The following is a 60948-nucleotide window of genomic DNA, read 5'->3' on the forward strand; positions in this document are numbered from 1 at the left end:
AATTTCAAATTGCAGTCTGATCAGCACTGTCTTGCGCATTGCAGACAAGAATGCATTTCACAGTTGGTCTGAAGTTCGAAGTTCGCGTTTTGAATTGCGAACTGCAAACTGGTCTGCAGTTCGCGATTCAAATTGCGAACTGCAAACGAGTCTGTAGTTTACGATTCTAATTTCAAATTACAGTCTGATCAGCACTGTCTTGCGCATTGCAGACAAGAATACATTTTACAGTTGGTCTGCAGTTCGCAGTTTGCGTTTCGAATTGCGAACTGCAAACTGGTCTGCAGTTTGCAATTGGAATTGCAAACTGTAAACTGGTCTGCACTTTACGATTCAAATTTCAAGGTGCAGTCTGATCAGCACTGTCCTGTGCATTGCAGACAAGAATGCATTTCACAGTTGGTCTGCAGTTCGCGTTTTGAATTGCGAACTGCAAACTGGTCTGCAGTTTGCGATTCAAATTGCGAACTGCAAACTAGTCTGCAGTTTACGATTCAAATTTCAAATTGCAGTCTGATCAGCACTGTCTTGCGCATTGCAGACAAGAATGCATTTCACAGTTGGTCTGCAGTTCGCGATTCGAATTGCGAATTGCAAGCTAGTCTGCAGTTTACGATTCGAATTGAAAACTGTAAACTGGTCTGCACTTTACGATTCAAATTTCAAGGTGCAGTCTGATCAGCACTGTCCTGTGCATTGCAGACAAGAATGCATTTCACAGTTGGTCTGCAGTTCGCGTTTCGCGTTACCAATTGCGAACTGCAAACTGGTCTGCAGTTTGCGATTCGAATTGCGGACTGCAAACTAGTCTGCAGTTTACGATTCAAATTTCAAATCGCAGTCTGATCAGCACTGTCTTGCGCATTGCAGACAAGAATGCATTTCACAGTTGGTCTGCAGTTCACGTTTCGAATTGCGAACTGCAAACTGGTCTGCAGTTCGCAGTTAGCGATTCGAATTGCGAACTGCAAACTGGTCTGCAGTTCGCGATTCAAATTGCGAATTGCAAACTAGTCTGCAGTTTACGATTCGAATTGCAAACTGTAAACTGGTCTGCACTTTACGATTCAAATTTCAAGGTGCAGTCTGATCAGCACTGTCCTGTGCATTGCAGACAAGAATGCATTTCACAGTTGGTCTGCAGTTTGCGTTTCGCGTTACCAATTGCGAACTGCAAACTGGTCTGCAGTTCGTGCTTCGAATTGCAGACTGAACTGGTCTGCACTTTACGATTCAAATTTCAAGGTGCAGTCTGATCAGCACTGTCCTGCGCCTTGCAGACAAGAATGCATTTCACAGTTGGTCTGCAGTTCGCGTTTTGAATTGCGAACTGCAAACTGGTCTGCAGTTTGCGATTCAAATTGCGAACTGCAAACTAGTCTGCAGTTTACGATTCAAATTTCAAATTGCAGTCTGATCAGCACTGTCTTGCGCATTGCAGACAAGAATGCATTTCACAGTTGGTCTGCAGTTCGCGTTTCGAATTGCGAACTGCAAACTGGTCTGCAGTTCACAGTTAGCGATTCGAATTGCGAACTGCAAACTGGTCTGCAGTTCGCGATTCGAATTGCGAATTGCAAGCTAGTCTGCAGTTTACGATTCGAATTGAAAACTGTAAACTGGTCTGCACTTTACGATTCAAATTTCAAGGTGCAGTCTGATCAGCACTGTCCTGTGCATTGCAGACAAGAATGCATTTCACAGTTGGTCTGCAGTTCGCGTTTCGCGTTACCAATTGCGAACTGCAAACTGGTCTGCAGTTTGCGATTCGAATTGCGGACTGCAAACTAGTCTGCAGTTTACGATTCAAATTTCAAATCGCAGTCTGATCAGCACTGTCTTGCGCATTGCAGACAAGAATGCATTTCACAGTTGGTCTGCAGTTCACGTTTCGAATTGCGAACTGCAAACTGGTCTGCAGTTCGCAGTTAGCGATTCGAATTGCGAACTGCAAACTGGTCTGCAGTTCGCGATTCAAATTGCGAATTGCAAACTAGTCTGCAGTTTACGATTCGAATTGCAAACTGTAAACTGGTCTGCACTTTACGATTCAAATTTCAAGGTGCAGTCTGATCAGCACTGTCCTGTGCATTGCAGACAAGAATGCATTTCACAGTTGGTCTGCAGTTCGCGTTTCGCGTTACCAATTGCGAACTGCAAACTGGTCTGCAGTTCGTGCTTCGAATTGCAGACTGAACTGGTCTGCACTTTACGATTCAAATTTCAAGGTGCAGTCTGATCAGCACTGTCCTGCGCCTTGCAGACAAGAATGCATTTCACAGTTGGTCTGCAGTTGGCGTTTCAAATAGCGAACCGCAAACTGGTCTGCAGTTTGCGATTCGAATTGCAAACTGTAAACTAGTCTGCAGTTTACGATTCTAATTTCAAATTGCAGTCTGATCAGCACTGTCTTGCACATTGCAGACAAGAATGCATTTTACAATTGGTCTGCAGTTCGCAGTTTGCGTTTCGAATTGCAAACTGCAAACTGGTCTGCAGTTCGCGATTCGAATTGCAAACTGTAAACTGGTCTGCACTTTACGATTCAAATTTCAAGGTGCAGTCTGATCAGCACTGTCCTGTGCATTGCAGACAAGAATGCATTTCACAGTTGGTCTGCAGTTCGCGTTTCGAATTGCGAACTGCAAACTGGTCTGCAGTTCGCGATTCGAATTGCGAACTGCAAACTAGTCTGCAGTTTACGATTCAAATTTCAAATTGCAGTCTGATCAGCACTGTCTTGCGCATTGCAGACAAGAATGCATTTCACAGTTGGTCTGAAGTTCGCAGTTTGCGTTACCAATTGCGAACTGCAAACTGGTCTGCAGTTCGCAATTCCAATTGCAGACTGAACTGGTCTGCCTATTACGATTCAAATTTCAAGGTGCAGTCTGATCAGCACTGTCCTGCGCCTTGCAGACAAGATTGCATTTCACAGTTGGTCTGCAGTTCGCGTTTCAAATAGCGAACTGCAAACTGGTCTGCAGTTTGCGATTCGAATTGCAAACTGTAAACTAGTCTGCAGTTTACGATTCAAATTTCAAAGTGCAGTCTGATCAGCACTGCCCTGCGCATTGTTGACAAGAATGCATTTCACAGTTGGTCTGCAGTTCGCATTTCCAATTGCGAACTGCAAACTGGTCTGCAGTTCGCGATTCGAATTGCGAACTGCAAACTAGTCTGCAGTTTACGATTCAAATTTCAAATTGCAGTCTGATCAGCACTGTCTTGCGCATTGCAGACAAGAATGCATTTCACAGTTGGTCTGAAGTTTGCAGTTCGCGTTAACAATTGCGAACTGCAAACTGGTCTGCAGTTCGGGATTCCAATTGCAGACTGAACTGGTCTGCACTTTACGATTCAAATTTCAAGGTGCAGTCTGATCAGCACTGTCCTGCGCCTTGCAGACAAGAATGCATTTCACAGTTGGTCTGCAGTTCGCGTTTCAAATAGCGAACTGCAAACTGGTCTGCAGTTTGCGATTCGAATTGCAAACTGTAAACTAGTCTGCAGTTTATGATTCAAATTTCAAAGTGCAGTCTGATCAGCACTGCCCTGCGCATTGTTGACAAGAATGCATTTCACAGTCGGTCTGCAGTTCGCATTTCCAATTGCGAACTGCAAACTGGTCTGCAGTTCGCTATTCGAATTGCAAACTGCAGTCTGGCCTAGTGTTTACAATTAAAATTTCAAAGTGCAGTCTGATCAGCACTGTCTTGCACATTGCAGACAATAGGAGCTTATGAACCTGTGAAAGAAATATGTCAAGTTATGGCTTAAAATATAAACGGGTATTAAAATTCTTAATGTTTTTATGTTGATCATCTTCAAACTTTTACATACCTTATGTAGACCAATTTACGATTTCTCTAGCTGAGGGTGTATGTCGATATATGACATTAATGCAGAATAATTATCCTTGATCTTGCATAAAAATATTTTTATTTGATATTTATCTACACAGACAGTTTTTATATCTAACAGATTTTAAAATGTTTGTCCTTTGTGAAGAAAATCTTAAAATTAATATTCTATTTCGATGTTTATTATTTGGCTGGTACATGAAAATTTAATGTCAAGTAGAAGATTTGCATATTTGAGCCGTGCCATGAGAAACCAACATAATGGCTTTCCGACCAGCATGGATCCAGACCAGCCTGCACATCCGCACAGTCTGGTCAGGATCCATGCTGTTCGTTTTCATATGCTGTTCGTTTTCATAGTCTATTACAATTAGAGAAACCGTTAGCGGACAGCATGGGCTGGTCTGGATCCATGCTGGTCGCAAAGCCACTATGTTGATTTTCTCATGGCGTGGCTCATTTATTTTTGCTGAGTGGGTTTTTTTTATTATTCTTTTCAGCAGAACAATCAATTTAGTAATCATTGATCTTTTGAAATCAGCAGAAACATGTACATTTTCATATGTATTGTTTAAAATACCATTAATGATGTTACCTTAGCAACTAGATATCTAAATGTTTTATTTTTTAATTACCTTACCAATTTAAATGAGCCGTGTTAAATTATGACTTATGGACCATTTTGGGTTATATTTACATACATGTAGATAAATAAAAAAAAAAAAAAAAAAAAAAAAACATCAACAACAACAACAAAAAAAACCTGGTCTGCAGTTTTTTCAATGCCCCACAATAGAAGCTACCTTCAGCAAAATGTCAGCAATCCTTAAAAATTTTAAGTGCATATAAAATTAAATGGAAGTTTTCTAAAATCAGAACAACTTAAATGAAAATGAAATGAGGTAATTGGCGACCCGCACCCTCCTCCTCCGCCCCTATCTCCCAAACAAAAATATTAACATTATTAAAAACAAAAATAATGCATTTCACAGTTAGTCTGCAGTTCGCAGTTTGCGTTTCGAATTGCGAACTGCAAACTGGTCTGCAGTTCGCAGTTCGCGATTCGAATTGCGAACTGCAAACTGGTCTGCAGTTCGCGATTCGAATTGTGAACTGCAAACTAGTCTGCAGTTTACGATTCAAATTTCAAATTGCAGTCTGATCAGCACTGTCTTGCGCATTGCAGACAAGAATGCATTTCACAGTTGGTCTGAAGTTCGCAGTTCGCGTTTCCAATTGCGAACTGCAAACTGGTCTGCAGTTCGCAGTTCGAGTTTCGAATTGCGAACTGCAAACTGATCTGCAGTTCGCGATTCGAATTGCGAACTGCAAACTGGTCTGCAGTTTATGAATCAAATTTCAAAGTGCAGTCTGATCAGCACTCCCCTGCGAATTTGGATAAGTTAGAATGCATTTTACAGCTGGTCTGAAGTTTGCAGTTCACGTTTGCAGGTCATGGCTTGGAATCGAATGACAAACTGCAGACTGGTTTGCAGTTCACAATTCGAACTGCGAACTGCAAGCTGGTCTGCAGTTTACGAATCATATTTCAAAGTGCAGTCTGATCAGCATTGCCCTGCAAATTTGGATAAGAATGCATTTTACAGCTGGTCTGCAGTTTGCAGTTCACGTTTCCAAATGCGAACTGCAAACTGGTCTGCAGTTCGCAGTTTGCAATTTGTAGTTCATAATTCGAATTGCGAACTGCAAACTGGTCTGCAGTTCGCGATTCGAACTGCAAACTGCAAACTGGTTTGCACTTCACGAATCGAATTGCAAACTGCAAACTGGTCTGCAGTTCGCAGTTTACGATTCGAATTGCGAACTGCAAACTGGACTGCAGTTCAAGATTTAAAATGAAATTATATTTAAACGTTACCCTTATACTTTTAAGTAATAGGTCTGTGTTAGCTTAATATAAATGTTGATAGTCTGCACTTCCTCCCTCTCCATTAGAACTGCAAAGTGCTGGGTAGTCTGCGGCTCTTAGCTTTCTATTCGAATTTCGAACTGCAAACTGGTCTGCAGTTCGCAGTTCACGATTCGAATTGCGAACTGCAAACTGGTCTGCAGTTCAAGATTCAAAATGAAAATATATTTGAACGTTACCCTTATACTTCAAAGTAAGTGCTGGCTATTCTGCGGTTCTTAGCTTTCGATCCGAATTGTGAACTGCAAACTGGCCTGCAGTTCGCAGTTCACGATTCGAATTGCGAACTGCAAACTGGTCTGCAGTTCATAATTCGCAGTTCACGATTCAAATTACGAACTGCAAACTGGTCTGCAGTTCACAGTGCAAATGAAAGTATTGGAACGTTTCATAAATGATTGCTAAATAGAGGTTATGAATATGCAATTCCCCGTAATAATTGCACACTGTCGGCCAATCTGCAGTTCACAGTTTACAATTCAAACTGCGAACTACAAACTGGTCTGCAGTTTGCCGTTCAAAATGTAAGTATTAGAAGCGTTACTCTTATAATTCAGTATTTTGTAAGTGGTTGCTAAATAGAGGTAAAGAACATGCAATTTCCCTTAAGAATTGCACACTGTTGGCCAGTCTGCCATTTTTCACCGTTTACAATTCAAATGGCGAACTGCAAACTGGTCTGCAGTTCACAATTCAAAATGTAAGTATAAGAAGTGTTACTCTTTTAATTTTAGTACTTAGTTAGCGGCTGCTAAATAAAGGTTTTTGGTTTGCATCCCACCCCACACTCCATCAGAATTGGTCTGTCGGCTAGTCTGCGATTCGCACTTTCCGTTTCGAATTGCGAACTGGAAACTGGTCTGCTGTTTGCAATTCGAAATAAGTACATACGAACGTTATTCTTCTGATTTTAGTTCTAAAACATGGTAGTTAAATAGAGATTTTAAGTTCTATCCAGGTAGCTCGTGATTCAAATTTTAAACTACAGTCTGATCAGCACTTCCCTAGTCAAACTTTGAATCGAAGAGTAGTATGCTTTCCACTGTTTGTTGGGCACCGTTCAAGAATCGCAAAATATACGGATAACGTTCAACCTGTTGTATAGGTTAACGAGTCAATATTTATTTTAAAATAATTAAAATCAGATTCTATAAAATGCTAAAAATAAACCTAGTGGAATGTGCCAACGATATGAAAAACTAAATTATATGCTGGTCATTGCCTTCAAGTTGTAAAGACCCGCGCTTAAGAATTTGACAATAACTTGTGACAACCCGGACAGTCAGACAGACAGAAAACAATGCATCTCCCTTGAATTGTCTGTGGAGACTAATAATAAGAGGACCTTTATGGCCCTAAGTCACTCATCATAGTTTCACAATGGAAAGGGTAGCATGTGTGGCAGAGAGTCATGAAGGAGTCATGTCTGTACTTTGTACTTTGGCCTGCAGATTCAGCGGAAGTATACCATATAGCCAGAAAGGGAAATATAGCCTTGTCTTTTACTAGAAAAGATGGCTTTAATAATTTTGGTAATAGTTCATCCAAAGAAAATACTTTTGAATGGTTTTAAAATTTGGACATTTTCTGACGTTTCGACTATGTATGTATATACCCTTACAGAAGCAAGCCTTTGTGGCGTACATGCTGCGTATTTGCTGTGTATATGCCACGAACACAGTAGTACGCCAGAGGAGTACATTTTACATACACCGCATGCCGCGTACATGCCGCGTACTGTTTCGACGAGTACACAGCATGTACGCAGGAGGTCACTAGTACACTTCAAGTACACAGCACAGACTCTGAAAATTTAAGGAGTACACTGCATGTACGCAGGAGGGACTTGTACAAGAAAATAGTACACTGCATGTACACCGCAGATACTTTGAAAATTGTGCAGTACACTTCATATACGCGGGAAAGACTTGTACAATATCTTTTGGCATCTATACTTATTTTTTTTTTTATAAGTTAAAGTCTGAAGTAAACTTCATATACGCGGGAGGGACTTGTTCATTTTCTTTTGGTGTTTATACTTTGAATTTTTTTAGGTAAAAGTCTGAAGTACACTTCATGCAGGAAGGATTTGTACATTTTTTTTTTTTTTTTTGGAAGCAAGAACTTGATTTCCGAGTAACTTTTATCTTAATGGCATAGAATAGTTCAGATTACCGGTATTCTGAACAATGAAAATTTGCCAAACTATTTGCAATGTTCATTTTTGAAGCTTACATCTTAGTGATTTCTGAGCTGCACCTTGCATGCAGTGTAAAAATATATTCTGTTTCATTTTGAATTAATCCTGGAGCTTTCTAACTTGGATAATTGAAAAGCCTTATTTGAGCTTCGTTGCATTACATTTTGTAATACATGAAATAATTACCAAGATAATGCATCAACAGCGCCCAAATGAGAAGAATTAATAGCTCTCACTGTTATTTGAATACTCTTAAGCAAAACACCATTCTATCATGTTTTATAAAGGCTTTAATGCTCATTATGTTAACTCATTAAGGCCTCACCAAATTAAAAAGTTGTTCATCGGATTTGCCGCTCGTATATTTTCAGAACGTTTTTGGCTAATTGCGCTCGCTCCATTGGAAAAAATCAAAATATATAATTCCAGTCCTAGATTGTTCTCAGATGGATTTTAATCAAAATAAATACATACTACGCACACATCGTCTATAATAAATCATAACACTTATATTTAGTTGCATTAAAGTTGTTTCCCCTTGATGCAATTACGCCATTTTCTTCAAATGTTTACCAAATTACAAAATTACATGCTACAAAAATTGATTTATTTTATTGAAAAGTGGATGAAGAAAAGCATACTAATTTATTTGATAACATCAATCTACATTACTTTTGTAAGGGTAAATACTTATTGATGCATGTCACTTATCTTTTTTCTGTTTTTTTCTGTCCAAATGATCAGCATTTGCATACGAAAGTTGGTGGGGTAAAGAATTTACATTATCACAGCAGTTTCGCCACAAGAGTACACAGCATGTATGCAGCAGAAGTACACAGCATGTATGCCGCAGGACTAGGGCCAGGAGTACACAGCATGTACGCCGCAGGAGTACACAGCATGTACGCCGCAGGGGTAGTACACCGCAGGCTCATTTGCATGTGAAAAGTGTATGTGCCGTGTACATGCTGTGTACTATTTCCCGCATACTAAATTCCTCCAGCGTACATCCTGTGTACTATGTAGTTCACATCATGTACGCAGCAAGTAGTACGCGGCAGAGCTCATTTGCATGTCAAAAGTGTACTACAAACGTACTATCGGTGTATGTGCGGTGTATATCCTGCGTACTATTTAAAGCCCTTGATTTCAGTACACATCATGTACGCATCATATATGCTGTATGTACACAGCAAGAGTACGCAGCAGGCCTTTTTCTTCTGTAAGGGTAGGGAAAAATTACCACAGGCTCTGAAGGCCATGTTTTGTACGAATCAGACAAATTTACAATTGTTGGTTCATGGTAATCTAACGAACCTTGTCTGTGTAAAATTATTTAAAATCTGGCCATCAGGCGAGAAGATCCTTCAAGTTACCATTATGTACATACAGGAAAAAGTGATCGCGCCCTCTAGCTGCCATGTTTTGGCAAATCTAAGGAACTTAACAACACCAATAGAGGGTCAAAATTAGCAAACATTTTATTTGAAGATTTGTTTTTGTCTTGCGGCCATGTCTTTTGACCAATCGGATAACTTAAATACACTTGATAGAAATTCCCCCATGAAACATTTCTGTGTAATACTTTTGAATTTAACATAGTTTCTTGAAAGCATCATTTCAAGTAAAATATATTTTAATAAAATGTAATCATTGAAAAACCGCTCCATTATTTAGAAAACTTTCAATAAAATCAAATCCGGAAATAGATAGTTTTTATATGCACAACTGAGATAATATTTCACAACTTTCACTCTAATACATTTTCTGGGTAAACGTTTACGAAATGAGCAACCGCTGCATTTTTTCAAAACTCTAAGTAAAAACATTCCATAAGAAAAGATATCATAACATCATGACAGTAAACGTAAACGGGTTGGGCTTTAAGCCATTCAAGAGTTGCATTTGGCCATACTTCGCTGTAGACGATTCCTTATAATGAGTGTAAATGTCTTTACATTGAAATATATAAATAATATGTCACAACATATATCAACTCCCGGCAAAGGTTCATTCTGTTTTATTTTCCGTTATATAAAAAGACTAAAACATAATAGCGATGAAATTAGCAATCGTGATAAAATAAAGATAAAATAACACAAAGTTTGCACAAATAATAATTCACGCGCTCTGTAAAGAAATACAAACTACAATATCAAAAATATTTCAAAATATTCCTTACCACACCGACTGGTGAATTAATTGAAGTAATCGAAAGAATTCTATATGATTTTAATTAAGTTTTCTCTGCATTTTACCGGCTTACTCGTAAGAGTACATTAACTACTCTGAGGGCAGAAGGAATTTGGCAGTAAAAAAGTACTAAGAGATTAAAAAGAACACCAGTGTATTTCTTTCTCTCATTCTATCTCTCATTCATGCCCTTAAAACAAACCAAGAAGATTGGTCATACAGGTTATAACACACTAAATAGTTGTTGTTCTTTATTCTATATAAAATTGACCTAATTCCAATGACCGCAGCACACATCAGGACCCATTTTAAATTTCTGTAACCTACATTTTCTTGAAGAATATTGTCAGTAATAACTAAACATCAAAAGAAAAGTGGGGGTCATGTTTGATGCAAGAAAAATAATTTCAGTCAAACACACAAACTGCAAAATCAGCTAAAAAATGAGACCCCAAATTATACTGGTGGTGTATGATCTACGTTTCCATGAAATATTTTGTAATGTTGTTATTTCATTATGAAAATGCTACCTACATGTCAAGCATAGATCTGTCATGTGATTTTAGCAAAAACATTGCAAAGAAAGTAAGGAAAATAGCTCTACAGAGCAAAAAAACTGAGGACTATTTGTATCCATCATTATGCGACTACCATTTTTTTCGCGCCATTTTTCTTTTTAGTGTCTGTATGCCTACATGACAAGAATTCACAAAGACTGTGCGGGCAAGGATGAAGTGCCTCGGACATCTCCGTTAATATACGTGATATAACGTACATTGCCGAGGATATCCGATTCAATTAAACAGCAGACGATACCGCGAGGGCAAAGCTATGCGCAGCGCACGTCACTATTATGTTTAAAGAACATGAAATGTTACGTCCCATGACATACATGCTATAACTTCTACATGTTTTCTTTGTTTATATTTAAGCTTATCTATATTCGTCACCGGTAATTGATATGGGCGGCTCCTCCATAAAAATGTTACCAATTTCATTGGAAAAAAATCCTGCAAGATACAGAGGACGCTCCACTTCAAGAATCTTCCTTTCTTCTTTACTATTCCAAATGTAAAGCACCCATGCACGTGACACTTATCCAAGTGTTAGTAACTTTAATTGGAGGAGCTGGGTATCGAACTAATAACCTGATTTCGTAGTTAGACAGTGGATCACTGCGTCCGCTCTTAAGTTTGGTATGTTTGCATTTAAATTTATTCATAGTCGCCAATAGTAATCTATATAGGCGACTCCTTCGGAGTACAGACAACAAATTTTAGTGGGAGGATACAGCAAGATAATGACAGACGCTCCCCTAGCTCTTTAGCGTGTCGTATGTAAAACACACAAAAAACAAATGACATTTCAATTTAAATGATAAATTGCAAAATAAACAAGACTTGTCCGTAAGACAGCCAGTGCTTGACTTTTTGATTCACTGTCCCAGAAATAGGAATTTACCCTAAATGTTATCCAGTATCTGCATTAGTTTTGGAGAGTGACTTGCACGCAAAACTTCATTAAACCGCAGACCAGTTTGCAGTTTGCAATTCGAATCAGAAACTGAGAACCACTGACTAGCAGGCGGTTTTGCTATTCTAATGGAGAAGGAGGAAGTGCAGACCCATAACCTCAATTTGTGAACTGCAGACCAATTTGCAGTTCGCAATTCGAACCGTGAACTTCGAACTGCAGACCAGTTTGCAGTTCGCAATTCGAATCGTGGACTGCAAATTCTGAATTGCAGACCAGTTTGCAGTTCGCAATTTGAATCGGAAACTAAGAACCGCAGACTAGCCGGCACTCTGAAATTCTTAATGGAGAGGGAGAGAGTGCAGACCCTTAACATTTATTTAGCTTGCACTAACTTAGTACTTAAATCATAAGAGGAGTGTTTCAGTAAACTTTCAATTATGAATCGTGAACTGCAGACCAGTCCGCAGTTCGAATCGGAAACTGAGAACCACTGACTAACCGGCGGTTTTGCCATTCTAATGGAAAAGATCGAGGGAGTGCAGACCCATAAACCTCAATTTAGTCACCACTTACTAAGTACTTAAATTATAGTAGTAAAATTCCTTGTACTTTTATTCTGAATCGTGAACTGCAGACCAATTTGCAGTTCGCAATTCGAATCTTAAACTAAGAACCACAGACTAGCTGGCACTTTATAATTCTTAATGGAGAGGGAGAGAGTGCAGACCCTTAACATTTATTTAGCTAGCACTACCCTTACAGAAGAAATAGGCCTGCTGCGTACTCTTGCTGTGTACATACAGCGTATATGATGCGTACATGATGTGTACTGAAATCAAGGGCTTTAAATAGTACGCAGGATATACACCGCACATACACCGATAGTACGTTTGTAGTACACTTTTGACATGCAAATGAGCTCTGCCGCGTACTACTTGCTGCGTACATGATGTGAACTACATAGTACACAGGATGTACGCTGGAGGAATTTAGTATGCGGGAAATAGTACACAGCATGTACACGGCGCATACACTTTTCACATGCAAATGAGCCTGCGGTGTACTACCCCTGCGGCGTACATGCTGTGTACTCCTGGCCTGAGTCCTGCTGCGTACATGCTGTGTACTCCTGCTGCATACATGCTGTGTACTCTTGTGGCGAAACTGCTGTGATAATGTAAATTCTTTACCCCACCAACTTTCGTATGCAAATGCTGATCATTTGGACAGAAAAAAACAGAAAAAAGATAAGTGACATGCATCAATAAGAATTTACCCTTACAAAAGTAATGTAGATTGATGTTATCAAATAAATTAGTATGCTTTTCTTCATCCACTTTTCAATGAAATAAATCAATTTTTGTAGCATGTAATTTTGTAATTTGGTTAACATTTGAAGAAAATGTCGTAATTGCATCAAGGGGAAACAACTTTAATGCAACTGAATATATGTGTTATGATTTATTATAGACGATGTGTGCGTAGTATGTATTTATTTTGATTAAAATCCATCTGAGAACAATCTAGGACTGGAATTATATATTTTGATTTTTTCCAATGGGGCGAGCGCAATTAGCCAAAAACGTTCTGAAAATATACGAGCGGCAAATCCGATGAACAACTTTTTAATTTGGTGAGGCCTTAATGAGTTAACATAATGAGCATTAAAGCCTTTATAAAACATGATAGAATGGTGTTTTGCTTAAGAGTATTCAAATAACAGTGAGAGCTATTAATTCTTCTCATTCGGGCGCTGTTGAGGCATTATCTTGGTAATTATTTCATGTATTACAAAATGTAATGCAACGAAGCTCAAATAAGGCTTTTCAATTATCCAAGTTAGAAAGCTCCAGGATTAATTCAAAATGAAACAGAATATATTTTTACACTGCATGCAAGGTGCAGCTCAGAAATCACTAAGATGTAAGCTTCAAAAATGAACATTGCAAATAGTTTGGCAAATTTTCATTGTTCAGAATACCGGTAATCTGAACTATTCTATGCCATTAAGATAAAAGTTACTCGGAAATCAAGTTCTTGCTTCAAAAAAAAAAAAAAAAAAAAAAAATGTACAAATCCTTCCTGCATGAAGTGTACTTCTGACTTTTACCAAAAAAAATTCAAAGTACCGTATTTACCCTAAGTCTTGGGACACCCTAAATCTTGGGACACCCTTAAAATCTGGAAAAATAATTATTTTTCTTGTCCCTAATTTTTCGGACATGTATTTTCTCAGCATATTTTTCGTCCCTAAGTGTTGGGACTATGGTTGTTACTGATTCATGATGTAAGTCAAATACCGTTATTATACATTGTATGGTTTTTGTATCGATCAAAATGTCAAATAATTATAAGAATAAAAGATTATTTTTTTAACATTTTCGTGTCGTGTTTTTACTTGATATTCTTTTGACAGTAAAGTGTTTTTTTACGATACCAGTTAAGTGTTGTATATTTTTTTTTACTGCAGCCCGGAAGTCCCTTTTCCGTTAGTTATTTTTATTTACCACTGACTGGAATTTACCCGCGAATCGTACAGCTATCAAAACGCCATGCCGGTAATTTTCCATTCCACGAGCACGTGCGACCTATCGTAATGTCTAACTTACAACGCCGTTACTTTTGTTTATTGACACGTATACAAAAAACGCGCGTCACACTTTCATTTTTTGATTTTATCGCTTCAGATTTTCAACGTAGATTGAGAAGTAATATAATTTGAATTCTATAACGATTTTAAAAAGGTATCGACAGAAATGTAGGCAAAATTCAATAAAAACGGTCGAATTTTCATAAAATTACTTGCAAAATTTCAAAGAGCGTGATCCTAAATACTTATTTCTTTCTAAAAGTAAATAAATGATGCAAACTATAGGCATAAAATTCAGACTTTTGACCACAAAGTGCAAAAAACAGAATAGAAAAATCTTAAATAATGAAAAAGCGGCAGCAATTTAAAAATATGAAGTAAAACGATTTTTGGCAAACAGATTTCTGTTACGTGACCTCGTGAACGTAAATAGAAAATCGGGACGCGGTTTAAAGAAACAAAAACAATGATGTTGTTGCGTTTTTTTAATAAGTTTTGAATGAATCTTTGTGCATGTACATGTATTTTTTGACACGACACTTTATAATAAGATATTTTTCTCAAACCGTCTGACTTTTACCTAAAAAAATTCAAAGTATAAACACCAAAAGAAAATGAACAAGTCACTCCCGCATATATGAAGTTTACTTCAGACTTTAACTTATAAAAAAAAAACTAAGTATAGATGCCAAAAGATATTGTACAAGTCTTTCCCGCGTATATGAAGAGTACTGCACAATTTTCAAAGTATCTGCGGTGTACATGCAGTGTACTATTTTCTTGTACAAGTCCCTCCTGCGTACATGCAGTGTACTCCTTAAATTTTCAGAGTCTGTGCTGCGTACTTGAAGTGTACTAGTGACCTCCTGCGTACATGCTGTGTACTCGTCGAAACAGTACGCGGCATGTACGCGGCATGCGGTGTATGTAAAATGTACTCCTGTGGCGTACTACTGTGTTCGTGGCATATACACAGCAAATACGCAGCATGTACGCCACAAAGGCTTGCTTCTGTAAGGGTAACTTAGTACTTAAATCATAAGAGTAGTATTTCAATAAACTTTCAATTATAATTTGTGAATTGCAGAGCAGTTTGCAGTCCGCAATTCGAATCGTGAACTGCGAACTGCAGACTAGTTTGCAGTTCGCAATTCGAATCAAAAACTAAGAACCGCAGACTAGCCGTCACATTGCAATTCTAGCGGAGGGGGAGAGAGTGCAAACCCTTAACATTTCAGAGTAACATTCCAATAAACTTTCATTATGAATCGTGAACTGCAGACCAGGTTGCAGTTCGCAATTTGAATCTAAAACTAAGAACCCGCAGACTAGCCGGCACTTCGCAATTCTATCGGAGGGGGCGGGGGAGTGGGGGTGCAGACCCTTTACAATTAAGAGTAACATTCCAATAAGCTTTCATTATGAATCGTGAACTGCAAACCAGGTTGCAGTTCGCAATTCAAATCGTGAACTGCGAACTGCAGACCAGTTTGCAGTTCCCAATTCGAATCGAAAGCTATGAGCCGCAGACTAGCCAGCACTTTGCAGTTCTAATGGAGAGGGAAGTACAGATTATTAACATTTATATTTAGCAAAAATGACCTATTACTTAAAAGTATAAGAGTAAAGTTAAAATATATTTTTATTTTGAATCTTGAACTGCAGACCAGTTTGCAGTTTGCAATTCGAATCGTGAACTGCAAACTGCGGACTGCAGACCAGTTTGCAGTTCGCAATTCGAATTATGAACTACGAATTGCGAACTGAGAACTGCAGACCAGTTTGCAGTTCGTAGTTCGAATCAAAAACTAAGAGCCGCAGACTAGCCGGCACTTTGCAGTTCTAATGAAGAGGGAGGAAGTGCAGACCATTAACATTTGAGCCGTGCCATGAGAAAACCAACATAGTGGATGTGCGACCAGCATGGATCCAGACCAGCCTGCGCATCGGTGCAGTCTGGTCAGGATCGGTGCTGTTCGGTTTTAAAGCCTACTGCAATTAGAGAAACCATTAGCGAACAGCATGGATCCTGACCAGACTGCGCCGATGCGCATGCTGGTCTGGATTCATGCTGGTTGCAAACCCACTATGTTGATTTTTTCATGGCACGGCTCATTTATATTTAGCAAATAATGACCTAATACTTAAAAGTATAAGAGAAACATTCAAATATATTTTTATTTTGAAGACCAGTTTGCAGTTTACAATTGGAAACGCAAACTGCAAACTATATTCTTGTCCGCAATATGCAGGACAGTGCTGATCAGACTGCACTTTGAAATTTGAATGGTAAACTGCAGCCCAGTTTACAGTTCCCAATACGAATCTCGAACTGCAGACCAGTTTGCAGTTCGAATTCGAATCTCGAACTGCAGACCAGTTTGCAGTTCGCAATTCAAACTGCGAACTGCAGACCAGTTTGCAGTTCGCAATTGGAAACGCAAACTGCGAACTATAGACCAACTGTGAAATGCATTCTTGTCTGCAATGGACAAGAAAGTGCTGATCAGACTGCACTTTGAAATGTTTATTGTAAACAGCAGACAACATTGCAGTTTGCAATTCGGAACGCGAACTGCAGACCAGTTTGCAGTTCGCAGTTGGAAACGCGAAATGCGAACTGCAGACTAATTATGAAATGCATTCCTGTCCGCAATGCGCAGGATAGTGCTGATCAGACTGCACTTTGAATCGTAAACTGCAGCCCAGTTTACAGTTAGCAATACGAATCCCGAACTGCAGACCAGTTTGCAGTTCGCAGTTTGAAACGCGAACTGCGAACTGCAGACCAGTTTGCAATTCGCAATTGGAAACACAAACTGCGAACTATAGACCAACTGTGAAATGCATTCTTGTCTGCAATGCACAAGAAAGTGCTGATCAGACTGCAATTTTAAATTTGAATCGTAAACTGCAGACCGGTTTGCAGTCTGTCATTCGAATTGCGAACAGCAGACCAGTTTGCAGTTCGCAATTCGAAACGCAAACTGGGAACTGCAGACCAACTGTGAAATGCATTCTTGTCTACAATTTCCAGGTCAGTGCTGATCAGACTTCACTTTGAAATTTTAATTGTAAACAGCAGACATGATTGCAGTTTGCAATTTGGAATGCGAATTGCAGACCAGTTTGCAGTTTGCAGCTGGAAACGCGCAATACAAACTGCAGACTAAGTATGAAATGCATTCTTGGCCGCAATGTGCAGGACTGTGCTGATCAGACTGCACTTTGAAATTTGAATCATAAACTGCAGCCCAGTTTACAGTTCGCAATATGAATCTCGAACTGCAGACCAGTTTGCAGTTCGCATTTCGAATCGTGAACTGCGAACTGCAGACCAGTTTGCAGTTCGCAATTTGAAACGCGAACTGCAGACAAGCTGTGAAATGCATTTTTGTCTGCAATGCGCAAGACAGTGCTGATCAGACTGCAATTCGAAATTTGAATTGTAAACTGCAGACTAGTTTGCAGTTCGCAACTCGAATCGCGAACTGCAGACCAGTTTGCAGTTCGCAATTCGAAACGCGAACTGCAGACCAACTGTGAAATGCATTCTTGTCTGCAATGCGCAAGACAGTGCTGATCAGACTGCACTTTGAAATTTGAATCGTAAACTGCAGACTAGTTTGCAGTTCGCAATTCGAAACGCGAACTGCAGACCAACTGTGAAATGCATTCTTGTCTGCAATGCGCAGGACAGTGCTGATCAGACTGCACGTTGAAATTTGAAGTGCAGACCAGTTTACAGTTTGCAATTCGAGTCGCGAACTGCAGACCAGTTTGCCGTTGCAGTTCGAAATGCGAACTGCTAACTTCAGACCAACTGTGAAATGCATTCTTGTCTATAATGTGCAAGACAGTGCTGATGAGACTGCAATTTGAAATTTGAATCGTAAACTGCAGACTAGTTTGCAGTTCGCAATTCGAATCGCGAACTGCAGACCAGTTTGCAGTTAGCAATTCGAATCGCGAACTGCTAACTGCAGGCCAGTTTGCAGTTTGCAATTCGAAACGCGAACTGCAGACCAACTTAACTGATATTACAATTACTTGTATTTCTGGCGCTAAATTAAGAGGAAAGAGAAAAGCTAAACAGACGAAGACTAAACGAAAAAGGATTTTACTGTGTATTGTCCTATCGTTCGCAAGATGACCTACTTTTTGCTATTCCGCCTAAAAACGGACCCTTCTTGGTGTAATTCGACCGTGTTAGAATGAAAATAGATTTCAGTTTTGCGTGCTTTGTCGGCAAATAAAAAACGTTGTTTTTTTTCGTTCAGATGTATCCTAATTAATCACTCAGGCCTTTGGCCTTCGTGATTAGATTATGATGCATCTGAACGAGAAAAAAAAAAACACATTCAAATGTTCTAGGTCAAATGAGTTTAAGGTTATTAAGGAGAAACATTTTTAAACGTTCAAAGCCCCTGCGATATTGACCTTGGAACTATTGACAACAAAATCAATAGGGGTCATATTGACCAAGGCTTATGTCTCTATGAAGTTCTCATGTTTGTTCTTCTTATGAGAGGAGACCTTTTCCGCAGATTTTATGATCATATCCTGTGTTACATTATTATAAACTTCACGGGTGTACTTGTGGCTAGGCCTACACTTGGCAATGGTTTGTCATTAGACACGTTTTTCTGAGTGACTATTGGCATGCCGCCAAACTGGTGCTTGTTATTTTCATGTATGGTACTAAAGAACCCGCCATGAAGTCTAATGCCATCTGCAAACAGAAAAAAGACATTCCATTTTTCAATAACGATCATTTGGGTAAATACCATTATGTGCCTTGTCTATTTAATGACCATCAAAACTGCACGATTTTCAATAGCAATACTCTGTACATGAAGCCGCAATACACAGTTCAAATATTATTTTGAAAACTCAATACACAGTACACCATCGACGCCCATTTATGGCCGATTTCTTCGTCATTTGAACATTTAGAAAGCTGAAATTTTGCACATATTTTCTTTGTGTGTAACTCAATAAATCGTTGTGTGTAACTCAATAAATCGTACGATTCAGAATTTCCCCCAACAATGCAAATAGATGACGGTATTGGGAGAAATGTGTTTACGGCATGCATTTATCAAATGATAAAGTTGTCATTTTATCATAAATTTTACCGTTTCTATATAAGATTAACTCATTTTACGCTTGTGAGAGGTAATGCTCTTTTCTTCTATAATAGTAAAATACAATCGTAAATCGGCGGGGTTTTACTGTCCTTATTGACGAAAATTAATCAAGTTTTTCGAAAAATACCTTATTACTAAATGGCGATATCCGGTGTTCAGTATGATACAAAAGAAATATGTGTATGATCTTCGTCTTTAATATTTGAATCTGCTTATGTGTTGTTTATAATAATTATAATAATTAATCAGATGCAACTTGACTTTCGAAAAATAAATATTACGGATTTTAAAGGAAAACGCTTCATTTCATTACCTCCAGATTATCCATTCCGTCCCCTACACACGTAACATAAAACTTATCTGAGCAGTGATTTTAACACTAGAAACCCTTCTTTATTTACTTAGTTATACAGCAAGTGGGTCCTAAAGTCAGGAAGGAAACATTCGCAGGGTGACTTTCGGGCGGGGCGACATTTGGCAGGGCGACCTTCGGCCGGGCCAATTCGGCCGAGCAAAGTTCCGCGGGGCGATGTTTGGCGGGGCGCCATAACGGCGTTTGTCGTTGTGCCGCTGCGACAGAACGAAATAACGAAATGGCAGAAATCAGCCACCATACTTTAACCTATTCAATTCATATATTTTACTATTCGTGAAATGATTGATTCATTGACCATATAACGTCTTAGACCTTGGTCAATATAGACCATATATTTTCGTACTATATATGTAAATGTAATGTAAAGTTAATTGAAGTAAAGAATGGTTTAACATATGAATTAAATTACGAAGCACATCAAAGCCTTGAGATGTCTGATGGTTGCGGGTTTTGCTAGAGTTATTTTCATTTTAAATGCCAATCTATAATTATACATGTATAAGATACAAATACTAATGTGCCTCATATCTAAGATAAACTCTGCTTGACCTTACATGAACAGCTGGAAGTCAGTGATGTAACCATTGGCTGTAATACCTAATCATTGACAGATCTTATATAATCTAAATGGCCAGTGTGAATGGATAGAGGAAGATTAAGAATTGCTTGATCTTTGATAATTCATCCGCATTATTCATGAATGGGACTACTTTGTGTAGCACATGAACTTGGATGTGATTTGGAATCAAATAAAGATGCTACATGATTGTCAAAAATACACTTAAATTTGGTAGCGGGATAAACCCGCAACCAAAAATGGTTATCTCTAATACTCCTATGATACAATTCCTGTCAAAAGCGAGGATGCGGTTTTGTTTCTTCTAACAGATGCAGTTACCAGGATCTTAACTCTTATCCTGCTATATTTATATTGTCTATCTTTCAATTTGGACAGTACCATTAACTGTTAAAAGGGGTGCATACCAAAAATATACTGACAGAATGGCAACTAGTGTAGATCATGCACTGTTCGTGTCCAGCATAAGGGTTAACCAAAACAATATTTTCTTTCCTATCTTTTATCGTTATAATTTATGTAGGGACCTATAAAAAATCACGAATATTGTTTCCTAACTACGTGTATGAATTTTAATTTTGTAATTTCATTATGTCTCACTTTTGAACCCCAAAACTGTTTTCATTTTGTGGTGTTATAATACATAATTTATATACCAGATCTGTTCAAACAAAATTTGTTTTTCTTCATAGTATAAATGACATTATCGCATCTATTTTTGTCCTTTATAACATTTATTATAGCCTATATAACCTATTTATGACATACTGAACCGTATTTGACCTTAAACTGCAAATATAAACATTACATTAAAATTCGGTCAGTTGGGCAAATGTCCGAATGAAATATGACAGTCTCGCCAGATAGATAGATAGATAGTTTATTCAAACAAAAGGTAATATGCCTATGATTTTCATATGTTATGTAAGCGGGGAAATTTTGCAGACATTGTGTTTGCAGAATGATTTTCTGAGTTAATTACTGTCTTACCGTGCACTCTTTAATTCTGATATTTTGAGGAGAGAGAGAGAGAGAGATATATATATATATATATATATATATATATATATATATATATATATATATATATATATAAATTGTGTTGGTGTGACTCTTAACGCAAAAAAAAAAAAAATAATGATAATAAAAAAACGACATACAACTACCTTTAATGGAATTTTACCTTTTTATTGCCTTTTCCATTTTTATAAATGTTTTGAACTTTGTAAACAAAATCAATTCAAGGTCGACTTCAAACAATCACTACTTTTACGTCAGATTTCTAAAATTACAAAAACAAATGCGTCGATAGGCCCTGTGATACTTCGGATAAATAGATTTTACAAGAACGAGCCTGATTTAAAACAGGGAAAAACGAAAGAAAAGAGGGGGAAAAGAAAAAAGATTTTGTGTGGTATTTGCAGGATATAGAATGTGAACGCGTGCATTACTTAACCTTAGTTTCCGAGATGAATTGATTAATCATATAGCTGATACTATCTTAACGGCGTTGTAAAATATTATGTTTGTAGGTCACCACGAGAATGCAGGTAAACACATGCATTTTCAAAACAGGCATGTTTACAAATTGCGTGAATTTGTTTGCCTTGGATTTATGACTGAAAAATTCCTGTAATGTTGGGATGTTATCGTATTGTATGACATTTTAATGATATGAAATTCAGAAGTGTTATTATTCAGGTTTACACTGTTGATATGACTTATTAAATGTCATGATTTAAAAAAGTTATATTGATTATGTGAAAACAAAGGAACTTTATTGGTTTGTGGAGTTAAACCTGGTCAAGGACTTAACAGGGATCGTCGAGTAACGTAAGGGTAAGTGACTACATCGAGAAGAATAAGACTCTCTCTCTCTCTCTCTCTCCCCCCCCCCCCCCCCCCCCCCCCCCCCACCACACACACCCCTCTAGACTAGCCACAGGACTGATAATAAAGAATTTGTCACAAAATTTCAACGTTTGTTATCTTATTTTATGTGATAGTGACAAATGCAAGTCGCTTTTAGAGATATTTTCGTAGAGATCTGGCTGCAATATTATCATATTGGACATAAGATATAGACTGGCTACATTCACAATTTTAAAAATAAAAATTAAAAAAATATAGTCTAGGAGCTAGTCTCTCTGTCTCACGCTCTCTCTCTTCTCCCCCGTCTCTCTCAACCCCTTTCTCTTCCCCACCCCCGCTCTCTCAAGGTTATGTCACGTATTTACCACACTACGGTGATAATACAACTCCCTGGTCAATTATATTTATTTAACAGAGATAGTGTTTAAGGATTGCATCATCATGTAGGAGTGTACTCTATAGATAAAAGAATATCGTTATGGTCATTTAAACAAGTACGTCGTCGCCTGAGGCTTAACCAATATTTCATTCATTAATAGTCAACAAGATCAATGAGAATTCTACGGTGTTCTGTTTGGACCATCGCATTTTTTTCTACCGCGAGAGTCGAGGTCACGAAACTATGACGATGTAAGTCGAAATAAGGTATTACGATGGTGAAAATTCCAAACTACGGAGATGAAGGTGATGGTGATAACTCGAAAAGTCGCAGTATAATTTCGCGTTTTCACCATCGTGATGTCAAGTGTGGTCATCGTGGTTTCGACAAATCAATAAACGTCGATACATTTGAAGAGATGCACAAGTTAAAAATAGGAAGAAAAATTAAAATCCGTTTGTTTATACATAAACGGTATTTCTCACATTTTGGCGACAGGCTTGCTAACAACAGACGACATAATTTGACGACATGGGTAGGAAATTTCCATGATTTTGCTAGCCTGACCTACGTATGTTAATAAAGTGTCATATTCCACTTTTCCTTTTTGATATTACTCAATTTTACAACGGGCAAGATAAGCTTATTTGATTTGTCGTATGTTTTCGCGACCCACATATTGATATGTAGCACCCATTACAGCAAAGATATACTTTACTTAAATAGCCTCGTTCTGCTTCCTTTAATTGTTTGAGTAAAGTGCAAGTATACCATTGTGACAGACTATTTCTTGAAAACTACCGGAGTATCCATTGAACCATCCGTATCTAATACATTTGAGCCGCGCCACGGCGGGAAAACCAACACAGTGGCGTTGCGACCAGCATGGATCCAGACCAGCCTGCGCATTCGCGCAGTCTGGTCAGGATCCATGCTGTTCGCTAATGTTTTCTCTAATTGCAATAGGCTTTGAAAGCGAACAGCATGGATCCTGACCAGACTGCGCGGATGCGCAGGCTGGTCTGGATCCATGCTGGTCGCAAAGCCACTATGTTGGTTTTCTCATGGCGCGGCTCAAAATTTTAATCTTTCAAAAGATCTCGAGAACCATGCAGCCATCCATTGTTGTATCAAAATCTCATTGCACAAAATATTGTTTGTTTATAATATATAGAACCACTGTCTATGATTCGACAAAGATAAACTTTTGTATAACGAAGAGAGTGTGTAGCGTTTGTCTAGGATTAAAATGTAGTTTATAATTATTTAAGATGCACAATGTTTAGGTGATAACCGTTTTAAAACTGAATATGAACATTAGATATTTGAAAATATGAAGCGGATATAGTGCCGAAGGGATGTTGTCCCTACTCCACCCACACCATCACCGAGGGTTAAAGTAAGACACTCCAGTGTCATGATCTTTAGTTATACAAAAACCAAACTATTGACTGATTTTAAGGGTTGTCTCCTTGTCTAATTTCTTGGCCCCGGGTTTTAAGGAAGTGACACACTGAACAAGGTCCTCTATAAACAATCTGAAGGTACTAGTCATTTAGGAACGAGCCAGATTAAAAGTTCAGCATTAAAACGCCGTTAAATAAGTGCTTATTAAATATTTTCATTTTAATTACTGTCACAATAAATTGTTCTTCGATATCAGTTAAATAAATATCAAAAGTGTTTTAAAATCTGCAGTCTCTTTTACACTCCTTATTCTGTGAGCAACTGCTCTCCAAAAGGCCTTAAAAGGTTTGGGCCTGTCAGATGCAAGCCAAAGACCATGTTAAATCCTCGATCATCGATAACAGTAGTTAATTGGTAGTGATTAGGCTATCAGTTGTATAAGAAGAGAAATCAAAGGAATGCATGGACACAAATATTTCCCAAAACAACCTATATTTGGATCTAAATACAATCATTGCTGTTTTCGGATATCTGCCATAAATATTTTCTGTTTGTTTTGTTCGTTAAAATATGTTGGCAACATAATTGCGGTCGACCAGCGATGCATTGAAATATCTATTAATACAAACTGCATAAACAGATTCTCTCTGACCGAGATTTATAAACCGCGGAATCCGTTGCAATTTGTAGTGTTTATTGCTCAATATCAGCTGTTAAGTATGGGAATTACACAGGCTCATAATTGCTTTAACTTTCTCAACTTTATTTCTTTATAGTTGGATGCTGCAATGGATATCCGTGTGAGAAAACTTAGGAACGGTGAAAAAGTGGAATCTTTAAGTCGATCTTATCCCACCAGCGGAAAACCAAGCTGTTTTCCACAGTGCTTTAACACTAGTACTGAAAGCATATCGTCTGACAGATGCAGATCACCGAAACTTGGACAATATCGAAAACTCCCGACCAAATCCGAATGTGACGTGTGTCAGATTTTCGATAAAAATGCTGTTAACCTTAAATGTCTGCATACATTCTGCCCAGGGTGTCTTGAAAGACATAAGATATCAAAAAATGGATGCCCGGTTTGTGTAAGTACTGTTGAGGACGGCGAACGGGGTTATTACTCGACTACAGAAGAAAAGTGCGGTCCCCTCACAGACGACTTTATCTTTGACGATTTAGAAAACGAACGCCCCCAAGAGGAATCTTTGGATGCCCTTGTTGACAAGCTTGAATTCGAAGTATTATCTAACCTTGAAGATAGGCAAAGTGCGGTTCAAAGAGAGATCGAGCGATTGCATGTTGATGTGGACAAAGAGATCATAAAGATACGAGAATATGTGCAAAACCTGAAGGTCTTAATAGATAAAAGGGCTGAAGTAATGATTAAAAATGCATACGATAGCAAAGCTAGACATAGTGCTGAATTAGCGAGACAGAAGAAGGTCATAGGGGACTTCATAGATAGGGTCAAAGAGTGTGTTTACAAACATCGTCATGCTACAGACCTGTATTCTTTAAGTGACGTTGAAACTAAGAAGAAAATTGACAGTTCTGTTAGAAACTTGATAACACTTTCGGAACAGGTTACAGAAGAGAATGTCCACATCAAATGTACATCAAAAACTTTATCTGATGCAACACTCGATTTTATGGGAAAAGTTGGCGTACGAGTGTTCCTTGCTCAGCCCATTGTTGTAAATTTGTTTCGAACTTTTGAATTCCCCGGTGCCGTACACAGTATTTGTCCGGTAAATAATCGAGAGGCTTGGATAGGGTACCAGAATTTCATTCAGCTTTGCTCAAAGTCGGGCCGTCATGACCGACCATTGAATGTCGGCGAAGATGTTCATGATATCGCTTCGGATACGAAAGGGAACATTTTTATTGCCTGTCACTCAAGTGTAAAGTGTTTAGATACGTCTCGTAACCTGAAAACATTGTTCCAGTGTCGGAAAACTCCACAAGGAATAGCTACTTTTGAAAACGGAAATATCGCAGCTTGTATCGGGAACGATGTGGTTGTATATGACACTGAAGGTAGTTTAGTTTGCGTTCTTGGAGATCCAAACTCCTGTGATTTAAAAATGCCGTATAAAGTTGCGATTAATAACAACGGAGACGTGTGCGTATCCGACTACCAGTCGAGTGCTGGAGAAGTTGTTGTGTTTGATAGTGGCGGGAGAGTTAAAGCTAAGTTAAGAACAGATGGCATGGCGCCACGTGGTGTAGCTTGCAGTATGCAGGGGATGATATATGTCGCTGATTTTAGAGCGGACAGAATTAATCTGTATTCAACACAAGGCCATTTCCTAAACACGTTATTGAGCGGAAACGCGGATGGGCTCTCTGGTCCTATGAGTATAGCGCTAGACGAAGGTGGGGACCTGTGGATTGGGGACTGGAAAAGAAAGGTTCGAGTTTATAACCAGTCAATCAGCAAAGACGACGACTATGCAGACTGAAATATTTACTTTAGTAAGATTATGCACATCACGAAAGGACCACTATATTGAATTTAAATTCTATCAGCTCAGTATTCTCTGATATATCTCTGTGTTTACCAATTTGAATTTGATGTACATCTGAAGGATATAAAATGTCTATTTTATAGGTTATTTTTTGACAAAGTGCGTTCTGGCTACAGTGCGGTCATTGACAACAGATGAATATTACCATTAAACATATTTGACACATATGGAATATGAAGTATTGATACATTTGTCAACCATTATTTATGAACATACTTTGCTGTAGACATTTTGGCGTCGTGGGCGATACATAAGCCTGTTCGTTAACAACATCAGTTTCATTTAAACCGTTACTTTGATCTATGAGGTAATTTGTCTATAGTGTTCAGTTTGAAGAAAAGTATATAACAGGCCACGAAAATAATTGTTTCCATATGCGTAGCACAATAATTTCCATTGTTGTCAGCAGGGAGTGGGGGGAGTACGAGAACACTGTAGAATTTGGTATTTAAAATTGGATTGTAGGAAAAAGGATATTTAAAAAATGTAACTTTTAAATTTCTACAAGTCCATTTTGGTGGGAGTGTAACTGACATGTTCGTATTTGACAACATTTATTGTGGAATTTTATAAAACTTCCCTTGTATCTTCATTAATAGACTAGTTACTACATAAAACAGCGAGAAGATCAGATTTTATGACATTGGACATAGAATGTAGACTGACTACATACATTAACTTTGAAATGAATGTGGAAATAATATTATATCATAGTCTAGGAGCTAGTCTACTTAGTAAGCATTTACTAGTATAGTTGGCAATACAGTACACGATGTGATTAAAATGTGAAGAAAAAAACAACAGTACATGTATTTAGCCATTGTGACTGTTTCTTTACTTCTGTTATCGGTTATTATCATTAAATTAACGACTTTTATTCTTTTTCATCTATTCAACATTCACAACATTCAATTACGCTGTTGTTGTTGTTTTTTTTTAAGAAAACTAATTAATTTTTTCATTGGTAAGATTACCGCCTTGTACATATTTATTTTATCGCAGTCGAAAAGCCGTACGTGATATGTGCCTTTAAATTCTGTTTTCTATTCCGATCCGATCAGCTACAGTTCGTTTTGCATCAGAAAACTGAAAAATACAATTCTAGTTTTACAAATTAACAGTGACATAATATTTAAATGCGAGACAATGTATCTGATGTCTTGATATTTTATTCAATTATAGTTGCAGTATGTACAGTAGTTGGCGTATTTAGCTAAGGTTAGATTACATTTTGTTTGTAAAGTGTAAGTATACTTTAAAACCGTACTGAAGATACCGAAAAAGTTTAATTCAAGAAGGGCTTATTAAATTGCCCACTTGTCATCTTGTAGTATAGCCATACCATACCTGTATTAGAACATTTTTGTATGTTTTAACTCAATGATTTACATGAAGTTTATGTGGGGGAAAATAGCTCACTAGGTTGTGACGGAAACATCGTAAATCATTAAAGGAGACGCTTCCGATTTTGAAATAAAATTATCTATCAAGATTAAAATCTTTAATGCGAACTTGATATGTTGCGTTTAGTCATTAAAACTCGAGATATTTACAATATTCCCTCCAGAGCATTTCAATGAAATAAATCGTTCCACGGCAAAAACGGAATATTTAATAGGATATATTAAACTTCATCCAGTTTATGTTCAAGTATTGAGTGTGTTTTAAACAGTATATTAAAGGCATATGTGAAATACATCATTAATTTCATACTATATACCTTTTTCTGTATTATTAAACATGTCATGGTGTCAGCCAATGTACACATACGCACACATGCACGACTGCACGTACTGTGGAATGCCATAGCTGTCTTTCGTCGGAAAATTCATGTTGATTTAAGGGCCATTTACCAATTGCATCTACAAACTGTTCTCCGAATAGAGAATGGGGAATTAGTTCCTTATTCCGTATTTGTATAAGGAATAAAGATGCAGTCTATTTCTCATTCTTTACCTTTGAGGTCAAGATTTAGCACAATGTGGTATATAGTCATGGAGGATGTTGGATTAAGCATGACTGGTGTAAACGAGCGCTGCATTTTCACAAAGATGGAGCACTACAGACAGAACTAAAAAGTGCAGATGATATAAATATTGAACTGTTCTAATGCACATGTGAAAAGAGACTATGGCCACCACTGAACTTTTTTTTCAAAATGTGCAGGGCATGCTCTCGTATCGAGTGCTTTATTTTTTTCTTAAAAACATATGAAACAGCTGTCCAAAGAGGTGTTATGCGTACTTACATGGTTAGAAAAGCACTACTTTTAATATTGCACATAAACTGATAGTTAGAGCCATAAAGGGAGGTAATACATACAATAGATTCAAGAAAACATTCTAGTATATTCAGCAATATTCAAACCTTCGACAAATTTTGAAGACAGCAATTATCAGAAAAGGATTTAAAAAGAAATTCATGTATTTTATGTTCATAACGGAAAATATGGCAGCCACATTTTAAACAAAGGCATTATGAGCCTTTAAATAAAGTACATAATTTGAAACAATATCTGGATTTGAGACAGCTGTTTCATAAAAACGGAAAATATGTTGATAGAGAATGTAACCGGCGGCTAGAATTTTCTCTCCCTACTGTTTCTATTACAATGTATAATCATCTAATCTATGTAACCTTTTCTTTTTTTGCAATACATTTTTCTCTTGCTGTAGCACGGGTATAACATAAATACTGTAGGGAATCTTCCAGCGCTACCGTCTTTCTTAAGGTTAATTTTGACCAAAAAAATATAGACCATGTGTCGCGCACATGACCCATGGTTGTCGGCCAAAAAAGGCCAAGGTCACTATTGAAGGTCAAGTAAAAATTTGTTTCCGCTCCGTAACATTTATGTGCATTGATGGATTATCTTAGTACTGCGCGCAAATGTTCCCTATGGTGAGACAATGTGTCGCATACATGATATATGCTTGTAGGTCAAGGTCACTATTGAAATTTATGTAAAAATAGTTTGTTTTTTAGCTCCTATAAAATGCCTTGAAGCATTTTTACTCTTAACACTGTAGCCAATAACCACAAGGGACGAACACTAACAAAATTTTATACCGGTCGGGGAGGCTTCTGTATTGCCATTTTTTTTCTATACAGTCTTATGCACTCAGATTTATAAGCGTAAAGCAAGCAGCGGGGTACAAATACAGTTCCGCCTGTAAATTATGGAAGCGAACTCGACATTGTCACTGTTAAGTGTCGAGTATTTTCACAGCAAATCTAAAAACGTTACGTGAAAACTAAAAATATACTAGTTATATGTCCAAGGGAAGTGACTTTGTCTTTATGTCTTGAGCAATGAATTTGGTCATATTGCTAAGGTGACTATGTCTTAGACTAGCTGACAAACTATGTCGAATGTCCTTTGTAGAGCTGGTGACACCAATATATCTCAAATATAAAATTTTCCTGTGGCTACCTTGCCTAATTGATTCGTAAGGTATAACTTGCACTGGCCCTGTAGCTCAAAACCTCGTAACAATAGTAACAATACTATAACTCTTCTTTCTTTTGAGTCTTTGAAGGTCCATTATCTTCTTTAAAATATTTTATCCGCCCCGACAGTGTTTTTTTTTTTATCAAAGTACTAAAATCGCTGGATGAACCACTATCATCTGTCTACCTATTTATACCCTAGCACTCCTATGCTGCCATGCGGCGTGTGCTACTTACAGGAATTATTTCTGATTGGTCTACTGAATATTCATAATAGTACTTTACAACGAGTTCTTGCTCAATGGTTGGTTCCCTTTAAGTATTTTGTATATTATCAGGTCATTTAACAGTGTTGAGTACAATACTGAATTCTATTGGACTCGCACACAGCAGTAATTAATTTATCCATAGACGACCAAATATGGGTTATTACTGCGAGTCCAATTGAATTCAGTATTGCAGTCAACTCTGTTAAATTATCTCTTTATTTCATAACATGAAAAAGAATTGACAGAAAAACAAATATTTAACCATTTTTAAATGACGACTGGAAACATTGTTATTATGCTTTCACTAACCGCGTCAAAAACATTGAAAACAATTTTGCATCAAATTTTTAAGCGAAACCATGATAAATGCATTATACAAGGGAAGCAATCCCGAACGACCTCTTTGCATTAAGGAATCGGAAGAGTAGTCCTGTCCAGCGATATTTTGGACTCTACTCCAATATGAAAAATCTTTGACTGTTGGTTTCGGATATTGTTATATATACTTAAAAAGACATTGAATACAATTTAAATCACACATTAACCCATATTAACAAATCGTATAACTAACAACAATTCAACTAGAACAATGATAGAACGAAAAGGGAGTCAAACACTATCTGTGCTTATGTGTAAGTTATTAATGCATCAAACATACAAATTATTCTGCCAGAAACTAAACATATTCATCTCACAGGAGAGGTTTTCGACTCTTGTCTGCTGTGGGATCATAACCCCGTGTGGGTTGTAGTAGAAGTCAGCCCGCCCGCTTAGCTCAGTAGGTAGAGCGTTGGTCTACGGATCGCGGGATCGTGAGTTCGATCCTCGGGTGGGGCGTATGTTCTCCGTGACTATTTGATAAACGACACTGTGGTTGAAGTCATTAGTCCTCCACCTCTGATTCATGTGGGGAAGTTGGCAGTTACTTGCGGAGAATAGGTTTGTACTGGTACAGAATCCAGGAACACTGGTTAGGTTAACTGCCCGCCGTTACATGACTGAAATACTGTTGAAAAACGGCGTTAAATCCAAAACAAACAAACAAACATCCACGTGACGGAACCAGTCAAATGGCAGGTTCTTCACGCCTCAAATCATGTTCGAATAGGTAGCCTCCACCATCAAAAGGTAGAAACTTGCCATGGATAATCAAAAACTTGTGTCAATTTGACTTTAAACCGATCATATAAAACAAAAAATAATCTCCAGGATTATCATTGCCCAGTGATTCGAGCAGGGCTTTCAGATATAAAACATTCCATGGCCAATTCAAATAATTTTATTCAAACAAGTGCTAAAATAATAAATACAATATAATACTAATCTGCAACGCAACAAAAATAATTATGAGTGTATTATACTAAAATAAACGTTCAAACATGATCAATTGTGCGCCGACACATAAAAAGGGACCTGGTAAGAGCATTCAGGACTGAATTAGAACAAATGATTAAAATTCATTCTTGTCACATAAATTGCGCTTATTTTATGTCAAAAATGTGGTAAATTTCAGATCATCTCGCCGACATAAAGTTTCTTTTGACGTGACAGCTCACAATTTGTAATAATGAATTGTTAGACGCAGCACATGCTTTGCAAATTTAACAAAAATATTCTCCATTCACTTAAATAATCTTATGTACACTCATTACACTACTAGAGACATAATTAAGGTAAAAGAATGTAGACAGCAAGAAAAAATTTGGAATAAAAATGATTAATATATATAACTAATCGAATAAATATTACAAACCGTATATTCATAAATAATACTGATTCGGTCAGATGCATCATTCAAAAACGAGTACTAGTATTGACAACATAAACATGTTCAAAGTTTAAAGAAAACGTTTCACATAAAATTTTCTAGTGGGATAATTGTGAACATATATAGTCAACACTGTATTTAGCAGCCAGCAAAAGGCGCAACACAATATGGCTGCTCAAAGCAGGTGACTGCTTGGGACAAGTTGAAATCAGGAAAAAAAGTTAATATAGGAAGTTAGCTTAATGGCTGCTTAATGCAAGTGGGTGTTTACTGTAAGTGGATGCTAAGACAGGTTCGACTGTATAGGGTTAATGAGTCGTTAAGTCAAAATCTCAGTTTTTCATTGTGTTTTCTGAAGAAGTTAAATACATTTCTCCGGCAATATTATTCATGTGTTCGTGAGAAAAGAGAAAACAAGGTGGCATTACTCGAATTTATGTGTTGTTGTTGTTCATGTCAAAAAGAATAAAAAAAAATAACATCATACGGAATGTATACATAGAAGAGATGTTTACAATTCCCGTCAGTTTCTGGTAAAACAATTAACTTACTTCCTGTACTTATTTTCAGAATATATAAAAAGGGGGGCACATAATGCTTTTTATCACAGTGTCCTAGTACTACACAATGATGCACCTACAGCAGTGAATACGTGCATATACAGACCACCCGTGGGCAGATGGAGGCCATACACAATCCCTGTTAAAATAGTAAAACGTTCTAAAACTTGTATTGAAAATAAACCGTTGTACACAAAATCTTAATACAGGAAGGCTTCCTGAAGATGGTGGTTCCAAGTAAAAACTACAGTCAGACCTGTATTTAATGAGTACAACTGGGACAGCCTATAAGCGAGTGGTCTATTTGTGTAGATGGTCTTTTTACAGGTGAAAATTCACAGGACTAGTGATCACAAATGATCATTAACTCAGGTTTGACTGTATGTAAGAGATTGGCAGCAATGAACTTGTATAGAGTAGATCATATTGAGAACTGAAAATCACCGAAAATGCAATGTGTAAATATATATTTTTTTCCACAAAACCTAAAATTTGCTTGAACTATTCATCTGAAGCATTGACTTAGATCTTCTGAGGGAACTGCGCTCCGACACCCAGTCCGGGTGTATTATAAAATGGCCTACACAGTTGGGGGTAGTTGTCTGAAATAGAAATAGACAAACATGTAACATATTAGACCATATATTAAAAGACAAAATAAACCATCACATTGAAACAACTAGATAGAGTTATTAATGTAAACTCGACCAGTGACCTCGGCAAGTAATGCAACACGTGACGTACGCGTGTGGTACATTTATCGTCCACCATCTAAGACTAATGTTGTCAGATACTTGCAGGACATGTTAAGATTCAAAATGAAAATATATCAAATGTATAGATAAATGACCTTATACCTTTATATTTGACGAAATGCACAACTGTTTTATCTGTTTCATTGTTTATCATGGAAGATCAATCTTTTACCAAAAAAAAGAATGACTTTGCTGATTTTTTCCAGTTAACTACGGTTGCCAGTTACGCTACCAGTGTTCTTTGATTTGCCAACACCTTACGCTTATCCTCACAACATTTAACATGTATAAGTCTTAATTCAGTAAGAGGATTAGTGTATGTTCAATGTCCAACAAGCGATATATAGTCCAACAAGCGATATATAGTCCAACAAGCGATATATAGTCCAACAAGCGATATATAGTTAGATTTATTTTAAAAAAAATACAATGAGGCGTGCTTATAACCTATATGGTATATAATCAGGTATTTTAATCTCTACATAAGGAAATGAAAAAAATGACCACATGAACCAAAGAATGAGGACAAAAGACTTTAAGCATTTTTCTACAGTAAGATCGCCGTAGAAAATGTTACTGAGCCCATATTATGTCCGTGTTTTTCCGCCTGGGAATCGAACTGAAGGCCCATAGTTGGTAGTGTGCTTTCTCCACCGAGCAAACCGGGCTTCCTAATAACTTTAATATGCCTCCCAACCTTCTAAACTGTCCCGGCGATCTACACGCGTACGTAGCTGTAACAATTCAAGGCAGAGCCTCTGGTTTCTTTTCATGTTCTTTTTTTTCTTTTCACTATTAATTTTTGACAACCAATAAAGAATTATTTGGCGTATTTAAATAGTAGTTACCATAAACATGCTTCTTTCGTGTACATAGTCGTCTGTGGTGGCAGCGGAACGTTTATTTCTGCGCATGTGCAGTGGATATTTGTTGAAGCTGTAGTTGTGGTTGAATGCCGGCGACTGACTTCTGGAATAAACAAAACAATATCATTAGTGCTTCAGGACTGACCGCGCGGAGCTTCGTTAGGTCAGCTGTACCATGCAAGGGAAGTAATGCACTTCTCTGATGTCTTTAACAAGTAAGGCCGGTTGTTATCTCCGCCTATCAGATCTTACAGCGTACCATTCCCGCATACCAGACGTCTACATTGGTTCCCAGTAATGTGGATAAAAATGAGACCATATACACAACAGACTTCCAGATAAAGCTGACATGTCACGGTAAATACAGAATTGAACGTGTTTGCAAATCAACGCTTGAATTTTTTACAATAAACCATAAAGAAAACTATAGATATCACCGAGTGATAAATAGCCCTTCAATACCACTTTATCAGCGGAAACTGGCAAAACATTTCATGTGTGAAGTTTCTGAATTGATAAATCTAAGTCAAATAAATGAAAAACCACCCCGCCTCCATCCATCCATCCCAGAAAAAATGTTTTCACGTCTCAACTGTTGTTTTCTCCATGTCCAGTGGGTCCGTCGTGAATTAATCAATGAACGTAGTTTCAACAGGCGCATTTTGATGTCACGCAAGCCTAAATAGCAGTTTCTATATATTCCATAAAAAATGATAATTTTCAAATTTAAGAGAACAAATCCTTACCACATTTGAAGAATCATGAAAACAAACTCTCATAAAATGAAGAGAAAAGTAGGGGTCATATATCTTCTAAGAGACGGATTTCTCCTGACACATTTAGGCCTACTTACTATAAAATCACATCAAAATAATACATGTAGTAGTATTACTAATACTAAAATGGACATACAATCTCCTCTCCCATTTTTCTACCAGAATGTCAAAGATATATCCACAATGCAATCTAAACATCTAGCTGCCCCAAGTGAAAAATTTGTGTTCGATAACCTGTCCGCCATTACGCGACCAGATGGTTCCCGCGCTGGTCCCTTTAGTATAGTCAGACCTTAATGTTATTCATGTTAGTCATCAAAGTTGTCTCTTACACATGCCAACAATTAACTGATTTTTCGGCGACGCCGTCTAAATTCGTTTTCGTTACCTATGCCACGTGACTTCAGTTTGCAAATCAAACTACTTGATAACGCATTATAGATAATTTATCAAAATGGAAGATTTATGCAACACTCTGTCTGATTGGACGAGAGTTTCAATTTCTTTCACTCTGTTGATTGTGCTACGCTGAGTGAAATGTAGACAAAGCGTTTATCCTAAACGACGCTGTTCACAGTTTTAAAGCTAACTTTGGCTCAGTATATTTACCAAGAATATTGATATATCTCAAAATGATAAGTAAGTTTAATAAATATGATAAAAAACCTGTTCAAATACCAACACATATCAAATTAAAGAAAGAGCTGAATACGGTCTGCATATCACATGAATAAGTGTGTGATAAGAGTCTTTTATGTAGAGAAGTGCTTTTTAAAAGATTTTCCTTGTTACAATTGTCGTCTGTATATGAAAAGGTTTCTTGCTTTTGTGACTTATTCAGATTGCATATTAAAATGAGTACTTGTTTGCTTTGATATATTTGTTATAAATTATTAATCTGATTTATTATATATGAATATGTTTCTTTAGTATGGTATGCAAATATTGAACTCGGTTGAAATCTGTTTAATTATATATATGCTATATAATGACTGAATCTCATTACACTGTAATGAAGGTACGCTGCATACAGTTTATCTATGTGATATGACTACGGTCAAACTTTGCTTATAAAACAGAAATATTGAAATAATTACAATTGTATGTTTTGCTTGACCTTCACTTTTTTATAGGTGTGACGTCATTGTCCAAAGATTCATGAATAGCGAATATGCATTTGTTAAAGCGGGATCAGTTGGCCTATTTTAGAAATAAATAAAAATAATAAATAAAGAAATCCTTTAATTGATTTTTTCTCATGTATTCTAATCAAACTTGATTTGTAGCATCTTTATTAGGCCCGCAGCCAACTCTGTTCAGCTGGGACATTTAACCCCTTTTAGGGGCTGCTAGAGCTAAAACTAGAAATGCCTTTTATACAGCGTCTCATGGACAGCTTGGTGGATCTTTGTCATACTTGGTCTGGAGCATCATTATAAGGTCCTCTTCCAAATTTATTTATATAGGAACTTGGGCCCTATTAGGGACCACTATAGCTAAAAGTAGATATGCCTTTCTTCGCATTAACCACTAAAATGTAATGGATTTTTATCAAACTCGATGTGTAGCAATATCGTAAGGTCTCCTGCTATTTTGTTACAAATGGAGTTAGGGACCAATTTAGCTAAAAATATAAACACGTTTAATGACCTCTTCTCATGAACCGCTTCATGAATCTTCACCAAACTACTGCTGTAATTATTCGTCCAAGGATAAACGAAACAAAATTGCAACCCTACGAAACCTTTGCGAAAAATTAAAAGAGAACCATTTAAATTGTTAAAGTGCGGTGTTTAGTTTTGCAAAATGTTAGATGAAAGATGAATGTTAGATGAAAAATTCATAAACTTCTTTCCTTATTACAATTCGCTGACCATCCTTTTTAAAGATATTTCTTGTTTAAAAGTATAAAGCATTCTTACTGGTTCATTTGCCTTGATAGATCTTGTAAATGCATTGCATCTCTGGGCCCCGTGCCATGTGGCTGATAATACGGAGAGAAATTCTGCTGGTACAGACTTCTAGGATCCACGACCTGACCGCCATATCTGGTGTATTTGTCCTTAGGGGGTGGGTCGTTCACCGAGATTGATGTCATTGGTTTGTACATCGGCTCGTAAAATGAATGGCTTCGCTTCATTGTAGAAAACATGGCGTCGACGGCTTTTCGGTCTGAAATAGGCAAATGTAGTTGATCTTAACAATCCATGCCTTGCAAATGTCTTTTTTTCCTTGTATATAACCCTTCATTTTTTTTTGAAAAGTCTTTTAAATCTCTAAAGAGATAAAGCATTACTGGTTATAGTTTTTGTGATTGCTATGGCAACAAAGAGATAGATGCCTCTATTTAAAGTAAACAAAATACTTACCCCTTCATCAATTTTTGACCAAGGCTTAAAGGCACGCAAAGGGTTTAGTGTATTCAGTGTTCCCCGCTTCGAAGGAACCGTGTCAAAAATGATATTATCTTCAAATTTATGTAATGCTATTATTTAAGCGACAAAATGGCCATAAAATTGAGAGAAAAAATCTAAACTCTATGACAGAGTTCCTTCATGACAGAGTTCCTCCATGCAGGTAAAAGCGTGAAATACAGTAAATCATTCTGGGTACAGTAGGGGACGGTTACCTTAGCTGTAAATGATGGAAAGTGATGTTCATAAACAATCCTTATATAAAGAGACATTATGAACTTCTTATCATCGAAATTTTCAGAAATAACGTCAAAATTCTCAGAAGTGACGAAAAGACTAGATAAATTAGAGGGCTTGGAAGAAAATGTGAGGAATGTTGATGACAAAATGACAAAATTATGGAGCGACATAGACTCGCGTGTCACCCGCCAAACAGACAAAATCGAGTCAATGGAAACCCGTGTAGAAAGCAATGAGTTTGACATAGATAAAACCAGGGATGATGTCCGTAAACTGAAGGAACAAAGTGATAGACTTAAGGATACGATGACAGACTTAGAACTAAAGCAATGATGAACAATTTAATTATCGGTGGAATACACGAAGATGAAACCGAAACGCAGACCAAAACCCTTGAATTAGTGAACAGCTTTCTTAAGGACACACTTAAGATGCCGGAGACGGATTTTAATTCAATATCGATAAATCGTGTGCATCGTATCGGTAGAAAAATCGAGGGAAAACCAAGAAATATCTTGGCAGTGTTCAATGAAAATGAAAATAAGAAGTCAGTAAAGGCATTTAGAGGCAATATTGAGAAGAATTCGGGTTACTACATGCATGCGGAAGTGGCCGCTCAACGTAGAAAACTCGTACCAATTATGATGAAAGCGAGGGCGGATGGACAAGAGGCATACATTAGATACAACAAGTTAATAGTAAATGGTCATGTGTACTCAAATGGAAAATACGGCCAGGTGCAATAGGTCGCACAGGAGGGTGATATCAAAGTGTGTGCTTGGAACTGTCATGGATTAACAAATGATAAAATTCAAAATGAAGACTTTGCAAAACTTATATCGGATTACGACATTGTTTTTCTTTTAGAATCATGGACCAATCAGAAAAGCAATGTGGAGTTAAACGGTTATGTTAGTCACAATTTATATAGAAAATTTCAAAATAAAAGAGCCAGAAGAAGTTCTGATGGTATTGTTATATATTTTAAAGAAGGTTTTCAAGAAGGTATTTCTATGAATCATTTTGATACTATTGTGTGGCTTAAGCCAGACAAAGCATATTTTTCCTTTGAAACTGATGTGTATATATGCGGTGTATACCTATGGGGTGAGAGCTCTCCAGCCTATAATTGTGTTAATTGTAATCTATTTGAAATATTACAATCTGATATATGTGATTTTCAGCTGTTAGGCACTACTATAGTTGCTGGAGATTTATACTCTAGGGTAGGACTCAAACCAGACTATATAGATTATGACACGAATATCCCTTTTCTTAATGACGATTCATATGTGCCAGACGTCCCGTTAAAACGTGTGTCGATGGACTCAGTCAGTAATTCGCACGGATTACAATTACTTGATCTTTGCAAAAGCACGGGAATACGGATATGTAGCGGTATATTAGAACCCAGTGGTACATACACCTTTTGTTGTGAGCACGGTAGTAGCGTGATCGATTACCTGTTATGTAAGCAGGAAGACTTTTTTCACATCAACGATTTTACAGTTGCTGATTTCAATGAATTCTCGGACCATACACCGTTATCATTCACTTTATCATGCGAAAGGTTAAGGGAGCAGACAGATTTACCTAAAGATGAACGCACTTATTACCTGCGGTCTGAAGGCCGCAGGTATATTGGAATGCAACAAGTAGTATAGCACATGGGGACTGGGTGATTTCACGTGACTTTTTTTACCGATATGCGATTGGCTTATCGCATTTATGGAACGCCGTTTTTGCAATATAGCTAGCACTCTATATGATATATAAAGAAATGTTTGTGACCTGAATTCCTCATTCATTATTTCATATAATTTATCCAAACTTTCAGCAATTATCAATATTGATACCATGTTGTGCATTAGGGTTTTTATGTTAATTGCTCTTCAATTCCTAATAATTATGGTCCTGTGTTGTCAAGCAAGTCCATGTGAAGCATTAATCACATTTGAAAAGCTCTAGTAAAAGTAATTTCAATAGTCAAGGAATGCGACAGTTGAGCTAAAAGTTATTTATACATGAAAGGGAAATAATAGTTATTTTTGCTCAAACAATAACTTTCAGAATTAAGAAATACATAGTTCATATATCTACTTGTAAATCATGTAGAATGGAGTAATATTTCTTACATTAAAGCGTAATGGTATGATAAAAAAAACAAACAAATACGTTATTCACCCATAAGTTGCTATCAAGAAATTCTGGTCTGCATAACTTCTGGCCGCAGGAAATCTTTCGACTTGTATTAGATGGGATAGTGCTAGAAGGGATGAATTCAGAAGGTTAATAATATCAAAATTACCAGAGTTTAACCATGTTTTGAATAACAGTGAATCAATTAATACATGTGCTGAAGATTTTGTAAGTCTAATGAATGATGCTGCGTCACCTCTATTTGCAAAAACAATTAAAAACAGAGACAAAGTAGCCTTTAAGCAAAAAGTGTCCCCGGTTAAAATGTCTGAATAGTTTGACAAGGAATGTTATGAGAAGAAAACGGAATATATTGACGCATTGCGTGCTTTTAATATCGTGAAAACTTCCGTAAACAGGCAGTTGTTACATTCGAAAAAGTGTGAATATAAAACATTTATAAAAAAGAAAAAAATGATGTATAAAAAACGAAAAATGATTGAAATAGAGAATTTAAGAACAAAGAAACCGCAGGAGTTTTGGAAGTATTTCTCGAAGAAAAATAGCAAAAAGGGAGAAAATATTGATATTGGAGACTTTTTCAAACATTTTAAAGCACTGTCCGAAGAAATTAATATTTCAAATAATGGAATGCAGACGAGTTTTGTGGTAGGAATTTAGATCCCAACGACGTTATCTATGAACAGTTAGATGTTAGAATTAGTCCGGAGGAAATAGAGAAAGCAATTAAATCATTGAAAAAAGGAAAAGCGGGTTCCATAGATAATCTAATAAATGAATATTTCATAGAAGCAGGTGACATACTACTCGGACATATAACGGACTTATTTAACAAAATTTTCGAGAGCGGCGAATTTCCAAACAAATGGATGGAAGATTTGATAAGTACCCTTGTATAAAAAGGGCGATGAACGGGAACCTAGTAATTATCATGGAATTACGTTATCTTCGGTTTCAGGCCAGGGTTGTCAACAGTAGATGCTATTTTTAGTCTAAATACACTTGTTGAAAATATGCTGAATAATGGTAAAAGCCTGTACGTTGCAATGGTTGATATGAAGAAAATTTTTGACTCAATTAACAGAAATGCATTGTGGTATAAGTTATATAAACTTGGAATATCGGGAAAAATGTTAAGAATGTTGAGGTCTATTGTATACAGAAGTGAGAAGTAAAATTAAACATTGTGACAAGTACTCGGATTTTATCAATATATTCATTGGCTTGAAACAAGGGGACATAACTTCGCCACTTTTCTATGCTTTATTTACAGAAGATTTAGAAATGTATCTACAAGCCAACACCGACGGAATAACTCTACAAGAGGTCACGCTGATGTTACTGATGTATGCAGACGATATGGCAATTGTAGCTGAGACACCACAGAATTTGCAAACTAACTTAAACTTGCTGAAAGATTATTGTGACTGTTGGGGTATTGAAGTCAATATCGAAAAGACTAAAGTAATGGTATTTAAAAAAGGTGGAAGAATACGGGTAAATGAGCATTGGATATATGATGGCCAACCTCTAGAAACGATGACAAATTTCAATTATCTTGGTGTAGTGTTTAACTCGTCTGATTCCTTCAATATGAATCAAACTATGCTTTCAAGAAAAGGTCTTAAGGCGATGAACTTTTTGTTACACAATATAAAACAGTTTCACATGAAACCAAAAATATATTGTCACCTATTTGACTCCTTTGTGAGCTCTGTTCTCAACTACTCGTGTGAAGTGTGGGAAATTATTAAGTCTAAAGAGATAGAACGTATACACTTAAAAGTTTTGTAAGAGAATATTGAACGTAAAGTTAAGTACCAGCAACGCTAGTATTTATGGAGAGCTAGGTAGATACCCTTTGTATATCAATAGATATGTTCGTGCTTTAAAGTATTGGTTCAAAATTGTTAATACTGATAACTGCATATTGAAGGCATTATATAATTGTTCACTTGCTGATTGTAATAACGGTAAGTTAACTGACAATAGGTTAAACATTTATTGTGCTCGAATGGTTTCGATACGTTTGGAGAATCCATTTGAAGGGCATAAAAATTTTAGTATCACTTTTTTAAGCAAAGACTAATTGATTGTTTTATGCAAGACTGGTTAGAAAATATAGTACAACAGAACATTGTCATTATAAATATATCAAAACAGACTTTAGTTATGCTGGATATTTAAACAGTTATCAAAATGCAACGATTTGCTTTGACTAAACGCGTGTGTCTGCACATAGCCTTAGATAGAAACGGCGTTATGCCGTAATAGACTCGATAGGGAAGATAGACTGTGTTTAATTTGTGGTGCTGAAAATGGAGACATAGAGGACGAATATCATTTTGTGTTGAAGTGCCCGAAATATAATATTATAAGAAAAGAACTTATTCCAAAATATTACTGGAGGAGACCCAGTATGTGGAAATTTATAGAACTGTTGAACTCTGAAAATGAAAAGACACTAACAAAACTGGCATCTTATGTATTAAAAGCGAATGAAATAAGAAATAACTGTGTAAATAATGTGATGTAAATGCATTGTCTGTTTTGTATTTCACTTTCCGAATTTATTTATTTATTTATTTGTTGTGATGTAAATGTATTTAATTATGCAATTGTTATCTGATCTTGATATATATTATTATTTGTGTGGTTGGAAAAGGAACTTCGGTTCAATTCCTAGAAAAAAAATAAACTTATGTTCTGATCTGTTCTGTTCTGTTTTTTTTTCTGATATGTGAAGAATTATTCTTAAAAGATGGTTATTGTTTAAAGAGTTTTAGCTTGGAAAATAGTAAATGTTAAAGGATGGTTGATGTTGACGTAATCAGGATTTGCAGAATCCAATGCCAAAGATGATAATAAATGAGCCGTGCCATGAGAAAACCAACATAGTGGCTTTGCGACCAGCATGGATCCGCATCCGCGCAGTCTGGTCAGGATCCATGCTGTTCGCTTTCAAAGCCTAATGGAATTAGAGAAACTAATAGCGAACAGCATGGATCCTGACCAGACTGCGCAGATCTGGATCCATGCTGGTCGCAGACCCACTATGTTTGTTTTCTCATGGCACGGCTCATATCACTTCAACAAGTTCGACGTTATTCCTAATAATCTCACCGTTTTCAGCAGAAACGTTTGTCCAGCTCTTGATTTTAGGGTCGTATTGCACGGGTTTTCCTTCGTTTAACGACTGAAAATGAAAAATGAAGTACATAATCAGACAGTTAATGTATGAAACACTTACCGTATTTAAGGATTTTGATTTACTTATATCTAGTTATGTAAATATATGGCCTTAAACCTGTACAATGTCTTTCGAGCAATGTGGCGAAGTCTTAAATGTGTTTAATATATTTAAGTATTGACTCAAATAAGCAGCGGCGCACTTTAAAAAAATAAAGGTATCCTGCTTTCTTTTAAACTACGGTGCCCCTAAAGTGACATGTTACACACTTTTTTCCAGTTAGGTAATGTGAGACTTTTTTTTTATTTCGTTTAAACGAAATAACTATTATTTCGTTTAAACGAAATAACTTATTTCGTTTAAACGAAATCATTTCGTTTAATTTCGTTTAAACGAAATAAAAAAGTCTCACATTACCTAAATGGAAAAAAAGTGTGTAACATGTCACTTTAGGGGCACCGTATTAAACGAGGCCATCTGCGTGTGTGTTTTTTTCTCGTTTTTTTTTTCTCATTGACAAAATAATTAGAAAAAAGTTACTCGGATAATGTCTTTTGAAATAAGAAAATGTAGAACTACAGCAAAGCCATTAAACACACAATGATTGGAAGCAAAAAGTCGAACGATGTGTTTTGTTACAAGTAAAATTTAGAACAAGATGTGTTTGTAAATCGCCCATTCCCCCTGTGACGGCCTCAGGTGATCACCATGACCTTTGTACTTTGAACAACTGACCACCCCCACCCAAAAAAAAAAACAAAACAATAGGGGTCAACCTATGAAGCTTGACGACTGTAGACCAAAGCATTCTTCAGTTATCAATAGTGCACACAAGATTTTTCTCTATATTCTATATAGAAAAACTATCAAAGGGCCATAGCTGCGGTATAAAAGTCAAAGCAACAGTTCCTTCCTTTATGGTCATCTTGCACATCAAGCTTGTTCATAGTAAATCAAGCTAATAGTGTGGGAGGAGTTGGACAAACAAGATTTTTCTCCACATCCTATATAGCAAAACTATGAAAGGGCCATAACTGCAGTGAAAATAGTCACACAAAAAATCTTCCTTTACGATCATCTGCACATCAAGCTTGTTCATCTGTGAAAGTTTGAAGCAGATTAAACTAATAATGTCGGGAGAGTTGGACACACAAGATTTCGGGACGTACGGACAGAAGCAACGCTATATGCCCCCACATAAATGTGGAGGCATAATAATAAAAAATGACAATTTAATTTATGTCTTTAAAGAATAAAATATATTAACTAGTAAACAAGTAAAACAATGCAAATTGAAATCACATTTTGCTTTGTTTCATTAAACACATTAAAATTTGGCAGAGATTAAGTTAAGGAATGTTTACAAAGACAAGAAAAGGGGATAAAAAAAAGAAAAAAATTCGTCAATGAAAAAATGAACTAGGATTATGTATACTTGGAGATGAGAAAAAAATGGTAAAACGAAAAACGTTATTGAAGTAATGTATTTAAACATAAAGTAGATATTGTTAAAAGAAAACAACCTTTCAAGGACAAAACAGAAATTATGATTTCTTTTATGTAAGATATATCCTTTAAGATGAGATAAAATCAAGGAGATATCTTTAAAGTTATGATAAAAATGATAATAAAGTGTAATGCCTTACATTTAAACATAAGATTAAACAATTACCCTATCATTCCTCGGTGTTTGGTTACCAGAGTTCCGGTCTGTGTACAAACCCTGCGATGTATATGGTCTCTTTGGAGTTTTGTTCCTCTTCGGCTCAGGCCAACAGATCCAATGTAGTTCCGGAGACTCACTGCGTATAGGCTCTGACTCGGGTATGACCGGGTCAGCTTCTGTAACAGAATGAGTATTTGCAGTTTGAAACACATTCGTGCATTTGCCAGAGGTTTGTTGTAAAACAGAGGGTTGTTGTAAAGCCACGAAAAACGTTCCTTATTCAGACAATATACGGTCTAAGATATCATCATTACCCTTTCTAGTTCCCTTCTAATCAAATTTCTATCCAGCAATGTGGTAAAATAAAATATAAATTGAAAGAAAGTGGAGCCATTTCAGATAGAAATGAAAACAAAGAAAGAAAGACAGACACAAAGAAAGACAGAAAGAAAGAAAATAATAAATTAATCAAACATTTTTTGAAAAAGATAAAAAAACAATAATAAGAAAAATGGAAAGAAAGAAAATAATGAGATCAATTTGTTTTTCATTGACAGCGCGCATTTATTTCATTTTTCCATTTCAAAAGCAGTTCGACACTTTTTGAAAAATAAAGCGCGAAGGTATTATCAGAATAAACCATGATCAAACGTTAATCTGAATAAATCGTTAAAACTGACAGATCTCTGAACTTATTTACAATATATTCAATACACTACATTTAAATACAATATATATAAAAAATAAAAAGCTTACGTTTAATACGTAAAAATGATTAAATACCAAGTTTAATCCTGAAAACCTTTTATCAATTATTGAACAAACCAGATCAATTAAATTTGAACCCCGGGTATCTTATTTCTGTCGATTTCTGTTTCGTTTATTCAATTACCATAGATGTATGTCTCTAACGAATCGATCGTTCAACATTTATATTCATAATGATCTATTGTTCTTTACATATTATTTAGGAGGGTAATCCCATTATTATGTCTGTCAGTTTATTGTATCGTGTTACAACGAAATTTGGCACAGTAAGCAAATTCCTTTGACCTATATTTCAACAAAAATGTACCACTTTATAATTCCATTCACACATTAGTTTAGAGGCTTTACGAAGCAAGTTAACTTTGCTTTTATTAACAATATTTATATGTCTCTTATTATTATAAATGCACTTCACAAAATGTATGTCGTAATGTCTATGAACCGATATGTCGTAATGTCTATGAACCGATATGTCGTAATGTCTATGAACCGATATGTCTAATTCTGTGAACGTTTTAAGTTTAGACTTCAAAAAATTTTGTATGTTCTTTTTTCTCTGCCATTGTAAGATTACCACGGACTATCATGAAACTTCGCCTGCACGTGCATTCTGTCCGTCGTTGAATCTAACTTAAAACGTTGATTAATATTTTCTACTCGTGTTCTGTCTAAGAATCTTCGACGAATCTGAATATGATTTAGCAAGAAAAGTCTACATTTGTAGGTTGAAATAATTTGAAAATCCAGTATCAACATCTAGTGAACACATAACCCCACGGGTTGCGGGTTCGCTTTCTCTCAATTGTGGAATATGGCAATTTCTATCACCGATACTGATTCTGGTTTGAGTCCAGAAAATATTTATATACTGCTTGCCGACACTTACATTATGTACGAGGCTAAAGAAATTTTGTAATAATTTTAAGTATTTGCATAATATTTGTACGGGACTGTCGTGCAGCCCATCATATCGTAGAAGCGTGTCTATATACTCTGTCGCGTTGCATCATGTATGCTATATAAAACGATCCATTTTTGCCTACATCTTTTCATATTTATCATTATTATTATCTCTGTCATATCTTGAAAAGATCCATTAACGAGTAATGTACACTGTTCTTCAATAAGTTATATATAATTATGTTGACTAATGGCTCATGCGCTCTGAACACTTATCGTGCAATTATCTCTTATTATTGATTAATAAAACAGGTTTATTATTAAAATGCATGAATGATGAATGAGAAACGGAACAATTTTATCAAGTAATCAATCCGCAGGCAGTTTCTTGCAGCCATTTCCAAAATCATTTTGAATTTAGAACACTATTTTCTATCGAACAATGTATTACTAAAACGCAATTTAAAACTCACCGAAATCTTTTCTCAGTGGAAAATAGGTGAGTATTTCCTTCCGTTTCAGAATAGATCTGCGATGTGATTTCTCCGGGACATGCACTATGAAATTTCGCATTGTTTAAACCCCATATCAACGGCACTGCACTGTTGCATGTTCTTAAAATGTTTGTATTTTTTACAGTACAGTTCAAAACCAACTGCACATGCCAATAGCTACTAATTAAATCAACAGAAGTTGCCCATTTATTCCAGTCTTATAGCCATCACAACTGCAGGTCGTGGGGTAAGAGCAGCCAAGGGTTAAGAGCAAAAGTGATGTAAATGCATCTATGTAAAGAAGCAGTTTTAACAGCAAAAGTGGTCTAAACGCATGTAGAAAAAGAAGTACTTAGAACAGTAAAGGTGATATAAGCAAAAGTGATGTAACTACATACAGTTTTAACAGTCAAGAGGTAAAAGCGTAAGAGTATTAGGGTATATAGATAAAGAAGTATTTAGAACAGCCGAGGGGAAAGAGCAAAAATGTCAAAATGTTTATAGATAAAGAAGTACTCAGAACGGCCGAGGGGAAAGAGCAAAAATGTCAAAGTGTTTATAGATAAAGAAGTACGCAGAACAGCCGAGGGGAAAGAGCAAAAATGTCAAAGTGTTTATAGATAAAGAAGTACTCAGAACGGCCGAGGGGAAAGAGCAAAAATGTCAGTGTTTATAGGTAAAGAAGTACTCAGAACGGCCGAGGGGAAAGAGCAAAAATGTCAAAGTGTTTATAGGTAAAGAAGTACTCAGAACGGCCGAGGGGAAAGAGCAAAAATGTCAGTGTTTATAGATAAAGAAGTACTCAGAACAGACGAGGGGAAAGAGCAAAAATGTCAAAGTGTTTATAGATAAAGAAGGACTCAGAACAGCCGAGGGGAAAGAGCAAAAATGTCAAAGTGTTTATAGGTAAAGAAATACTCAGAACAGCCGAGGGGAAAGAGTAAAAATGTCAAAGTGTTTATAGGTAAAGAAGTACTAAAAACAGCCGAGGGGAAAGAGCAAAAATGTCAAGGTGTTTATAGATAAAGAAGTACTCAGAACAGCCGAGGGGAAAGAGCAAAAATGTCAAAGTGTTTATAGGTAAAGAAGTACTTTTAACAAAAGCCAAAATGTAAGATCGAAAGTGGTCAAAATAAGCCCTTCTTATCCCTCTGAAGGCCCTAGTCCAGCCCTCCCAAACTTTTGATGTAATATACTAGGTCGTTCATTTATCATTTAATCATTTATATCAATATCAATAATAATGTATTGGCTGGCGAGAGCACACACAGGGAGTGGCATTTAGAGCCTTGGTCTCTTCCCACAGACACTAGTATATTTAGCACAAGTATGACTATATATTTCATAGATATCTATGTTTATTAAATGGCATGTGTTATGCCAAGGACTGAGTACAAAATTTACCCGTGATGCTTTAATTCTCACGCCCATTTTCCATAACTATTCTGTTAATGGGTACGTCGCGTAACAATGAGGTGGTAGTGAGGTATGGATAGTGATGGATGGTCAACGCAAAAGGTAATACATGCAGTTCCACTTTATATGAGGGTCGGAGACATCGCAAGATTGGTCAAAAGTTATATTTACACACTAGTTGCATACCAAGTTTCGTGACTGCTGATGGATAGTCATGAGAGACATATGCTGAACTTTATAAAAAGAGGGATTTGTAAAAAGTAAAGTGTAAATCAATGGAACTTTATCAGTATGTTAGTTCGAGCTCACAGAAATATGTGGACACGGTCTGTAGAAAATTAAGTTGTCTCACTTTATAATGGATCATGAAATAATTTCTCACTATGACACTGATCTGGTACACGAGTTATTTAGCCGAAAGTTAGGTCTCATCTGATATGCGGCAAAATAGGAAAAGGAAAAATTATTTCGAAGAAACGGTATGCGTGTCTTTGTAATATCGGTGCACAATGTTATTGCTAACTCCGCAAAATTCTAAATATTTACTGCAGTTTTAACAAATGAATTTCAAGCCGTATAAATTTAATGTTTTGAACTGGCCTGTAGTTATATAGTTTACATGTTCAATTTGAAAAATTATCGAACTTTAAATTCTATAAATCATACGTTTATTGTAATCTGGTGTTAGACATTTAAGTAAAAGATTATCTAAGATTAAAGTTATTGTGTCTGGAGCCTTTTGAAACTGCCTGTTCGCCTCCGCCGCGTTGATAAGGGCCGATTAAGGAATGATCGATCACGGCTTTATTTAAAATGTATTTAAAAAGCAAATATACGCTCCGCAATTTAAACACTTACAAAAATCGTCAATTGATTATTTGTATTTGGAAATAATGCAGACTGCATTTCGAATGCATTTTGTAATATATTCATCAACATAAAACCTTTGATTGATTTGTACCATATGTCGTGCATTTGTATATATTCAGTCTAACTGCAAATGTTTTTATTTTAGGCCAAGCATTTTTGTGTAAAGTCTTTCAAAATGTTTCGGCTTTTAGAATTTTTTTTTTCAACTATTAAATATTCTGAATCAGTTTAAGAGTTTAAGATGTATAAAATCTAGATATACATGCTTATCAAAGTAATTTCAAACCTATAATGTTTAATAGGGAATGAAATTGCTAAAAGTTATATATAAAGAAATTATAACCGGAGGCATTAAGATCTTAAAACCAAGGTAATCTACTATAAAATTTAAAAGAAGATCTTAATATGTATACTGTAACAGACTTCAAACAGTCCAGCTCTGACCGGGAATCGAACCCAGGGCCTCTCACACCGATGCGGACACTCTACTACATCACTATAAAAGTTAGCTCATACAGCAAGGCAGTATAGGTGCACCCATGTACTCTACCCTACTAGATACATCACCTCCATTTTAGAATCCGTCCTCGAATTCCAGGACTTTGAATCCCTGTGGGATGTTCCAAGGTGTCTATTCATATCTACTCGTGATTTTTTTTACGTTGGGCGCAAACGTAACAGACTGCAAACATTTCAGCCCTGACCGGGAATCGAACCCGGGACCTCTCACACGTAAGGAGGATACCCCACCATGTCTCTTTTTATAGCAAGGCAGTATAAAGGCACCCTTGTACTGTACCCCATTACATAAGATGTCAGATTCATCGAAATAAGGCCAAACATATCACCAAAACATATGTCAGATTCATCGAAATGTAGCCCATATAAACATCCAGAACATATGTCAGATTCATCGAAATGTAGTCCATATATACCTCCAGAACATTTTCCAAATTCATCGAAATGTAGCCCATATAAACATCCAGAACATATGTCGGATTCATTGAAATGTAACCCATATATACATCCAGAACATATATCAGTTTCATCGAAAATTAGGCTAGACATGCCTCAAAAACACATGTCAGATTCATCGAAATTTTGCCCGCACATAGCATCGGAACAAATGTCAGAATCATCGAAATGTAGCCCGTAAATACCACCAGAACACATGTCAGATTCATCGAAATGTAGCCCGTACATAGCATCGGAACAAATGTCAGAATCATCGAAATGTAGCCCGTACACACTAACGGAATATATGTCAGATTCATCGAAATGTAGCTTCAAAGGTCAGATTCATCGAAATGTAGCTTCAAAGGTTAGATTCATCGAAATGTAGCTTCAAAGGTCATATTCATCGAACTGTAGCTTCAAAGGTCAGATTCATCGAAATGTAGCTTCAAAGGTCAGATTCATCGAAATGTAGCCCATGCATACCACCGGAACAAATGTCAGATTCATTGCAATGTAGCCTATACATACCTCCAAAACATATGTCATATTCATAGAAATGTAGGCCAAACATACCACCGGAACATATTAGCCCATACATACCATCAGAACAGATGGCAGACTCATCGAAATGTAGCCCGTACATGTCAGATTCATCGAAGTGTAGCCCATACATAACTCAAGAACATATGTCAGATTCATCGAAAAGTAGGCCATACATACCACCGGAACATATGTCAGACTCATCGAAATGTAGCCCGTACAGACCACCGGAACAGATGTCAGATTCATCGAAATGTATCCCATGCATAACTCCAGAACAATTGTCAGATTCATCGAAATGTAGGTCATACATACAACCGGAACAGATGTCAGACTCATTGAAATGTAGCCCATACATACCTCCTGAACAGATGTCAGATTCATCGAAATGTGGCCCATACATACCACCGGAACATATGTAAGATTCATCGAAATGTAGCCCATGCATACCACCAGAACAGATGTCAGATTCATCGAAATGTCGCCCATACATACCAACAAAACAGATGTCAGACTCATCGAAATGTAGCCCATACATACCACCGGAACAAATGTCAGATTCATTAAAATGTAGCCCATACATAGCTCCAGAACATATGGCAGATTCATAGAAATGTAGGGCATACATATCACAGGAAGAGATGTCAGACTCATCGAAATGTATCCAATACATACCTCCTGAACAGATGTCAGATTATTCGAAATGTGGTCAATATACCACCGAAACAGATGTCAGACTCATCGTTATGTTGCCCATACAAAACACTGGAACAGGTGTAAGATTCATCGAAATGTAGCCCATACATACCTCCTGAACATATGTCAGATTCATCGAAATGTAGGCCATACATACCACTGGAACAAATGTCAGATTCACCTAGATGTAGCCCATACATACCTCCTGAACAGATGTCAGATTCATCGAAATATGGCCCATGCATACCACCGGAACATATGTCAGACTCATCGAAATGTAGGCCATACATACCTCCTGAGCAGATGTCAGATTCATCGAAATGTGGCCAATACCTACCACCGGAACATATTAAGATTCATCGAAATGTAGCCCATACATACCTCCTGAACAGATGTCAGATTCATCGAAATGTAGCCAATACATAACACCGGAACAGATGTCAGATTCATCGAAATGTATCCTATAAATACCTCCTGAACATATGTCAGATTCACCGGAATGTGGCCCATACATACCAACGGAACTGATGTAAGATTCGTCGAAATGTAGCCGATACATACTTCCTGAACAGATGTCAGATTCATCGAAATGTAGCCCATACATACCACCGGAACAGATGTCAGAATCATCGAAATGTATCCCATACATACCTCCTGAACATATGTCAGATTCATCGAAATGTTGCCCATACATACCAATGGAACTGATGTAAGATTCATCGAAATGTAGCCGATACATACTTCCTGAACAGATGTCAGATTCATCGAAATGTAGCCCGTACATACCACCGGAACAGATGTCAGATTCATCGAAATGTAGCCCATACATACCACCGGAACAGATGTCAGATTCATCGAAATGTAGCCCATACATACCACCGGAACAGATGTCAGATTCATCGAAATGTAGCCAATACAAACCTCCTGAACATATGTCAGATTCATGGAAATGTGGCCCATACATACCATCGAAAAAGATGTCAGATTCATCGAAATGTAGCCCATACATACCACCGGAACCGATGTAAGATTCATCGAAATGTAGCCCATGCATACCACCAGAACAGATGTCAGATTCATCGAAATGTCGCCCATACATACCAACAAAACAGATGTCAGACTCATCGAAATGTAGCCCATACATACCACCGGAACAAATGTCAGATTCATTAAAATGTAGCCCATACATAGCTCCAGAACATATGGCAGATTCATAGAAATGTAGGGCATACATATCACAGGAAGAGATGTCAGACTCATCGAAATGTATCCAATACATACCTCCTGAACAGATGTCAGATTATTCGAAATGTGGTCAATATACCACCGAAACAGATGTCAGACTCATCGTTATGTTGCCCATACAAAACACTGGAACAGGTGTAAGATTCATCGAAATGTAGCCCATACATACCTCCTGAACATATGTCAGATTCATCGAAATGTAGGCCATACATACCACTGGAACAAATGTCAGATTCACTCAGATGTAGCCCATACATACCTCCTGAACAGATGTCAGATTCATCGAAATAGGCCCATGCATACCACCGGAACATATGTCAGACTCATCGAAATGTAGGCCATACATACCATCCTGAGCAGATGTCAGATTCATCGAAATGTGGCCAATACCTACCACCGGAACATATTAAGATTCATCGAAATGTAGCCCATACATACCTCCTGAACAGATGTCAGATTCATCGAAATGTAGCCAATACATAACACCGGAACAGATGTCAGATTCATCAAATGTATCCTATAAATACCTCCTGAACATATGTCAGATTCACCGGAATGTGGCCCATACATACCAACGGAACTGATGTAAGATTCGTCGAAATGTAGCCGATACATACTTCCTGAACAGATGTCAGATTCATCGAAATGTAGCCCATACATACCACCGGAACAGATGTCAGAATCATCGAAATGTTCCCATACATACTCCTGAAATATGTCAGATTCATCGAAATGTTGCCCATACATACCAAGAACTGATGTAAGATTCATCGAAATGTAGACGATACATACTTCCTGAACAGATGTCAGATTCATCGAAATGTAGCCCGTACATACCACCGGAACAGATGTCAGATTCACGAAATGTAGCCCATACAACCACCGGAACAGATGTCAGATTCATCGAATGTAGCCCATACATACCACCGGAACAGATGTCAGATTCATCGAATGTAGCCATACAACCTCCTGAACATATGTCAGATTCATGGAAATGTGGCCCATACATACCATCGAAAAAGATGTCGATTTCATCGAAATGTGCCCATATACCACGGAACGATGTCAGATTCATCGAAATGTAGCCCATACATACCTCCTGAACATATTCAGATTCATCGAAATGTGGCCCATACATACCATCGAAAAAGATGTCAGATTCATCGAAATGTAGCCCATATAAACATCCAGAACATATGTCAGATTCATCGAAATGTAGACCATACATACTATTACCACCAGAACAGATGTCAGACTCATCGAAATGTGGCCCATACATACCACCGGAACAGATGTCAGACTCATCGAAACGTAGCCCATACATACCACCGGAACAGATGTCAGATTCATCGAAATGTAGCCCATACATACCACCGGAACAGATGTCAGATTCATCGAAACGTAGCCCATACATACCACCGGAACAGAGGTCAGACTCATCGAAATGTAGCCCATACATACCACCGGAACAGATATCAGATTCACCGAAATGTAGCCCATACATACCTCCTGAACATATGTCAGATTCATGGAAATGTAGCCCATACATACTATCGAAAAAGATGTCAGATTCATCGAAATGTAGCCCATACATACCACCGGAACAGATGTCAGACTCATCGAAACGTAGCCCATACATACCACCGGAACAGATGTCAGACTCATCGAAACGTAGCCCATACATACCACCGGAACAGATGTCAGATTCATCGAAACGTAGCCCATACATACCACCGGAACAAATGTCAGACTCTTCGAAACGTAGCCCATACATACCACCGGAATAGATGTCAGACTCTTCGAAACGTAGCCCATACATACCACCGGAACAGATGTCAGACTCATCGAAATGTAGCCCGTACATACCACCGGAACAGATGTCAGATTCATCGAAACGTAGCCCATACATACCATCGGAACAGATGTCAGATTCATCGAAACGTAGCCCATACATACCACCGGAACAGAGGTCAGACTCATCGAAATGTAGCCCATACATACCACCAGAAAATTAAGACCGCGCTGAGCTAGGCTTTAGGAGTTGATGGGCTTTCCCAGGAATAAACACATAAAGCTGTTTTAAGTTTTTAAAGTCTATATCATAATAACAACGACACTTGTTAAGAATGTGATAAGAAATGACTGTGATATATAGTGTAACATGAGATTATTATAAATATTACCATACATGCTTGCATGATGTGTGAAAGAGATAGATTGTTAAAATCAACCAGAAGCCAGCCAGCCAGCCAGCCAGCCAGCCAGCCAGCCAGCCAGCCAGCCAGTCAGTCAGTTAATCAATCAATCAATCAATCAATCAATCAATCAATCAATCATGTAACCAATACATACCACTGGTACAGAGCTCAGACTTGTTGTAAGTAGTCCCTACATCGCTACAGCATATGTCAGATCCTATAAATGTAACCCATACATACAACGATTTAATGAAATGTGGACTTGGTCCCTGACATATCACCAGGACAGGAGTCAGATCCGATGAAATGTTACCTATACATACCATCATACAGAATCTATTTTAGCGGTCCCCGGAAATACTTAATGCATACCATCAGAATAGATGTCAGACCCAGTGATAAGTATTCAATACATATCACCACAAAAGACACTAGATCCGTTGAAATGAAACCAACAGCATCACCAGTGATATGTAAACAGTACATCCAGCCAAAACTGATGTCAGATCTTTTGAATGAAGTGGTTACATACATCTGAATAGATATCAGATCATACGTAGTTCATAAATACCCCCGAACAGATTTCATACCCCCGAACAGATTTCAGATCCGTTAAAAATGTAAATAACACGCACTCACAGAACAAGTGACAGATCCAATGAAATGTATCCAATATATCCCAACAGATATCAGATCAACCATTGTCACCCATACACGTCACAAGAATATCCACGGAAAAGTGTTCCGTACAAACTACAAAATCAAATCTTAGACAGATAGAATTGTAACCAATACGTACCATCAATACAGATGTCAAAATGAAAAAAAATAAATCGGTGTTTATCATGAATTCCATATACCTCGTTGTTATTTGTTGGTCCTAATCACATGCAGCCTCTCGTAAAGCTAAGACGTTACTCGTTTTTCGTTACATTTACGTTACATAAAGCAAAACCGCCTGGTTTCCTATTTTTGTTAACAGAAATATCTGCTGCATAGACAAAGAAAATTTAGAGAACTTATTTAAATAGTGAAATGAGGATACATTAACACTTTTGCAAGTATGATAAATTTGAGACACGCATAGTTCCGAAATATGGTACCTTTTAAAAGATTAATTTATTTAAAAAAAAATGGATATAAACCTCCTGGTACATGAATCATAGCACTGCCAGACACGGGAACCACTTGTTGAACATTCATGTCGGTGTTGTGACCGGTTGAAAACTGAATACCGCATTCACCGTTCAAGATTGTGTTGTCTTGTGGAATACTGTACATGGTTGGAAAGTGAACACCACGTTCGCCTTTCAACATTATGTCATCTAGCATTGGATCGTCCAAACCATACATTTCTTCTGTAAAAACACGAGTACATTGTGGCGGCACGAGCTCCGTAGCACGTGGTCCTAACGGTCTGTATATCCTGCGCTGATTTGATTTCTGAAAAAAGGGCAAATTAGCGTGTTAATACGTCTTTCATCCTCCACATTTGATTAATGTGAGGAAGGTTTCAGTGACTTGCTGAGAACGTGTACAGAATCCAGGTGTTAACTTTAATTCTGAAGAAAAAGTCATATAACCTGCTTTAGCAATTTCAGATCAGATCCGTTTCATTTTATTTCTGAACAAAGAAAGAATGGTACATGTAGTACGGTAACAAAGACGTCGGTAATTAAAGACATGGACCCGTTATGACACTCAGAAATTTCCTTAGGATTACGTACACCTATTATGACGTTATTGTAGCTGAACGCATCTGTAAAAACCGCAGAATGCCGAAATTGCACACGCATTTGCTGACACTAAAGATACAACGCATAACACAATAGCTTGCGGATTAAGATATTGAAAAATATTCATGAAAGACGGTCATTCTAGAAATAACGACAATCGTGCTGGAATATGATACAACAGTCATTTGAGTTAAACTGGTCTGCAGTTCGCAGTTCGCGATTCCAACTGCAAACTGCAAACTAGTCCACAGTTCACGATTCCAATTTCAAACTGCAGTCTGAGCAGCACTACCCTGCGGACCAGAATGACTTTCACAATTCAAAGGTCATGGTTATGGAATCGAATTGCAAACTGCAAACTGGCCTGCAGTTCACGATTCAATTTCAAAGTGAAGTCTAATCAACACTGCCCTGCGAACTGCGGATTAGAACGTATTTCACAATTAGAAGGTCATAGCTTTGGAATCGAATTGTAAACTGCAGACTGCAGTTGGCAGTTCGCGATTCAAAATGAAAGTATATTGGAACGTTACTCTTATAATCGGAAACTAAGAACTGCAGACTAGCCGGCACTTTGTAATTCTAATGGAGGAGGAGGGAATACAGACCCTTAACATTTCAAGCACCCACTAACTTAGTACTTAAATTGTTCCAATAAGCTTTCATTTTGAATCGCGATGGTCTTCAGTTACTGAAAAATACCACTCGGATCTCCCATGTGTTTTATTCCATTCTTTTTAGCCTTGGAAAGAGGAAAATGTCACAAGGACTCATATCTGGTGAATAAGCGGTATGTACCACTTTTCTGAGCCGCAGCGTTGTCATGGATCAACTGGAGACCGTGGACGCAAATTATGTTGTATTTCCGTTTACAAGCTCTCAGTACTTCGTCTCTATAAAACTTTCCAGTGACTGACTTTCCTGGCGGTGTAGGGTTTTGTATAACAGTTCCCCTTGAGTTAAAGAAGGTAAATACAAAACCTATTGACATTTAATTCTTTTTGCAATAACATGTACTGGTCTACGGCCACTGTCTTGTCAACGCGACGCTGTGGCTCATAAAAGTATATCTCCAGGTCTCATCTTCTGCTAGGAGCTATGACATTGTGCGATCAACTAAATATGAGAACTTTTTCAGCGTTTCTTTAACACATTTGATCCTATCGGCCTTTTGCTCCTCGGTTAATATGTGAGGCACCCATCGGACACAAATCTTTTTTAAACCCAAGTGCTTGGTGAGAATCTCATGAGTTTTCCTCTTGATATGCAAGGTAAAGACGCAATCTCGGACACCTTGTAGCTGGCGTTTTCATCAATTAGACGTCTTACAGTAGAAATGTTCTTTGACATCATTGTTGTTTTTGGGCCTGAGAGGACGAGCCACATCTGTAAGGACTGATTTACGTACACACCCTGTAAATGGTTTTCTATGATACTGCAGACTTCCCATATGAAGTATGCAGTTCACTGAGTATCTGCCTTGTAGGTATTTCTAAAGAACAATGCACTTTAATGTACGCTATAATTTCAGATTTTTGTTCGTGTATGTTACTACACTTACTACAAAACTAAAAACCTCCCAAACGATATACAATTTTGCAGGATTATGAAGAAGTTATCCATTATCCTGCGTGTAAAGCACGAAAGCACGAGTTTCTTGCATGTCAAACTTCTACGGAAGCGCGCGATCATTATTTTAAGAATACAGCCCTCGTAAACGAAGTCGTCCGTGATTCAGTTTTAGCCGATTACTCTGATCTGAAAATGCATTAGATTCTAGTTTCACAAAATTAATTAATTTATTAATCTTTTTTTTTATTATCTTTTATTACGTATAAAAAGGAATGGTCCGTGACCTTTAAAGGAATTTTCAATACAATTGACAGTTTATACGTAGTTAGGTTTATGGTCTTTAGAATTAATAGAAAGTTATGTACATGCCTATTTTGTCATAAACCGCGAAAATCGAATGATTTAGGATTTAAAATGTTGACAGAGCAAATAAATATAATTAACCATATAGTCGCCTTCTTTGTTAAATGACGGTGTAACAATGAAAACACAATATTTCTCGCGTTTATTTTAACAAAGGGTTATTGTATTTCTAAAGAAAATCTTAAATGATCGAAAATTACAAAATAGAAATATAGTAATTATTCTGTCAAATAAAACCGATTATATGATATATAGGTCTAATATTGACTTAAAGTCTATGAATAAAAATTGAAAGTTTCCTATGTACAAGCACATGTGGACATTAATTCTATTTTCTTTCATTCCTCGTCTACTTCGTATATGCCCGCCTTCCTAATTTGGAACTGTTGTTCAAAACCCAGTAACCGCGGAATTTTACTTTTGATCGTGGTCCCCATGGGCCAGGTTTAGGCTAGTATGTCGAACATAATTTATGGCTGTCAGTTTATAGTTTTATTTGACTAGCTAATTAATGTACTCTTGTTTCTTACTGTCTACATCCATATTTTACCCTCAGTAAGTGTATGCCTCGTCACCAAGCAGAACTCATGAAATGTGTATTATGTTTTCAGGAGATATCTGGCATAGATTTGGAGCAGGTACACGCAAAACACGTAAGCACGAGTTCAGTCGATATCGCGAAGAAACAAATGCAACATGGAAATCCGCAAGTTAATTGTGTACCAAAAAAACGTACATGAAATAATTTAAAATTTTGAAAATATTTCGAAAGGGTTTGATTAATGACTTATGCCTTCATATGTGACTTTAAATTATAATCGGCTAAAATTATTTGTGGATCTATTTAAACAGCAAATATATGTCCACTTTTATAACTGGATAATGTAAAATTCAGGCACAATTACATATTTAGGAACTAAGGCTGTCATAATACTTTTGTTTACAGTCATATTACAGTATTTGAGGAAGGCCCGGTGCTAGTTTGAACCCTACCAACAAATATCGATTTTTTAATGAAGAAAGCAAACCACCAGACTGATGCTCGTACCTTAAAAACTGACTAAACAGATATTTCACCATAGATAAATACATTACTCCACCTTCACGGACCTCTCCTCTCCTCGACTCCACTTTCCACACACAAGAAAGGAAGTCTTGTTTACAGTTATTACATAAATTCATAAAAATAACGAACCTTCTTTTGCTGATTCCACACAACCCTTCTTTTAAAATCCTCACCATACTGTGTGGACCACGCCTTGTGATATCCCGTCGGCATACCTGCTTCGAACTCAGCACTATTTGTATAGCCAAATATACTAAAACCCTAGTAGCTTTCAAGATTTTATATATTTATTCTTATCCAAATACCGCAAATCTTATGTATTTTCCAAATAAGTGTTAAGAGTGGGCGCTTTAGAAAACCATTATTTACGATAGGTAAAATCCATTATGGGGACAATTTTAACTTTCGCTACTTGACGCTGGTTATTATTTCTTACAATCGATGGTTAAAGCCCATAGATAATAACAATTTTCAATATTTTACTCAACGAAAAAGGAAACGCTTAAGTATATGCAAATAAATACAACATTAAAGAGGAATAACATAACAAAACATTTGGATCTCGACTTAAGATTTACTTTTCAAAAAAGTAAATTTATTGGCCCTAAATTCTAAACAGACATAATACATTCATATGTTTTGAAAAATTGATTGTAAAAATCAAATGGATCTCGAAAAATAGATTAAAATGGCAGGATTCAGAAGGCGGGGTATTAAAAATGGAATCGATTTAATTAGATGTCATTATAACTTCTGTATAATTGCATATTTGATGTACTAACGATAGATAAATGAAGAAAAAAATAATAGTATATTGAAAAAAGATTGTAAGTGATTAAATAACACTGAAAAAAAAACTTCATAAAAAGGATCTAGTTGCGTAAATTTGCTAGAACGACCAGCAGACAATGAGACCACTGCTGGCTCCTCACATGAAAGAGGGTTTCGCGTTTATTGGTGAATGCATATTAAAGATTAAGACTCTCTCTTTCTCTCTCGTAGGGACTTAATTGGCGCTGTATATGTATAACACTTTTGAACATGCTTGCAAGAAAAAGTCGCTATATAAATCTGGTATAAAAATAATAGGTCAAATGATGCGCTTTCTAGAAGAAATGGAACGAACCGAGCAGAATTCCGTACCTAGGGAAATACAGCAGATTTGAAATAACGTGTTTATCGGAACAATGAGACATCAAATTGACAATAAGGAAAAACTACAAAAGCAAACAAGAACGATAGGAGGTCTTTGATTTCATTTATTGATTAAGTATTTCTCTTTAAACGAGATGATTAAAGATGTCGTACGCGTCGTACGTTGTAAACTTATGATTATATCAAATTCCGATGTTTCTGAAAACATTGGAATAAAACAAGAACATTTATTCCATACTGGTAGAACACAGGCCAACTTGTACCAGATTCATCATGATAAATGAAATGGTATGGGATGCGCATTGATACACGCA

The 60948-nt window shown here is 36.9% G+C and overlaps 2 protein-coding genes across 3 annotated transcripts; one reads left to right on the forward strand and one right to left on the reverse strand.

Moving 5' to 3' along the window:
* Window positions 1–21654: 21654 nt before the first annotated feature.
* Window positions 21655–28261, forward strand: LOC123566163 (uncharacterized). The gene is made up of 2 exons (XM_045360053.2): window positions 21655–22194; window positions 24790–28261. The coding sequence occupies exon 2, from the start codon at window positions 24802–24804 to the stop codon at window positions 26476–26478; it is 1677 nt and encodes a 558-aa protein (XP_045215988.2). The 5' UTR covers window positions 21655–22194; window positions 24790–24801; the 3' UTR covers window positions 26479–28261.
* A 3265-nt stretch (window positions 28262–31526) lies between these two features.
* On the reverse strand, window positions 31527–59890 carry LOC123566164 (uncharacterized). Of its 2 annotated transcripts, XM_045360054.2 has the most exons (7): window positions 59609–59890; window positions 55888–56185; window positions 44665–44834; window positions 42926–42998; window positions 36911–37160; window positions 34195–34315; window positions 31527–33193 (listed from the first exon to the last, which is right to left on the reverse strand). In XM_045360054.2, exons 1-7 carry the CDS (start codon window positions 59690–59692, stop codon window positions 33077–33079), a joined length of 1113 nt encoding a protein of 370 aa, XP_045215989.2. In that variant the 5' UTR covers window positions 59693–59890; the 3' UTR covers window positions 31527–33076. The 2 variants fall into 2 exon arrangements, with proteins under 2 accessions (XP_045215989.2, XP_045215990.2); XM_045360055.2 differs by lacking the exons at window positions 55888–56185; window positions 59609–59890 and adding an exon at window positions 46800–46957.
* Window positions 59891–60948: the final 1058 nt, after the last annotated feature.

The sequence above is a fragment of the Mercenaria mercenaria genome, chromosome 8 (assembly GCF_021730395.1).
Source record: "Mercenaria mercenaria strain notata chromosome 8, MADL_Memer_1, whole genome shotgun sequence".
Taxonomy (NCBI): Eukaryota; Metazoa; Mollusca; class Bivalvia; order Venerida; family Veneridae; genus Mercenaria; species Mercenaria mercenaria.

Bases quoted from the DNA above. Each gene is read 5' to 3' on its own strand.
- LOC123566163 (XM_045360053.2), top strand. From the start codon at position 24,802: ATGGATATCCGTGTGAGAAAACTTAGGAACGGTGAAAAAGTGGAATCT.
- LOC123566164 (XM_045360054.2), bottom strand. From the start codon at position 59,692: ATGCCGACGGGATATCACAAGGCGTGGTCCACACAGTATGGTGAGGAT. The intron at 37,161-42,925 runs GTGAGATTATTA...TGCCTATTTCAG, and splicing joins AAACGTTTCTGCTGAAAACG to ACCGAAAAGCCGTCGACGCC. The intron at 33,194-34,194 runs GTAACTACTATT...TTTCTATTTCAG, and splicing joins ACGAAAGAAGCATGTTTATG to ACAACTACCCCCAACTGTGT.